This window comes from Coffea arabica, chromosome 9c (genome assembly GCF_036785885.1).
Source record: "Coffea arabica cultivar ET-39 chromosome 9c, Coffea Arabica ET-39 HiFi, whole genome shotgun sequence".
In the NCBI taxonomy this organism is placed as follows: Eukaryota; Viridiplantae; Streptophyta; class Magnoliopsida; order Gentianales; family Rubiaceae; genus Coffea; species Coffea arabica.
Window position 1 is genome coordinate 4,947,276 of NC_092326.1, and position 72,089 is coordinate 5,019,364.

Below are 72,089 nucleotides of genomic sequence, written 5' to 3' on the forward strand. Positions count from 1 at the left end.
TCTACATTTATGCAATCACAAGTAAAATGTTAGTTGCATAGTCCACGACATTTTGTACACATTCCTCTTGTCATTTTGGCCTTTCGGCCAATCAGACTTAGCTCCCCGAGGTTAATTCATTAGTATTAGGGTTAATTACAAAAATTCCCCATAAGGTTTAACTAGTTTGTACTTTACCCGCTAATATTATTTGTTTCTTACTTTATCCCCTAAACCTTTAGTCAACTCTAACATTGCATAACAAAAATATCAAATAGACATTGATACCCCTGAGGGTTAATTATAGTAAATCTCCTTAAAGTATGGCCATTTTGCATTTTATCCTCTAATATCATTTTTGTCTTAATTTGTCTATTTTGTCCATAAAACCATTAGTCAACTCTAATATTTTATACTATTCAAGACAAATAGTGTTTAAAAAATTAATATCTCAAACATAATAATGAAAATTATTATATATTTATAGACATATGTATTGTTAAATTTATCTCCATAATTACAGGTAGATAAAAGAAAATATCTCGCTCATCTCACGTGATAAGGGAAAACATATTTGTGTAAAACTAAACTGTGAAAGTATTATTAAAGGTCTATAAATGGGTTTGCTTGGATTGGAGATTAATTGGAAAATTCTTTTAGAATCATAGCACTTTTTACAATTTGATATTTATGAGATAAAAAAGTGGTTAAAAAAGTAAAAGCTAATTGAAAAAAGTTTTTAGATGTAATAAAATATTTTAGAAAAATTTAGCAATTCTAATAAATTTTAATAGCATCTAAGCATGGTTTATTAAAAGAACAACTCTGTAAACTTTGAACTCCAAATCAATCATATTTCTCTTTTTTTAGTATTACCAACAAAAAATATGTATGCTTCCATATTAAAAAAAAAATCTAGCTATTGAAAGAAAAGCTTAACTATATGCATATTCTCAAAGAGAAACTGACAATATCTCGGTCATTTTTAGACTTTCAAAAATATTTTCACATTTCAATTTTAATAACAAAATTTGTTTATTTTCCATTATTAAGCCACATTAGCAAGATATTCTCCTCAATCTAAAAAAAAGGTGCAATTATGGAATGGAATCAAATTTAACTAGGACCATATATATAAAATATTATTTTATTATTATATTAGAAATATTGATTTTTTAGATATTATTTGTTTTGGGTGTTATCAAATATTGGAGTTCACTAATGATTTAAAAGCAAACAAACAAATTAATAAAAAATGAAATTAGGGGACAAAGTGGCAAAACAAACTATGCTTTAAGAGGATTTACCATAGTTAACTCTTAGGGATATAAATATCTTTGACATCATCATTACATAATATTAGAGCGGGTTAATCATATTTATTCCCTTAAAGAATACCACATTTCTCAGTTTACTCCCTAACCTTTAATTTTGTTCACTTAACCCCATGAAATTGTGACCTGATTAATAATCATCAATTGAAATTTGTGACACGTGGCATCATACAAAAAATTAAAATTAGTTTTTGATGCCTTTTAAATCTTCACCCAAAAATATGCAATTACAAAATCAAAACAAAAATTTTTGTTGAAATAGAATTTTTATTAGGAAGGATGAAAGAGGGAAGAAAGAGAACAAGAAATAAAAGAAAGGAAAACAATTTCATCTTATGATATTTTCTTGAGAATAAAATGAGAAACTAGAAAGGAAAGAGGAAAATCCAAAATTAAAAGAATTGAAAGGCTAAAAAAATTATATTTTAGGAAAGTGATTTGAATATTTTTTTAATCATTTAAGGAGAAGATAGATCTCTGCAATTCCTCTTTTTTAATTTCAATCATTAAGGTGAAAATTTTTGTGGGAAAGAGGAAGAATTAAATAAAGAAGAAAGAGAAAAGAAATAAAAGAAAGGAAAACAAGGTAAATGAAAAGTCAAAATAATGCAAGAATAATTTTGTCCTAAAGGGGGTTAAGTGAGCAAAATTAAAGGTTAAGGGGTAAACTGAGAAATGAGGTATTCTTTAAGGGGATAAAATGTGATTAGGGGATAAAGGGAGGAAAAAATAACATTAGGCGACAAAGTGCAAAAGTGGCTATACCTTAAGGGGACTTTTTGTGATTAACCCTTAGTATTAACTAGAATTCTTGCACATTTACACCCAACAAAAGAACAAAAAATACTAGAATTTGTTCACTCCAGTGTATGGATGATTGTAAAGCAGTATTTTTAAACTCAGATTAGACCGACCGGTTCAACCGAGAACCGGTGAGGCGTCCGGTCTAAGCTTAGTTAGGAAACTAGTTGGCAAAAGACTCGGTCTAGTCCGGTCAACAACAAGATTGAACTGGGATTTTCAAAACCCGATTCGCGGTTTCCTAAAGTTCTGCAGCTTTTTCCCAAAAGAAGAAGAAGAAGAAGAAGAAGAAGAATTAGCCTATCTTTCCCTGTTTTTCAAGCAAATCTAAAACTGTGAACTTGCTGCCATTTATAGATCTAAAAAATTAATACAAATCTAAGATCAAGAAGGAAAATTTGCAGATCTAAAATCTAAAAGTGAAACAAGTGGAAAAAATGCAAATGGACAGAAGAGAAAGAAATTAATAAGTTTTCATGTTTTTGTTTGATAAATATAGAAAAGAAAATTAAAGAAGAAGACCCACAGCTACAAGACAAAATTGATAAAAGAAAAGATTAAAAGACACAAGGAAAGCCAGAAGATGAAAGTGTGAAAGAGATAGAATACGAATAGGAGTTCTAGAAATGTGAACACAACTATGTGATAGAAGATGTAGGCCACAGAGTGAGAAACTAGAGATAGCTACCTTAAGTTTTTGAACATTTCATTTTTCCCTAAATTATTATCAAAGTTCCTAAAACTTTTTCTTATGTCATTTGCAGCATCAATTTTGATATCTATTTTCAAATAAGTCTCATACATTTAGTTATAGACTTAAACTTTGAAAATATCAAATTGGAGTTGAACTTTAATGCTTTTAAATTTTATTGAGCTGTGTGTTATTCCTCATTTGTGAGGTTATTGGTTGGGTTATATGTGTTTGAGTTTTCAAAGTTGGCTTTGTTTTGTGTGTATGATATGTAGGAAATGTGTAAGAAAAAAGAAAAACACCAAAGTGTAGGTACTTTTTATAGTATTTAATGTTATATATATTTAATACATATTTATGACATCATTATGACATCATCCGATTCTTAATTGGGTTCAATTTTGATGGAATCTATTGGCCCCTGATCCCGGAACTTGGCCGAGCCATTGCTTGATCCGAGCTTTAAAACATAGCTGTAAAGGACCAGATTACGTCTCATTTTTGTCAGTGAGGTCGGGGCATGAAGGTCTTGTATACTAGTACTGTTTCCGTCATGCCCGAACCTGCAGATAGACAGAATTCAACTGGAATTCGAGTGTCAACTATCAAAGTTCAACTATTTACCCTTCGTTCTAATAGTCCAAAATAAAGTTAAAAGATGTAGAATTCGGTATCACAACAATTTCACTAGGTTTCCACGTTCATTGCATTCCACCTTCATTTCATTCTAATGCTCATCAGCTGACTTAATTCGATAGCTAGAGAGTACAATTCGATAGCTAGGTTTCGGAAGTTTGAAAGCCCATACATGGCTTTCCTTACCCTTGCCCCTCATGTGGTACATAGGAATGACCTGGAAAGAAAAGTCTTTCCAACTTGTTTATTCCGTTCCAATATTTGGTACGGTCCATCTAAATGGGAAAGCTCTTCTTATTCCAACTTTTTCTTGAAATTTTATTCCTCAAAAAAATTTGGGAAAAACTCTTTTTACCTTCAACCTAGAATACTTAAATAGTAAGATGTCAAATTTATCCTCATAAATCTACTGTATCACCATATCTTAGGATATTTGTAAGCTCGAATGTAATTTTTTATCGTAATTAATTTTTCTTGTATTTAGAATAATTTTTTCTTTTATACTAGGAAACAAATATTTTAAGATATTTTATTTTTTGACTTTTGGACAATTGTTCAAGAATTTTTTTGAATCTCATATCAATATTTAAAATAGATTAAAAATAAGTTATAATTGTTTAACTTCATGCAATTTATATTTCACATTGCCAATTATATTGCTAGTAAATGCAGTTTTAACTTAAAAATCTATATATTAGAATGAATCAAATATTGCAATTGAAGAATTTTGATATCAATCCTCATTTATTTTTAAATAAAAATAACAAAATTCCATATAAATAGACAAATAATATTGTAGAACAAATGAAACAAAAATAATAAGACATATTATGTCTTATAAACTAATTCAGGGTAGTTAAGTCAAATTTATACTTAGTATATTCCATTCTAACATCTAAATGTTGATTATGCTAAACATTAGAAATTGATTAAATATTTTATTCTAACTTGTCTACCAAATCTGGAACAAGAAAATTTTTTCCCTACCATTCTGAGTGGAAACATATTATGGGTGGAAATCCCTTTTTGTTCTGGGTATTCCGTGTACCGAACGAGGGGTTGTAGTTTGGCAAAACGCACAAGTCTGCGGAACAACTTGTACATCTTTAATATGTGGAACAACTTGTACGATACCAACACTGTCATACTCATAGCTGATGTTTTTTGATGCATTTGTTATAAAAATTGGAAGTATCACTGGCCAAGTCATCTAGAACTGACAGATTATGTCCGAATTCGTCCGAGTGGATACACAGATACCATATAAATCTGTTTGTTAATGTCTCGACTCTTGAATATCAAAGCTAAATACCAATGTCTATTCTGAATGGACAATGACTAATGACTTAATTTGATGAGGTTTAACGCAGGCAACTTGATTACGTATCTAATCCTAATCTTGAAATTTTGCAAGTTGTTTCAGTTTATTTATTGAAGAGGAATCACTCAAGCTATGTTTGAACCCTACAGAAAATTTTAAGTGCTAATTAGACGGTTTTGGAAATTGAATCAGTGAAGGTCTATCCTCTAGTTCTTGGCTTGCCGAGTACAGAATGCATACTTTTACGTAAATTACTTAGGAAGCCTCTGAACTATTCTAATCGTCAATTTTTAGCACCTTATCTATTTTATGTCTCAAGTTGATCCCAACAGTAGAAAGTGTTAGAGTCTGATCCTTTACTGCATTGTCGCAGTTGGATCTATCAATAGTTTCCCTTAGCTCCATCATCTTTAATGGCAAAGATCGGCTGAAGGTTCAAAATTTGTCACTTCTATGTTTTTTTTTTTTTTTTGAGAAGCTGATTTGAGACTTGAAATTGTTGAGCGGCCAAAGACTGACAATTGATCACCCTCTATCTCTTATGTAGGAAGTAATAATCTTTCTCAGCTTAATCGTATATAAAGAAAACTTCTAAAAAAAAAGGGAAGAAAGAAAACTTGTTTTTGTTCAGTTGCCAGAAATTTGTAAACCAAATCCTGCAGAATTATGCCCCAGTGATGCCGAAGGCCATGCCAGGAAGATGGTGCCAGCGCTCATCGAGCTAATCTTGTTCTCAGGTTTGCATAGTCCAAAAATTCAACAAATCCTGCCAACTAAATGTACATTTTGAGGTCGGTCACTGGGCTGCGATTTTAAAAGAATCTGAGCCTTTTCGGTTCTGCCCCAATTAGAAAACAACTCAAAATATGAAAAATACATAATAAAGAAGGAAAGTGGAGAGGCCCCGTCCTGGGTCTAGACACGTGGAAGCCCAGGAAGGGCAGAGCTGGGCCTGGACCCCAAATCCTTGACAACCGTCCTGGGGCACACCGCCACTAGGGCTCCAAAAGGTTCTAGGAAACAATCCCGCAGAGGGCGGGGAGGATCCCCCCAGCGCGGGATTGAGGCCATACCGGGCAAGTCCCGAAACGTACGGAGGTCGGACTCTCGAGCAGGTATAAATGGTAACGCACGCCAACTACACAAGGTACGCTCACTATTGGCAAATTACTCCCGACTGCTTTGCTTCCCGTGAACTTCACTCACCGGAAAACTAACTTGACCGTCGGAGTGCCTTCGGGGACAACCTCAGGGCTCCCTTGTTAGGCCACTCTCGTGTTCGCTTTGCAGGTTTGGGACACGCTCTTTTCATCGGCACGCCGAACTCATCAGGTCAGTTCGGTCCGGCGAAGCTCAGCGCTTCTTCAAAAAGAATTGGCCGAACTAAAGAAAAAGAAGAAGAAGATAACGATTAGTAGTGTGCTTCATGTCCATTGCACTTGGTAAATGGTGTTAGGTTTGGCCGCATGAAATTGACAAAAAGATTTTTGACAACCTCAAAAGATAAATAATAAAGTAAAAATAAATATAATAGGACACAGAAATTTACGTGATTCGATCAAATTGACCTATGTCTACGGGTGGAGGAGAAGCAATATTTTACTATGAAAAAAAGAGTACAAAAATGCCTTAGAAAAATGTTCCTAAATCCAAAACACCTAATACTTAAACTATAAAAGAATTCAAAATATTTTATTAAGCAAAAGGTTTAATGACCCAAAAGCCCAAATAGCCCACTAAATTTCTCTTAGTTTGGTACATTTAATTCTATCACAAACCCACTATATTTATAGGCAATTAAGGGAAAGACTCCCTTATACAAAAGGCGATGTGGGAAAAAAACTACTTTAACAAATTTCCATCTTGACGTATCCCCAACATCGATAATAACAAATCTACTTTACATTCTCTACATAAGCTCCAATGGGACTAAATCACCAATAACGAACACCAATCAAGTCCAAGTATTGTTTGAACTTGTAAACTGGAAGAAGTTTCATAACCATGTCAGCAAGATTCTTCTTGGTATTGATTTTGTAAACAAAAACTTTTCCCTCAACAATAGTATCTCAAATGAAATGAAATTTCACATCAATGTTCTTTGCTTTCTCATGATACATCTGGTCTTTAGTTAAATGAATGACACTTTGATTATCACAGTAAATAGTAGTAATACCTTGATACAGACTGAACTCACCAAACAAATCCTTCAACCACAAAGTTTCTTTGATTGCCTCGGCCATGGTCATATATTTTGCCTTTGTAGTAGATAAAACTATAACAGGTTGTAAAGTGACTTTCCAACTAACTACACAACTATCAATGCAGAATATGTAACCTGAAAGTGATCTTCTTCTATCAAGATCCCCGGCATAGTCAGAATCTACAAAACTAATCAAAGTGTTATTATTTCTTCCAAACTCCAAACAATAGTTTAAAGTCCCTCGCAAGTATCTGAGAATCCAATACACAGTTTGCCAATGTATTTTTCCAGGACAAGACATATATCTGCTAATTACACTAACTGCTTGTGCAATATTTGGACGAGTGCAAATCATTGCATACATAATACTGTCGACTGTACTGGATTAAAGAACTCGTGCTCTTCCTCTTCAACTGATTGTGGTGACTAAATAGCAGATAGTCGAAAATGACTAGCAAGAGGAGTAGTCATAGGTTTAGCACCTTTCATGCCAAACTTCTCCAAGATTTTCTCAAGGTAATTTTCTTGGGTCAAGAATAACTTTCCAACTCCTCGATTTCTCTTGATCTCCATGCTAAGAATTCTCTTATCTTCTTCCAAATGCTTCATTTCAAATTCACTACTTCATTGCAATTCTAAAGTGTAAATTTTTGATAAATTCTTGACAGCAATGAACATGTCGTCAACATATAGCACAACAAATAAATGAAAGAACCATTATCTAACTTCCAAAAGTAAACACAACTATCATACATACTTTTTGAATAACCATGATCCGACATAAAAGTATCAAATCTCTTATATCACTGTCTTGAAAACTATTTCAATCCATATAAGGATCTTTTTAGCAAACAAACACAGTCTTCCTTTTTTTCAACTTCAAATTCCTGAGATTATTTTATAGGGTAAAGTACATAAAACCCCCCTGTGGTTAAGGAAATTGACAATAAACCTCCTCATTGTTTAGAAACTCCCACTTAACCCCCCTGTGCTTTGGACTTGTTTGAATTTTACCTGCTAACCAGTTGGGGAGCCGGTAATATTATGAAATACCAAAAATACCCTCATATATAATATGTGAAAAGTTACAGATGCAATGAGTCAATCTGGAGCGGATGAAAGAAACTGAAAGAGAAACCCTAAACCTATAACGAAGAAGAAGGTAACTGTATTGCTGAGCGGTGTGAGTTATGGTGAAGATCTGTCGGGCTTGAGACACATTTCATGTTTAGAGAGAGAAACCCTAAACCTAATTCCAAAAAGAAGGTGTTTGTGTGTTGCGGATCGGGAAACCTACAGCCAAGAACATCGGTCGGTGCTTCAGTACAGATGGATCGGCGTTTAAGTGTAGATCGGTCGAGAGTCGCAACGTATTGAGCATATCTGAACCAGGTAAAATACATATATGAACCTTATGCATTAGACGAGTTGATTTGTTTGATGGCAGGTGTTTTGGTACTAAATTGTTGGGAATATTTTGAAACTTGGTAAAGGAACCACCATGTTTGGCTTAGTTAGAAGTGTCTCCGACAATGTTTGTGGGAATTTGTTTTTAAAATTTGGTAAATATTGCAAAATGTCAGTTTCGGCTTGGTCAGAAGCTTTTCCGACAGTCTTCCGACAATGTTTGTGGGAATTTTTTTTGCTTTTTTATAACAATACGCAAATTGTCAAGATTTGGCTTAGTCAGAAGCTTTTCTGACAATGTTTGGGTGCAATTATTTATGAGTTTTTGTGGAGTAATCGAATTTTCATTGGTCCATACTGGTATTGATTATGGTCTTGATTGTGTTTTTCATCCTTCTACATAAGTGTGTTGTTGTTGATTTTTTATGTTTTTGAAACTGAGTGTATGAAATTAGTAAAATAATTTCGGTTACTTTGGGTTAGGTGCATAAAAATGGGAGATAATTCGTGGCAGACCATAGACATACACTTGCATTATGGTGGATATTTCAAATGGGAGCCGAGAATTAGATACACTGGCGAACATGTGAGGGTATTTTGTGATTTCGACCCTGATGAATTATCCATATTTGAGTTTCAAAAAATGTACCAAACAATTGAGCACGGCGTTACAAATATGAATTTTTGGTACTCTATTCCCTTTCATGACATTGATTTTGGTGTGGTTAGCATCAATGATGATGTGGACATCGAATTATTGACAACATGTTATGAGGGGCTTAAAGAAATGCACATATATGCTGAGAGGGGGTCTGATCCCATTGAAGTTGTGTCCCCGGAAGGAAAATTACTGTACAAGAGAGTGACTGGTGATGGCATACTTGCACTTCCATATCATGATGCCTGGCAGGCTGAGATTAGTTCGTCCTCAACTGTTAAAGGCAAGGATGACATGGTCAAGGAAGTAATTGGGAGTGGGAGTGAGGACAATAATGACATTCCAGACATTAACAACAAGCAAAGGACTTCTGCGAAGAAAAGTCATCACAAATGGAGTCAGATCCAGTTGTTATGGGACCACATAAAGAGAAGATACATGATGCTGGTGACAAGTCCAAGAGAAAGAAGGCAAGAAATGATAAAAAAGTCAAGTCACAAAGAGTAAAGTTAAGCGCAAGGAAATCAGTCAGGCGGTTATTTAAAGACAAAGAAGAAGGTGATACATCCTCAGAGTTTCGGCAGTGTCATACAAGGAAATCAACAGAAGAAACAACACAGACAGAGAGAGATCCAACATCAGAGCAGACTGATTGTTATGAAGAAAGACCAATTCATGAAGACGGAGAAGAAGATGAAATCATACTGGATTACTCAGATTTTTCTGATTGGCTAAGAGAAGCAGCAGAACTGTCTGAAGATGATGATATATTTGCAGGTTTACATGGTCAAGGATCAACACAGGCGTCTATAAATATTGGATCTGCAGATTTGGTTGGTATTCCTTCTGAGCAGCAACAAGAAAATCAGCAAGCAAAAGCATCAAACAAAGCTGATTTAGATGAACAGCACCAAAAACAACATGAAAATCAGCAACCAACCAAAAACTCAGAAGTTGATTTCGATGAACATCAACAACAGCAACAAAATCAGCAGGAACAGGATTGGAATGAGGCAGTGGATGATGATGAAAACCTGTTTGACAGAGGAATAGGTTCTGATGATGAAAGCACCCCTATCTACAGCTACTTCAATGCGGATGAAGAGTTTAGAAAAGAGCACTTTGAACTAAAGGCTGGCCAGAAATTTAGCAGTTTTCATAAGTTTAGAGAGGTTTTGGTGGAATGGGGTATTAGGGAGGGATATGAGCACAAGTACATCAGAAATGAGGGGTCTCGAATCACAGTTAAATGTGCAAGGGGGTGTAGTTGGAGGATTCATGCAAGCAAAATCCAGAGATCAAAGACATTTATGATCAAGACTCTTAAGGGAGATCACCATTGTGGCAGGAATTACAGCAATCGACATGCCACCTCAACATATCTGAGTCATAAATTTCAAGCCAAAGTGAGAGATGATCCTGAGTGTAGTATTCCTGGCATGGTGAATGAGACAAGAAGATTGTTCATGCTAGACATTAGTCAAAAAAAAGCTGCCAGGACAAAGCAAAAGGCATTAGAGGCACTCAGGGGCAATGACATGGAGCAATACCACAGATTTTGGGATTATGTAGCTACTGTAAAAAATTCCAATCTTGATAGTCATATTTCATTGCAAATTGATAGGCGAAATATTGAGGAAAGGGCTACATTTCAGAGGATATATTATGGTTTAGGTGCGTTGAAAACTGGTTTCCTACAAGAATGTAAACCTATCATAGGTCTAGATGGCTGCTTCCTCAAGAGTCCCTTTGGAGGTCAGCTGCTTACAGCCTTGGGTAGGGATGCCAATGAAAATATGTTCCCTATTTCCTTTGCTGTTGTTGAGATTGAGAATTACGACAGTTGGAGTTGGTTTTGCGGGAATTAATCAGCCAAATTGGAAGAGGAAACAAAGGAGTGCCTTACACTTTCATCTCAGATAGGCAAAAGGGTCTTGTCCATGCAATTGAAGAATTATTTCCTGAATCAGAGCACAGATTCTGTTTGAAACATATGTTCGAGAACTTCAAACTGAGATTCAAGGATCAAGACCTTGGAGATCTGTTTTGGGAGGTAGCTGCAGCAGCAAGCATGCCGGAGCATGAAACTGCCCTTTCAAATCTTGAGAGGGCTGACCCACAGGAAGGTGACAAGCTAACAGCTGCGGGATGGTTCAAACGGTTGCCTCCAAAATTATGGTCTAGAGCTCATTTTAGTACAGCTTGTAGGAGTGACACTTGCGTTAACAACATGAGTGAGTCATGGAATAATTACATTCTAAAAGCTAGAGGGGAGCCAATAATAACAATGTTGGAGTGGATTCGGAGGAGATTAATGCAAAGGTTGGTAACCAAACAAGAGGGCATGCTGAAACATGGTGGAACTTTATGTCCAAACATTTATGAGAAGTTGGAAAAACTTAAGATAAAGGCAAGAAACTGTGTTGCGGTTTACGGAGGAAATGGAAATTTGGAAGTTGATGGCTATGGAAGGACAAATGTTGTCAATTTGGAGTTGAAAACTTGTACCTGTGGTCATTTTCAGCTTAGTGGCATTCCTTGCGTGCATGCGGTTGCCTGCATTCAGAGCAGAAAGCTGAAATTCGAGGAATATGTTGATGCTTGTTACCATAGGGAAGCATATTTAAGGGCCTACAACTTCACAATTGGTCCCGCTCCTTCGAAGCAGTTCTGGGTAGATAGCAAGATGCAATATCTAAACCCACAATTGGTGAAAAAACAGCCTGGTAGGCCAAAAAAACAGAAAAAGAAGGGTCCAGAAGAGCCTACAAATCAGCAGAAAGCAAGTAGGAAAGGACTTGCAATTTACTGTCGGAGATGTTTGAAAACTGGACATAACATACGTACTTGCAAATCAGCGATTGACCCTAAGTCTAAACTTTACAAAGTAATATAACATTTTACACTCTACTGTAATATGGTTTACTGTGTTTTGTTGCTACTTATACACTAATTCATTTTGATTTGGATTGTAGGCACCTAAAGTTGGTCAAACAGCTTCAAATGCAACATCCGTAGCTTCTGCTGCTCAGGCAAGCGTATCAAGTACTGCTACTACAGTTTTATAGGTACTAGAGAGTACTGGCCAAACATTTTTGGATGCTGGAATATACTTACATATATACTAACCATGACGAGGTACGTGTAGGAGCATCAGCCTATAGGTGGTACCAACCAAGAAAGCCAGCAAAGTAGATTCTCAAAGAGAAAGCAACCTGCTGCAACTTCAAGGATGTCAAGGTTGCGACATTGTGGCTCTAAGAGACCAAGAAAATGAATTCATTTTGTTTTCCTGATTTTGTTGATTAACAATACTGCTTATGCCAAGTAGAATATGTCATTTTATTGGTTGAATGTACTGATGCCATTATGGTATGGATGGATGTTGCAGTATTATGGATGTTGCAGTATTTTTCATTGTACTCAGATTTTTGGTTATTTTTTGGTTGACTGTTGCTCTCGTGGATGTTGTATTATGGTTTTTGTGTGAATGATTTCGTTGACTGTGGCTATCGTTTGGTTGACTGATGCCATTGTGGTATTGTACTCAGATAAATTGGCTATGTTTTGATCGCCTGTTGCATTAGTGACTATATAACTATGCTGGTGAACCTTTTGACCATGTTATGGTAGGATACCATTGTGGTATGGTTGTAGTAGTGCGTTGATTTTTGTGTTTATGGATGGCACGTCTTCGCTTGTTTATCATGTCTGGCTGTGGTAATATGGATGGCAATATCACTGGCCATATCTTTGCTGCAGATGACTAAATCTGACAAGTGTTTATGGAGATCAATATTGCTGGTTATATCTTTGCATCTGATGACTTAATATAACAACTTCATTGCATTTAATTGGGTATCTCAGATTTTTCTGTATATGTCCCACACCAGAAGCAGGCTTTTTCAATGTCTTGAACAAAAGCAGCTTCAGTTGCTCATTTATAATTCAAACATGAAAATCAACTCCAAATTGAAACAACTTCACTACAATTTCCCAACTCCAGATTCTATTGCACGGCCAAACAGCCAAACATTACACTTTTTGCCCAAAATTCATCTCATACATATAACGACCAGTGACAAAAGAGACACAAGTACAGTCAGCATCATCATCATCTTCATCAGCCCCATCGTTGCTTCGACATTGTGAATCTTCGATTGTAATCCTATAATAATGTTATAGTTGTTACTTTCTATTCCTTGCCCAGAGATGATAAATCTTTCCGCGGTTGCAGGTCGAATTGATGAAACCCCTTCCACGTATGGACTTTGGCAGGATGATTCATTAGTGCCTCCCTCTCTACTAATTGGGTTGCACCATGCCCAAAATGAACAAGCACCAGTTTCACATACATAATACAACATACCTTTTGATGGTTTTTCAGATTCTACTACCTTAATCTTTGCTTTATTGTTGCAGAAACAACGCCGATTTTGGTACCTTAGGTCTCTCGATCCACCGCCAAAATTTTGGGAGTTTGACATTTTTGGGTTCTTCCTTGAAATGATAGCTGATTTAGCCCCTCCAAAGCTTTTCTTGATCCATCCAAAGTTGCGCTGAGCTCTTTACGTTTTTGGGTCTTCGTTTTGCATCTCTGTCGAAATTTTTCATTTGCAGATCTACAACTATGGTGGGTGCAAGCTTGGAAGAGACATGGAGGACAAAATTAGAATGAAATGAGTTTCTGCTAGACACAAGTTACCATTAAGTCGCGTAAATATTACTCGCTAGCTCCCCAACCGATTAGCAGGTAAAATCCAAACAAGTCCAAAGCACAGGGGGGGTTAAGTGGGAGTTTCTAAACAATGAGGAGGTTTCTTGTCAATTTCCTTAATCACAGGGGGGTTTTATGTACTTTACCCTTATTTTATATAAATTTTCTCTTCAAATTTACCATGCAAGAAAGTTATTTTAACATCAAGCTGCTCTAACTTCAAATTATACATAGCAACTAAAGCAAGTAAAATACGAATAGAGTTATGTTTAACAATAGATGAAAATGCTTCATTAAAGTCAACATCTTGTATTTGACTATAACCCTTTGCAATCAACTGTACTTTGTATCTTACATTTTCGATCTTTGGAATACCTTCTTTCTTCTTGAAGACCCCTTTGCATCCAACAATTTTCTTATCTGAAGGCGGCTTCACAAGAATTAAGTTCCATTTCGATGGACAGACTCAATTTCTTCATTCATTGCAACCAACCACTTAGCAGAATCATCACAAGAAACTGCCTCTAAATATGTAGTGGACTTACCAACTACATCAGTTTTTTCTGCAACAAATAAAACATATGCAACTAAATTTGTATTAATAACTCTAATTGGTTTTAGGTTATTAGATTAATTTAAATACCGAGCTCTGGATATTCAAACAACATAATAACCATAAAAAATTAAATCACGGAACACATGAATACTAGTAAATAAAAGAAATAAATATAATCAATTCAATCTCACAATTTTAGATGAACCAAAATTCTGTATTATTCCTTGACTAGAAAAGAAAATTTATTCGCTCATCATTGAGAATAATCTAAGCAATTTAATCGACAAAAGTTGCATGAACATTCGAAAATAGAAAAGCGAAAGAAATAGAAAAAATGAATAGAAAAGTGAAAGAAATAGAAAAAGACAGAGAGAAAAACTCTTCGTTTGGTTTCTGCTACCGACACTAATCAATCGTTTGCAAAACTCAAGGACGACCAAAGTTGTTGCTTTTCCCAAGTAATAGTCAGGCGCCTTATCTCCTATTTTGTAGCTTAATAAATATAATAAACTTCCTAATTTTCCCTATGAGAAAGATATTCCCTAATAATCTAAGTCATTTCCTAATACAATTTGGAAACATGCTTCATAGGTCTTCAACTTGAACTGGGAAACCGTCATGCATGTAAATCATGACTTCTTCGAACTTGTAGGAGAGCTTTAGGCGCAACTGCATGGAATAGGTTAAGAATATTCATTAAATCACTTTTTACTCTTTTTCTTGTCATATTCCTACAATTAACACCAATTGCCAAATATAAGTAAAATCTATCAATTATTACAATATTTGGCTAAAATCAAGGGAAAAACAATCATAAATTTTTATAACAAAAATGCAACCTATCGCCTCCAAAACATGATGCATGACACTAGTAGAGGATACGTTAGTTGTTGACAAAAGAAAGTGATCGTTTAAAAATGACATGAGAAATCCCAAGTGATTTGCATCTAGCATGGTACTCAAATTTGAGACTAGTGGCTGCCTGATTCATCATATTAGAGAACACTTCCATTGCAAGAAGAAACAAGTATGGAGATATAGGATCTCCTTGCCTGAGTTCTCTTGTGCTGGAAAAATATCTCACTAAAGATCTGTTCATATTGATAGAAAACTTACCTGTGCATACTCCATTTTTAACTCAATCAAGAATTTTATAGGAAAATTCATCAATTCCATAGTGGAGAAAAGAAAGTCCCATTGAAGGGTATCATATGTGACGCCCCTATCTCTCTCTAGGGCGAACCCTAAGGTATTAGCGGGACGTCTGCCCAACTCTCGTCAGGACTCATGCACTCGTTCAAACTTAATATAGAGCCACAAACAACTATCGACTTAAATAAGAAATACTTAGAATATATAAGCCACAACTTCTAAGGCTAGCAGTTACAATTACAATCCACCATACCTAAAAATAACAAAATTTACACTTTAAGAATCTCTAATAACATACAAAAGGTATATTAGCTTCCACCAAAAGTTGTTAGTCAAGAACCTCCAATTCCACCTCCAAAGCCTGTTAAGCAAAACAAACTTAAAGGGGTGAGCTAACGTTTAGTGAGACCAAGAAAACAAGCAAGTAAGAAACACGTAGAACTAATTAACGGAATAGCATGTTTGAAAGCATCTTTAACATGAACTTTCATTTATATGCACAAGAAGAAAATAACACATACGGAAGGATACAGAAGCTCTCAGGAGTTATTTCCACGTCTCGACCGCTTCGAGCCATTTGAGGTTGACTCTCCGTCAACTCACGTAGTAACATGACCGTAGTGCTCCACTTATTTCCTCCATTCAACAAAACACCCTCTCGGATCCAGAACCAAACACGCATGAGGTGGCAATAATATTCGAGTATGCCAAGTGAGATTTTAAAAGATCAAACTATAATATTTCCCAAAGTTCACCAAGCTTTTCGACCAAATCCTTGCCGGCTCGAGTTACAAGATTAGCCAATGGGTTGGGGTATTCCCAGAAGTATAAGTGGTCGATGAGACATCGCTCTAATTGACTTAGAATTGTTTATGACTCTGAGTTGGTATGAGAGGCACCTCCCACCCGAATAGGGTGTGGTACATGCTTCCGCTCAGAGAATCGATCAGAGTACTGAGTCGGTATGAGATGCACTTCCCACCCGAATAGGGTGTGGTATATGCTTTCTCTCAGAGCTCATGAGTTAAACATGTTAATGTATAAATGCAAGTCATATATATTCATTTAACAAGTATCATGTAATCAGGAGTGAGAGAGGACGAGAGTGGTAAAGTACACCCTCATTTCGGCAAGTTCATATATCATATAGCACTTGTACAAATAGCAACTCAATCATAGTAACATTGAACATGCACTTGACACTCACCAAAAGTCAAGGCAAAACAAGAGCAAAGCGAGAAGTCAGATGAGCTATTCGGCGTCCTTGTGACCACTTGAGATATGCACAATCATGATTACCTAGGTACTCGACCAAGGTTATAAACAAAAATATTTTCTTGCTATCCACTCTCAAGGTCAGAAGTCGAGTCAAGTTAAAGGAGTTTTTCTCGCTAAATCATTGAAATAATAGCCAAAGAGAATTCAAAGGGTGTTTTCGATTCAAGTTGTGACAAGAAATCTCAATTCCAAAAGAAAGTATTATATACACTTCTGGCACGAAAATCGAGAAAAAAAGATAGATGGTTTTCATCTCTCAAAACTTCTATTCTTATGTCCAAACTTTAGAATATAAAAAATATTCATATTTTCTAAACTAATGGAGTCAAAACTCATCCAAAACTCCACCCATTTCATAGTAAATGTCAAGGTTAAAGGTTCCAAGATTTGAGTATAAAACTAGTGAAATTCTCCAAGAATTACTCTAGTTAAAACGTAATGAGAACATGAAGATTTGGATTCCCTTGAAATTCAAGGAAATTCAATTGATGGTTGATGGTGCAATCGGGTTCAAGAATCATTGAAGATTTGTCATGCTTATTTCTTGTTATTTATTTAAGTAAGTTTCCAGCAATACTTGTTAGTTAGTCTTGAGTTATTAAGGGAAATAAAGGCTAAGGTCATGTTGACCATAGTTAAGCCAATTGAGTCAGTTAGTTTCCTATTCTAATTGAATTAGAGTTTTAGGAAAGTAGTTAATTGCTTCCAAATTTATTTAGGAAGTTTTGTCAAGTCAAATAAAGAAACTTGTATTGTTTCTAATTTAGATTAGGGTTTTGAGTCTTGTAAGGCTATAAATAGCCAACTTTATTTAACTATTGAGGAAGACAATTATGAGATGAATAAAAATTGAGAGTTTTCTCTTTCTTGTTCCTTTGGGAGCGTTCCTTGATACAAAGTGAGTTGTATCTCCTTTGTTCAAGTTTTGGCTTATCAATTCAAGATCACGTTGAATTGTGGCGCCATTCTACCAACACCTTTGGTTCCTAATCCGTTAGTTTGTGGGTTGAGATAATATCAAGATTGTTCGCAATCTCAGGGATTAGAGAGGTCGTAAGGTTTTTCCATCTTTGTATCCATAACCTGATCAAGATAGATCCTTCCGCTGCCTGATCGATTCAGTTCTTCAAGACAGGTTCTTGTTGGGTCGAGTTCGTATCATCTGGTATCAGAGCTTCGGCTCTTGATTCAGGTCAATATCCTTTTTTCTTTTCTTATTTTTCTATTTTTTTTCTATCGAAACCCTTGCCCCCTTCTGATTTAAAAAGAAAAAAAAAATTTTTGATTCTTGTTTTTTTATTTTATTTTATCACTTGAGTCTAACCTACCCCCTTGATTGATCGAGGTTGGAATTTTTTAGTGTGATTACGTTCTTGAAAACAGGTTTTTCAAGGGTTTAACTCTCATTAAATTTCTTCCAAGTGAAGTCCTAACCTTGCATCGAGTCGTCAAAAGCAAAAAAAAAAAAAAAAAAAAAAGCAGCCTTGCCTTGAATGGTTTCCAAATCTTGATTGCTATCTTGATTGATTTTCAAATATTGATTGATATCTTGATTGATTGCCAAATCTTGATTGATTTCCAAATATTGGTTGACTTCCAAATTCTAACCAAGTACAATTGAGTGAAGATATTCTTGACAAATGGAGCATGTGCAATGGTTCATATTCATAATCAAGTTGAGTTGGCGACATGGTTCTTGGATTGCATTTATCAAGACATTCTCCGAATTACTCCTTTGTAAGCAAGAACTCGATTTGATGACAAATCGTCTTTCAAGAGGAGGGGAATAATGAGAACATGAAGATTTGGATTCCCTTGAAATTCAAGGAAATTCAATTGATGGTTGATGGTGCAATCGGGTCAAGAATCATTGAAGATTTGTCATGCTTATTTCTTGTTATTTATTTAAGTAAGTTTCCAGCAATACTTGTTAGTTAGTCTTGAGTTATTAAGGGAAATAAAGGCTAAGGTCATGTTGACCATAGTTAAGCCAATTGAGTCAGTTAGTTTCCTATTCTAATTGAATTAGAGTTTTAGGAAAGTAGTTAATTGCTTCCAAATTTATTTAGGAAGTTTTGTCAAGTCAAATAAAGAAACTTGTATTGTTTCTAATTTAGATTAGGGTTTTGAGTCTTGTAAGGCTATAAATAGCCAACTTTATTTAACTATTGAGGAAGACAATTATGAGATGAATAAAAATTGAGAGTTTTCTCTTTCTTGTTCCTTTGGGAGCGTTCCTTGATACAAAGTGAGTTGTATCTCCTTTGTTCAAGTTTTGGCTTATCAATTCAAGATCACGTTGAATTGTGGCGCCATTCTACCAACACCTTTGGTTCCTAATCCGTTAGTTTGTGGGTTGAGATAATATCAAGATTGTTCGCAATCTCGGGGATTAGAGAGGTCGTAAGGTTTTTCCATCTTTGTATCCATAACCTGATCAAGATAGATCCTTCCGCTGCCTGATCGATTCGGTTCTTCAAGACAGGTTCTTGTTGGGTCGAGTTCGTATCAAAACGTTCCCTTTTTAAAGTTCAATCTCATGAAAATCAAGGGCATAAGACTAGGGGTTGAAATCCATTTCTCAAGTATAAGATGAGGTGCAATTGTCCAAGAAAGTTAAGCAACCAAGAAGAATCATAAAAAGAGAGGATTAATCCTTTGAAAACTAAGATGCAAAATGAAGGTTTAAAGTTCAAAAAGACCTTGTATCCAACCATGAAATTAAATTTAAAATGAACCAACACTCTCAAAGGAAGGTTGAAACTACTTAAAAGAGTACTTTGTTTGAAAGCAGAAAATTTCCAGTTTGGTGCGACACTATTTAGAAAACTCATATCTTGAGTTTCGTAAGTCCAAAAATTGGAAACTTTATACCGTTGAAAACTAGACTCAATGCATTAAAATTGTCTAGAAGACACTTTTCCTAGAATCCAATTTGAAGTCATTCAAATTTTAGCTCAAAATCACTGTGATTGATAGGATAGAGCAAAACAGGCTTGCAATTTCAATAAAGTTTGGAAATTCGAAAAACTTCATAGAAAAAGAATCAGCCCTTGAAATTTATACCACTAATATAACTCCAAATCTAGTTTCAAATGCAATAAATAGAATTTAATTCGAACCTTTCTACACCAAGATACAACAAGTTTAAGAAAGCTGAGTTTTGGAACCTGTTTCACGAAATTTTCAGTTTTGAAGGCTTGACAGAGTTTCAAAATGTGGTCATAACTAAAGTTAGACACCTCAAAATTTAGCGTAGTTTATGGCGTTGAAAATTAGATTCAAAATTCTACAAATCATTAGAAGGAACTGTCTTAAAATTCATTTTGCAAGATAGGTGAAATTGAGCTACAAACTGCAGCCAGGACTGTTTCTCGGATGAAAGCAGTGAGGAAATTCAGTTATCTTTGCCGGTTTACTACGGCTTATAGAAAATGAATTACGAGGTGCATTTTATTCCGATGGAAAGCCCTCGGAGTATAGTTTAAGATACCATAAATGGCACTAGATTTTAACTTCCAGAAAAAAAGTTATGGACCAAAACGTGAACACTGGTCGGGTCTCCTGATCAGAAAATTTTCCAGATTTCTTCCTCACTTTAACCCTGCTTTAACACAATCAATTGTAAAGCTTTTTGGGAGATATTTACCACACATAAATATCATCATATAACAAACATTATAGCACCAAAACAACAACAAAATTTGAAATTAACATGAGGGTTTCTTCCAACCAAAATTAGGACAGTAAGCATCATCTATGCTTCTAGTTTTCTTTTCCAACTTTCCACTAAAATTAAGTCATAATTTCTCAAAATGAACATCAAACAAGCAAGTAAACACACAATGATCCTCAAGGCCTCTCCCTATAAAGTCACCTCAAGTCTTCTACCTAGTGTTAAGGTTCTTGTGAACCCATCAACAACCCAACAACTAACTAACTATAACTAACTAACTACAAATAGTTGCGAGGAAAAAGATGAGAACTTGGAGGATTACCTTTCCTTCCAAAAATGAAGAACAACCACTAGTATATAAGCTCTTAAATCACCAAAGTTTCTTCCTTGTTCGAGTCACCTTCAAAGCTTGTATGAAGAACTAAGAAAAGAAGCAAATTTGGAGAGTCTTCTTGGAGGAAAATGGAAGACAAGGGGGCTGAAATTTTTGGTAGGAAATAAGGGAAGGGGAGTCGGCCAAGGGCGAGGGAAGAGAGAAAGGTTTTGGGTGGTAGTTGGGTGATTTGATAGTGTGAAGAAAGATTGACATAAAGGTGCTTTTGTTCCCAAAAGTCAACAATTGAATAGTGAGCAATTCATGCTATTAATTGAGTTTAATTTAACTCAGTCACCTCTAATCGCTCAATTAACTTTTCTCAGTCTACTATTAATCATAATTAATTCTCCAAGATTAATGTACTCTCGGATAGAATTTATCTCAAAAAACGTGCATGCGCTATTTCTAGCTAAACGAGCCGTAGAAAAATTAAATTCGCTAACGAAATGTTTAAAAAATATAAATGAGACATTGTTCCATGCAAATGGATTTAAAATGGATGAAATAAATTATTCGGAATAAATGGTTAAATAAATAATTAAATAAACCAATAAAATAAAATAAAAGTAAGTAAAATAAAAATTCGAGTTCTCACATCCTTCCCCCGTTAAAAAGAATTTCATGCTCGAAATTCATATCTCGATCTTCAAATAACTCTAAATAATTCTTTCGGGTCTCCTCTTCAACTTCTCAAGTTGCTTTCTCAATTTCATGATTTTTCCATAAAACGTTCACTAGAAGAATTTGTTTGTGTCTTAACTTCTTTATTTTTCGATCTAAAAACTTTTCTGGATTTTCCTGATATGACAATTTCTCATCAATTTCTTTCTCTTTCAATGAAAACTCACACTTATTGAACTTAACAAAAGTTAGCGCTTTCTCAGGGCACGTTCATGATCTTTTCACCGGTCTAAAGGTGCAGGATAATAAATTAAATATACATATGAGCCATAAAATCACTTAAAAGTAAAGTAAAATTTTTTTTATATGTCATAAAAGATCATAACAGTTACACCAAGTGAGAATAAATTCATCAAATCATTTCAAAAAAAAGGGAAGACAAACAAAATAATAGCAAAACGTACTAAATCACAAATGTACAAAACAACAAAAGGATTTTATCCCCTATACAAATGATTACAACCTTTAAAAGTGTGAGTTTAGATTAGGGTATAACCACAACCCTTATCTCCCGAGTGAAGTTAGATCCATCCTCTTCTTGTAGGATTCCCACTACTTGGATCCCTCTCACAGCCATTAGCATTAACCACTCCCTCTGACACTCAACTGCTTTGTAGTGGACCTAGCAGGCTGATGAGAATTTCCTCCTCCCTTAGAAGCACTAGGCCAATTCAAAATCTGATGCTCGACGCTAACACAAATCAAACATTTTTCTTGTTTTCTCCAGCACTTGGTCTCAGTATGGTTAAACTTGCCATAGTAACCACAAGTTACGTGAGGAGTCACGGCCTGACCAGTTTGAGAATTCCTTTTTTGCTGATCTCGCCTACTTTGATTTTCTTTTCGCGAGGCTCCCCTTGAAGGAGTTCCTCCAAATGTTTCAGGTATCCTCACTCCTTCAGCCCCTCTTCCTATTTTAAGGGGTTGGGTAGATTTTTCGGACTGTTTAGGGGTATCGCTTGGATTACCCCTCTTTATAGCATGAAAAGATTTAGATTGAGATTTAGCATTTCCACCCTTTGTGCCTTATCTAAAACATCCGTAAAAGTAGTGATTTGGGCAGCTGCTAGAGATTCTAGAATTTCTACATTTAACCATGAATAAACTTCCTTATCCTTTTGCATTCTGTGATCACTAGTTCAGGGGCAAATTTGAAAAGTTTGGTAAACCACTCCTCATACCCGGCCATACTTAGTAACCCTTGTTTCAACTTAATAAAGTCGTCCTCCCTCTTTTCTTGTATCATTGACGGGAGGAACTTGACATTAAATTCCCTCTCAAAGTTTGCCCAAGTCCAGAGGGTTTGTTCTCTTTCCCACTTTGCGCTAACAACATTCCACCACGAGCATGCCATTCCCTCAAACTGAAAAATGGTAAAATTTACTTGCCTTTCCTCAGCATAATCTAAAGTAGCAAAAATCTTTACCATCCTTTCAAACTAATTTTCCATTACCTCGGGATCTGATCCTCCATAAAACTTAGGTGGGGCAAATTTCAGGAAACGCTCTAGAACTCTATTGTCATCCCTTTTTAGGCTCTTAGGTTGGTTGATTGGTTCAGGACCTTGGCGCTTAGCTAAACGCTCCAAAACATCCGTTATGCGGTTAAGAGCCGCAGCCACTTGGTCATTCCCTTCATTCCTTGGGTTTTGATTCGGGCCGGTCGCAGATCTCTCACCTCTCTTGGAAGTGCAGGATTGCCGAAACCCACGCCCATGCCCCCTTCTACGTCCTCACCGATCCGTATAGCAAGATTCTAGATGCATAATTAAAAGAGGAAAAATTAAACATAGAAATTTAAAACAAGTACAGATTGCAAGAACACTTTAAAATCAAAGCATAGATCTTTACATAATTAAAAGTCATGTCACATGTCAAGAGTGCATACAACGAGTCAATAATATCAAATACATGACATAGGCATCCAAGTGTCTCAAAATACAGGGGTACATGTAACAAAATACAAAAGGTCCCAAGGCGAAAATCACCTCTACTAAGTCCTTAGCAAAAGTCAAAAGGTCGAGAGATCACTAATGTAAGTGAACCGTATTAGCAAAACCTCAACCATCCTTGACAAAAACTATCAAAGTAGACTAAATCACTAGTTTAGTGATTGGCGGAGCCAGCAGTCTCTGCTACTTCAGTAGAATCATCTTTATCTTCAACACTAGGAGTTTCTACCTCATGTCCCTCATCGAGTATCTTGCCATCCACCACTTGTTCGACCAAAATAACACACTCAGCCATCATCCTTTTAGTCCGATTTCTAATTTCATGTACTACCCTAACAAGTCAGCGCTTAGCCTCTCGAAATTGCTCACGAAGAGCCTCAGTCTTTTTCTGCTCCTCAAGTACATCCGTCTCCAGTTCATGAATTCTAGCAGTTTGGACATCTATAGTCACCCTCAATTCTCGATTATCCTATCAAACTACCCTAGTTTCCTCGGATAACTGCCTCCGATCATCGATTACTGCTAGCACCACATCGTTAGGGTACGAGTAAGACCTCCAACAATCACATGAAGGTCTAGTTCGATAAACTGAGATTCACTACCAAAGAGGGTCCCAAGGCTTCTCTCAATAACGAATCGTTGGAAGGTGTCTCAGAGGTGATCCATCTCCACCATTTCTTTCAATGACCTACAATTAACCCACAAGACTAAAGGTTAGGACCTTATGATCACTGGTGCCATTCAAAAATTTAGCTTAAGGTTTATCACGAATTTTTATAACGAAAAGTTCAGGACTAAAAACTCCTAACCCTATTCCAGGTATTTCAAATCTAGCGCTCTGATACCAACTGTGACATTCCCACCTCTTCCTAGGACGAACCCTAAGCTATCAGCGGAACATCTATCCAACTCCCGTTAGGACTCATGCACTCGTTCAAGCTTAATATAGAGTCACAAACAACCATCAACTTAAATAAGAAGTAGTTAGAATATACAAGTCACAACTTCTAAGGTTAGCAATTACAATTACAATCCACCATACCCAAAAATAACAAAATTTACACTTAAAAATCTCCAATAATATACAAAAGGTATACTAGCTTCCACCAAAAGTCGCTAGTCTAGAACCTCCAATTCCACCTCCAAAACCTGTTAAGGAAAACAAACTTAAAGGGATAAGCTAACGCTCAATGAGGCCAAGAAAACAAGCAAGCACGTAGGACTAATTAACCAAATAGCATGTTTGAAAGCATCTTTAACATGAACTTTCATTTAAATGCACAAGTAGGAAACAACACACATGGAAGGATACAGGAGCTCTCAGGAGCTATTTCCACGTCTCGACCACTTCGAGCCATTTGAGGTTGACTCTCCATCAACTCACGTAGTAACATAACTGTAGTGCACCACTTACTTCCTCCATCCAACATAACACCCTCTCGGATTTGGAACCAAACACGCATGAGATGGCGATACTATTCGAGTATGCCAAGCGAGATCTCAAAAGATCAAACAATAATATTTTCCAAGGTTCACCAAACTTCTCGACTAAATCCTTGCCGGCTTGAGTTACAAGGTTAGCCAATGGGTTGGGGTATCCCCAGAAGTATAAGTGGTCGATGAGATATCCCTCCAATCAACTTAGAATTGTTCATGGCTTTGAGTCAGTATGAGAGGCACCTCACACCCAAATAGGGTGTGGTACATGCTTCCACTCAGAGAATCGATCATAGCACTGAGTCAGCATGAGAGGCACCTTCTATCCGAATAGGGTGTGGTCCATGTTTTCGCTCAGAACTCACGAGTTAAACATGTTCATGTACAAATGCAAGTCACATATATTCATTTAACAAATATCATGTAATCAGGAGAGAGAGAGAGAGGACGAGAGCGATAAAGTACACTCTTGCCTCGACAAGTTCATGTATCATATAGCACTTGAACAAATAGCAATTCAATCATAGTAGCATTGAACATGCATTTGACACTCACCAAAAGTCAAGGTAAAACAAGAGCAAAGCGAGAAGTCAGATGGGCACTTCAGCGTCCTCGTGACCACTTGAGACATGCACAATCATGATTACCTAAGTACTCGACCAAGGTTATAAAGAAAAATATTTTTTTGCTATCCACTCTCAAGGTCACAAGTCGATTCAAGTTAAAGGAATTTTTCTCGCTAAATCATTGAAATAATGGTCAAAGAGAATTCAAAGGGTGTTTTCGATTCAATTCGTGATAAGAAATCTCATTTCCAAAACAAAGTATTATATATACTTCTGGCACGAAAATCGAGAAAAGGATAGATGATTTTCATCTCTCAAAACTTCTATTCTCATGTCCAAACTTTAGAATATAAAGAGCGTTCATATTTTCCAAACTAATGGAGTCAAAACTCATCCAAAACTCCACTCATTTCATAGTAAATATCAAGGCTAAAGGTTCCAAGATTCGAGTATAAAACTAGTGAAATTCTCCAAGAATTACTCTAGTTAAAACGTTCCCTTTTTAAAGTTCAATCTCATGAAAATCAAGGGCATAAGATTAGGCTTTGAAATCCATTTCTCAAGTATAAGGTGAGGTGCAATTGTCCAAGAAAGTTAAGCAACCAAGAAGAATCATAAAAATAGAGGATTAATCCTTTGAAAACTAAGATTCAAAATAAAAGTTTAAAATTCAAAAAGACCTTGTATCCAACCATGAAATTAAATTTAAAATGAACCAACACTCTCAAAGGAAGGTTGAAACTACTTAAAAGAGTACTTTGTTTGAAACCAGAAAATTTCTAGTTTGGTGCGATACTACTTGGAAAACTCATATCTCGAGTTTCGTAAGTCTAAAAATTGAAAACTTTATACCGTTGGAAACTACACTCAATGCACTAAAACTGTCTAGAAGACACTTTTTCCATAATCCAATTTGAAATAATTCAAATTTTAGTTCAAAATCACTATGATAGACAGGAAAGAGCAAAATAGGCTTGCAATTTCAGTAAAATTTGAAAATTCGACAAAATTTGTAAAAATAGAATCAACCCTTGAAATTTATACCACTAATATAACTTCAAATCTAGTTTCAAATGAAATAAACAAAACTTAATTCAGACCTTTCTAAACCAACATACAATAGTTTTAAGAAAGCTAAGTTTTGGAACCTGTTTCATGAAATTTCCAGTTTTGAAGGCTTGTCAGAGTTTCAAAATCTGGTCATAACTAAAGTTATACACCTCAAAATTTAGCGTGGTTTGTGGCGTTGAAAACTAGATTCAAAATTCTACAAATCACTAGAAGGAACTGTCTTAAAATTCATTTTGCAAGATAGGTGAAATTGAGCTACAAGCTGCAAGGTTCTTGTGAACCCATCAACAACCCAACAACTAACTAACTATAACTAACTAACTACTAATAGTTGAGAAGAAAAAGATGAGAACTTGGAGGATTACCTTTCCTTCCAAGAATGAAGAACAGCCACTAGTATATAAGCTCTTAAATCACCAAAGTTTCTTCTTTATTCAAGTCACCTTCAAAGCTTGTATGAAGAACCAAGAAAAGAAGCAAATTTGGAGAGTCTTCTTGGAGGAAAATGGAAGACAAGGGGGCTGAAATTTTTGGTAGGAAATGAGGGAGGGGGAGTCGGCTAAGGGAGAGAGAAGGGAGAAAGGTTTTGGGTGGTAGTTGGGTGATTTGATGGTGTGAAAGAAAGATTGACATAAAGGTGCTTTTGTTTCCAAAAGTCAACAATTGAATAGTGAGCAATTAATTCTATTAATTGAGTTTAATTTAACTCAGTCACCTCTAATCGCTCAATTAACCTTTCTCAGTCTACTATCAATCATTCTTAATTCTCCAAAATTAATATACTCTTGGATCGAATTTGCCTAGAAAAACGTGTATGCGCTATTCTCGCTAAACGAGTCACAGAAAAATTAAATTCGCTAACGAAACGTTTTAAAAATATAAATGAGATATTGTTCCATGCAAATGGATTTAAAATAGATGAAATAAATTATTTGGAGAAAACGGATAAATAAATAATTAAATAAACTAGTAAAATAAAATAAAAGTAAGTAAAATAAAAATTCGGATTCTCATATCATAAGCCTTTATGAGATCTACTTTTACGTCGCACCTTGGTTTGCATCAATTCTATGATCTCCCCGTGAAATATCATGCATTAACAATATAGTATCCGTTATAGCTCTTCCTTTAAAAAAAGCATTCAATTGCTACTAATTAGATTAGGCAACACCTTCTTCAATTTCTCCATAATAACTTTTGAAAAACACTTTTATATAATATTGCTGCAAGAAATGGGTCTATACTCCATAGAAGAGGGATTAGGAACTCTAGGAATCAATGTGATAATAGTGCTGTTCAAAAGAGGATACATATAATTTTCTTCAATACAATAAGTCATAGCTTTGACAAACTCATCCATGACTACTTCCCAGTTTTGAGTAAAGAATTTTAATGAATATCCGTCTGGATCAAGAGCTTTAGTTGGCTTCATAGAAAATAGAGTCAGTTCTATTTCTTTAGTTTCAATAGGTTTTTGTAGATCTTTAACATGCTCAGGTGTAAGTGTTTTTTTAACCAAATGGTGTATCCTAGCCTTCTACTGAGTTGTAAACACATTTGCTTCAGCAAACAAAGATTTGTAGATCTGAGTTGCAATTTGTTTTACCTCCTCATTATCATCCACCTTCCTACCATTTGCATCTAGTAAGGATGTGATTCTATTTCTTGCCAGATGGACTTTTACTTTCTTATGAAACAATCTAGTATTTCTATCTCCAGCCAGCAACCATATACATCTGGCTTTATCTTTATAAAACGCCTCCTCAGCCAGCAATAATTCTGAATATATATTCATTGGATCCTTTTCTACATTCTGTAACTAGTTGTCAAAAGGATTATGCAATCCTCTGAAGACAATCTTTTGCAAAGCTAATCTGGATCAGGCAAATGAGCTAAGGAGGGTGTTGAAAGTGTATGCCGTGGGGTCAGGTCAGGAGATCAATCTGGAAAAGTCTTCCACACTGTTCAGCAAGAATGTCAGGCCACAACTGATGGACGACATCTGTCAAACCATGGGGAATATGCAAAGAGTTAGTCAGGGCAAGTATCTTGGACTACCAATGGTAGTTTCAGGATCAAAACAGCAGCTTTTTGGATTTATTAAGACTTCCAAACACCAGCGAATGCTAAAGCGGAAAAACAGGTTGTTAAGTGCATTTGGTAAGGAAACAATGCTTAAATCAGTGGCTTTAGCTATGCCAACGTACACCATGTCCTGTTTCTAGCTGCCATCCAAATTGTGTAAGGAAATTAGTTCCTTAATGGCAAATTACTGGTAGGGGGAGGCAAATGGTAAGAATAAAATACACTGGTGTGCATGGAAAAAGCTTCCTCAAAACAAGTACATGGGAGGTTTAGGCTTCAAAGATCTGACGGCTTACAATACAGCTCTCCTTGGCAAGCAGGTGTGGAGGATGCTAACACAACCTAATCTGCTGGTTAGTCAAGTCATGAAGGCAAAATATTTTCCACGATCATCTATATTCAGGTGCAAAGTTCCCAACAATGCTTTTTCGATTTGGAGGAGTCTTATGGGGGCCCGGGAGTTGGTGGAACAAGGAACTAGATGCAAGATAGGAAATGGGAGGAAAACTAATATCTGGGAAGATAGATGGATTCCGGATACACTTGATGGAAGAGTGACAACCAGGAGAACTTCTGATAATGCACTTCAGCAAGTACATGAGCTAATTTGCCAGAAAAGATGGGACAGAAATCTAGTCTTCAAACACTTCCATAAAAAAGATGCAAAAATGATCTTGACAATCCTTGTTAGTTTAGCAGGAAAGGAGGACACAAACTTTTGGATAAAAGGGGCTGGTGGCCATTATTCAGTCAGCTCAGGGTACAAGCTACTGATTATGAACAAAGATACCTTGCAGCAAAGGAATCAGTTGGAGGGTTCTACAAGTCTGGAAAATCAATCCCAAAGGTTATGGAAGGACTTATGGAAGCTAAAGGTGAAGCAAAAATAGAAGGTTTTCCTATGGAAATGCCTCAACAATGCACTGCCAGTGCGAGACATCATATATCGTAGAATTAAAGCAGGTGATCCTATTTGCAACAGATGTGGAGAGGAAAGGGAAACTATTGAACATACCCTTTTGAATTGCAGCGAAGTTAAACAGACATGGAAGCTAGCCCCCATCCAATGGGAAGGTATGATGGAACACCAAGGCTGTTTCAGAAGATGGTGGATCGAAATTTCAGATGCAAGAACCAGAACAGAAGGATGGCAACATATTGCTCTATCAGTCCATATTTTCTGGCAGATATGGAAAGATAGAAATGAAGTGGAGTTCAATGGTAAGAAAAGTCATCCCTAGAAGACAATTCAGAAGGCGCACCAGGAATGGTTAGAACTTGGGGAAATAGATAGGAATGGAATTAGTATGAGCACAGATGAAACAGAAGCTCTACATCAACCGATTCAATAACTAAATCCGGAACACGGGTGCTTGATATTGACGATAGGAATAACTAGAGATATGTCAAAGTCTTGCTTCGGTATTGGGATTACATTGCAGGAAGGAAATCAAGGTGCAAAAAGAGGTTGGACACTACGAGAAAGCAGTTCAGGTTCAAGACTGCTAGATGAAGCAACTGCACTGAAGCTAGCAATGTGTAAAGCTATGACTTTGCAATTCAAGGATGTGCAATTCCAAGTGCCAAACCTGTTAGTGTGGCGTTGTCCCACATCGGCTTTTGCATAAGGGAACCTTTCCCTTGGTTGCCTATAAATATAATGGGCCTGTGATGGGGTTAAGTGTACCAAGACCAAGAGAGCATTAGGGCCTTTGGGTCACTAAGCCTTTTGTTTAGTTAAATACTTTTGATCTCTCTTGTATTTTTAGTATTAGGTATTTTAGGTTTAGGAACACTTTCCTAAGGTATCTTTTGTATTCTCTTTTTTATAGTAAAATATTGCTCCTCCTCTGTTCATGGACGTAGGTCAATTTGACCGAACCACGTAAATTCTTGTGTTCTTGTTTTACTTATTTCTGCTTTGTTATTTGTCTTTTGGGGTTGCTACAAATCCTTTTATCAATTTTCTGGTGCTAGACCTAATAAACTGGTATTAGAGCTTCTTCGGAGGCTTTGGATTTTGTGGCAACAATGACAATAACAAAGACTGTCGTCGAGAAATTCGACAAGAATGTCAACTTTAGGATGTGGCAACTCAAAATGGAGGCCATTTTGGTTCAAGACGGAGTTGATCTAGCGATATACGGAATTGAGAAAAAGCCAGAGAGTGTGAAAGCAGCAAATTTTGCTAAGATGGATAAGAAGGCAAAATCCAGTATTATCTTAAATCTCTCTGACGAGGTTTGCGGGAGGTAGCCACCGAGATTTCGGCAAAGGCCATGTGGGACAAACTTAAGGTCTTGTACATGAAGAAGACAGTTGAGAATCGGCTTTATTTAAAGCAAAGTTTGTATATGTTTCGCATGACTGAAGGTACATCTATACTCTCATATCTTGATAAATTTGATTTCATTATTATGGATTTGGAAAATATAGATTCAAAAATTGATGATGAGGATCAAGCCCTGTTACTTTTATATTCCCTTCCCCAATCTTTTAAACATTTTCGCGATACTATGATTTATGGAAAAGAAACAATTTCGTATCGAAAAATTAAATCTGCATTAAAATCTAAGGAGCAGATAGACAGGGATATTACTGGGAAATTTAGTGGAGGCCATACAGAAGGTCTGGTTGTTAGGGGCAGAACTGAGAGAAGAGAATTTGATAAAAGTAGATCTAAATCTAGATCTAAATCCAGACATAGAAAAATGGAGTGCAATTATTGTCATAAAATGGGGCACATGAAGGTAGATTGTTTCAAATTGAAAAATAAATTGAAACAAAAGGGGAAACCTGGTGAGAAAAATTTTGAGACTACCGAAACTGGTGTTGTAGCTAATGAGAATGAAGGAAGTATTTTCTTTGTGATTGATGACAGGATAAGGTCTAAAAATGAATGGATTTTAGAATCGGGGTGCTCTTATCACATGTGTCCCAATAGAGATTTGTTTTTCACTTATGAATCTTACAATGGTGGAATTGTTTTGATGGGTAATAATGCCGCTTGTAATGTTGTTGGTAAGGGTACAATTCGAATTAAAATGCATGATGGTATTGTGAGGACGCTCACTAATGTTAGACATGTTCCTGATTTGAAAAAGAATCTCATCTCTTTGGGGCACTCTAAAGGCTCTTGGGTGCAAGTACACAGGTGAAAATGGCATTATGAAGGTTTCTAAAGGTGCTCTCGTTGTAATGAAAGCTTGCAGGGTTGGTAGTTTATATGTTTTGCAGGGATCTACTGTCACAGGCTCGGTTGCAGTTTCGTCATCATCATCTTTGTCTGATTCTGACATCACTAAATTGTGGCATATGCGTTTGGGACATATGAGCGAGAAAGACCTGGGCATACTAAGCAAAAGGGGACTTCTTTGCAGTCAGAGTACTGGGTCACTGGAATTCTGTGAACATTGTATCTTTGGAAAGCAAAAAAAAGTTAGCTTCAGTTCTCAAGCAATCCATAAGACGAAAGGTACTCTTGATTATATTCGTTCAAATTTATGGGGTCCATCTCGTGTTCCGTCTAAGGGTGGTGTCAGGTATATGTTGACTTTCATTGATGATTATTCAAGGAAAGTTTGGGTTTATTTTCTTAAACATAAGAATGATGTTTACCTCATTTTCAAGTAATGAAAAGTTTTGATTGAGAAACAGACAGGTAAACAGATCAAGCGGCTTAAAACAGATAATGGTATGGAATTTTGTGAAAGAGAATTTTATGAATTTTGCAAGAACGAAGGAATTGTTCGGCATCACACTGTCAGGATGACGTCTCAGCAAAATGGTGTGGTTGAACGTATGAACAGAACACTTTTGGAGAGAGCGAGGTGCATGATCTCTAACACAGGGTTGGCCAAGGATTTTTGGGCTGAAGCAATTTCTATGGCCTGTTATATTGTCAACCGTGCTTCTTTTGCTACTTTTAATTTCAAAACTCTTGCGAAAGTTTGGTCAGGTACTCCTGCTGATTATTCTGATTTTAAAATTTTTGGGTGTCCAGCATACATGCATGTAAATGATGAAAAATTGGAATCTCGTGCTAAAAAGTGTATTTTTCTTGGGTATGCTTTTGGGGTGAAAGGATACAGATTATGGTGTTCTGATCCTAAATCTCCAAAATTTATAATCAGTAGAGATGTTACTTTTGGTGAATTCTCTATGTTATCTTCCAAGAAGGAGTCTTCTAGTTCTTGTCAAACAGATGATAGTATGCAGAAGCAGGTGGAGCTTGAGATTGGTAGTTCTGGTCCTTCTATTCAACAAGTGCCAGTAGATGCATCTGAATCTACTGATGAAAATAATTCAAAAGGGGAAGAATATTCCATTGCCAGAGATAGACCAAGGAAGGATATTCGACCACCACAAAGATATGCAAATTTGGTTGCATATGGTTTGTCTATCGTAGAAGAAACTGATGTAGTTGATGAGTCTACTACTTATTCAGATGCAATTTCTTGTGATAATTTTGCTAAGTGGTTGGTTGCGATGAATGAAGAAATTGAGTCTCTTCATTGAAATGGAACTTGGGTTCCTGTGAAGCCGCCTCCAGGTAAGAAAATTGTTGGATGCAAATGGGTCTTCAAGAAGAAAGAAGGTATTCCAGGAGTTGAAGATACAAGGTATAAAGCACGTTTGGTTGCAAAGGGCTATAGTCAGGTACAAGGTGTTGATTTTAATGAAGTATTTTCACCTGTTGTTAAGCATAACTCTATTCGTGTTTTGCTTGCTTTAGTTGCCATGTATGATTTGAAGTTGGAGCAACTTGATGTTAAGACAACTTTTTTACATGGTGAACTTGAAGAAAAAATTTATATGAAACAATCTCAGGGATTTGAAATTGAAGGAAAGGAAGACCATGTTTGTTTGTTAAAAAAATCCTTATATGGATTGAAACAGTCTCCAAGACAGTGGTATAAGAGATTTGATACTTTTATGTTGAGTCATGGTTATTCAAGGAGCATGTATGATAGTTGCGTTTACTTCCGAAAGTTAAATAATGGTTCTTTTATTTATTTGCTGCTTTATGTTGATGACATGCTTATTGTTGCCAAGAATTTGTCAGAAATTCACACTTTGAAGTTGCAGTTAAGTAGTGAATTTGATATGAAACATTTGGGAGCAATTAAGAAAATTCTTGGCATGGAGATCAAAAGAGACCGATGAGCTGAAAAATTATTCTTGACTCAAGAAAATTATCTTGAAAATGTTTTGGAGAAGTTTGGCATGAAAGATGCTAAACCAATAATTACTCCTCTTGCTAGTCATGTTCGATTATCTACTGCTCAGTCACCACAGTCAGTTGAAGAGGAAGAGTATATGACACGGGTTCCTTATTCCAACGCAGTTGGCAGCATTATGTATGCAATGGTTTGTACTGGTCCAGATATTGCACAAGCAGTCAGTGTGGTTAGCAGGTATATGACGTGTCCCTAAAAAGCACATTGGCAGGCTGTGAAGTGGATTCTCAGATACTTGCGAGGGACTTCAAATTGTAGTTTGGAGTTTGGAAGAAATAATGACACTTTGGTTGGTTTTATAGACTCTGACTATGCTAGAAATTTTGATAGGAGAAGATCACTTTCAGGTTACGTATTTTGCATTAGCGGTTGTGCAGTTAGTTGGAAAGCTACTTTACAATCCGTTGTAGCTTTATCTACTATGGAGGCAGAATATATGGCCATGACTGCGGCAATCAAAGAAGCCTTGTGGTTGAAAAGTCTGTTTTGTGAACTTAGTTTGCATCAAGGTGTTACTACTATTTACTGTGATAGTCAAAGTGCCATTCATTTGACTAAAGACCAAATGTATCATGAGAGGAAGAAGCACATTGATGTGAAATTTCATTTCATTCGAGATACTATTGCTGAGGTAAAAGTCCTTGTTCAGAAAATCAGTACCAAGGAGAATCCTGCTGACATGTTCACGAAACCTCTTCCAATTTACAAGTTCAAACAATACTTGAATTGGGTTGGTATTCGTTGTTGGTGAGCCCATTGGGGCTTATGTGGAGAAGGTGGAGCAGTTTTGCTATTGTTGATGTTGGGGACACGCCAAGGTGGAGATTTGTTAGTGTGGCGTTGTCCCACATCAGCTTTTGTATAAGGGAATCTTTCCCTTGGTTGCCTATAAATATAGTGGGCCTGTGATGAGGTTAAGTGCATCAAGACCAAGAGAGCATTAGTGGGCTATTTGGGCCTTTGGGTCATTAAACCTTTTGTTTAGTTAAATACTTTTGAGCTCTCTTGTGTTTTTAGTATTAGGTGTTTTGGGCCTAGGAACACTTTTCTAAGGCATCTTTTGTACTCTCTTTTTCATAGTAAAATATTGCTCCTCCTCCGCCCGTGGACGTAGGTCAATTTGACCGAACCACGAAAATTCTTGTGTTCTTGTTTTACTTATTTCTGCTTTGTTATTTGTCTTTTGGGGTTGCTACAAATCCTTTTGTCAATTTCTGGGGACCAGACCTAACAAAACCAACAGCTCCTCAATCAGGTTCGAACAACAGGCGTAAGCGATATCAAATTAGCTACTGTTGTGGACGATATTTTACAACTCAGAGATTTGTTTCATAAGTGTTCCTTTTGTCTAGTTCATAATGATAAGAATCAACTAAGCACTAAGCTTAGTAACTATGCCTTGGGCATTATTTTAGAGATGAACATTGGTTTCCTTAGTGGCAAGTAAAGCCGCTTGTAAAGTTCATTCGAGCCTTTGCTCGTACTTGTAAATCTTTTGTCAAGTAATACAACCAATTATCATTTCGGAAAAAAAAAAGAACTTGCTTTGCTTGCTGTGCTTTGTCACTAATATTACCATACACTTCCTTGTTTAGTTGTTTCAAGGCCCCTTTCAAGTTTGTTTTTCAGTTTTAAACATAGACATCTCATAGGATTCCCATCAACTTCAGACTGCCAAGCATCACATAAAATCTACACAACATCCTTATGCTTCATCCAATAGCTATGAAATTTAAATGGTTTAGGCCTTGAACACAAAGTTTGTTTGATGGTAACCATACCAGGATTATGATCAGATACACAGGCTCCAAAAATTCAGCTTCCATGCTGCTAAACATAGACAACCAATGCTCATTACATAAAAGTCTGTCCAACTTGCAATACATTCTGTCCTCACATTGTCTACCATTGCACCACGTAAGTAGACAACCTTTATATGGCACATCATTAGCATCTATTTGCTGCAAGAAGTCCTCAGACTCCGCTATTGCCACCCTGTCTCGATCACCACTACCCACATTTTCATAGTCATATTGTATGACATTCATATTCCCTATGATCAACCATGCTTCAATGTTAGAAAGTTACTTAATTCTTCCAAGTTCAGTCCAGAGTTCTCTTCTATCCACACTGTCAATCTTGGCATATATGAAGGAAAGGAAAAACCTCTTTTCCAAACTAGGTGTTCAATATAACTAGTGATAACTTGCTGATGAATATTAACTGAAGTTACTTGAACTTTTGAAGGGTCCCAACAAAACAAGACATCTCCCTACTCTTTGCAGCTTAGTGTGATGAATACAATCCCAATTTATAAAACAACTATTATAGATAGTATCAAAGTTCCTAGCTATCACTTTATTCACCACTATACCCAATATGTCAGGATGTATATTATTTACAGTTTTCTTTATTGAAACTTGCTTATGAGGCTGATTTAATCCTCTAATATCCCAAAAGATAATATTCACACTAAGTTTTGGGGTCAGGAGGCTTACCCTTGCTCTGGCCTCCAATTACTCTCCCAATTGCACCTTTTCTTCCTCTAATTTGCCTTTCCTACCTTTCAGCTCCTCCATTGCACGCTTAGAAGTATCAGCTAAGGAAGAAAAAGAATTTGTGTTATCCATCAATAAGGAATTCGCACTACTCATTAACACCTATTGCTTGTATTTTCACATTCATTTAGATTGATCTCAATGGATGATATGCCAATAACTATGTCCTGATCCACAATGGCAGCAATTACCGTTCTTATATTATAGCTGAATGTTAAATCAAATTCAAAAGAGAGAGTGATAGGAGAGGTTACCCTTTTCATATAAACTCCAACTCTCTATCTTATTCCTAAGCTCTTCATCCAAATCTAGTTGCTAGTATGAGAGCAGTTGAACTAAACTACACTACTCTATTCTACTCCTAAACCAACAACTAGGCTTGCAGCTTAACAGCTATATATACTACACTACCAAGCTCTCTAACTTATTCTCAAATAAAAAATACAACTCCTACTTATAGAGAAATCTTCAAGCCTCTTTACATCTTTCTCCAATATGAACTCTTGACAAAAGTTGCTTCAAAAGTCAGGATTTTGGCTTCAAAGAATCTTCATGTATTGGGGTGGTAAAATATACTGTTGAAACTTCTTGAGCATGTTCATCCAGCCACCAATAGGTCCCGTCAACTTTTCTTTGCAAGTTAGAAAATATATGCCAAAAAAATAAAGTTGCATAAGTTGTGCAACTTGCATGAAACCTTTTCGGTTGAGAATCCCCCGCTCGAAACCGGGCCTTTGCAAGAACTAGTTTTGCTTCGACAAAAGTTTCGCCCAGAATCACCAACTCCAATTGGTTCTTGTCAAGAACTAGTTTCTTCACCTGTTTTATGAACCTTCTCAAATATTTCTTGCTTTCTTCATTTTATCATCATTTATACTTCATGTCGACTTCCCAAATGTGCTTTAATCATCAAGAATTGTTCAATTAACTTATTGCTTACCATCATTTGATGAGTTAATCATAAAACCTACAAAATATGAAGTTTTCACCTCTTAGTGGCATAAAAATGCAACTTTCTCATTTTAACCACAAAATGCAACTTTTGACTATAAATATAATTGTTTAATTATAAATTATCTGAAAAAATATTAAAACACATATAAATGACTACTCAAAAAGTACATAAAGTAATCAATTATCTGATAGGGGAAAATACCTCGAGAGAGTCCACCAAAAAATCCAATATGTAAGTCAGGTACCCAACTTTGACCCAAAAGTTTAAGTCTTAGGTCTTTAATCCTTACTTATATATTAACTGCTATTTTTCCACTTCTCAGACCAATATGGGACATAATCTTTTACTCATCAACCTAACATTATCATTTATCGTTCCTGTCATATAAATGTGGACAAATCATCATGGACAAAGACATGGAAATTTTGTTAGCCCAAGTATTCAAAATCGACATGTCCAGCTCATTGGTGATGCGTCCTTGCTTTTATACTTGGGTACAAGTCGATTGTGGGGAATAATATTATCTATTGTGAAAGGTTTGACTTACACTAATGCTTCTCAGGGTTATGAAACATAAGTAGTCACCGATACAAATCACCTTCGATAAAATTTCTTACATGCTTATTGTGGTCAGACATAAACTTTTGTGATTTTTTCTGTTTAAAGAAAACATTAATAAAGAACAAGATGTATGGTTGTAGCTTGTTAATCTGCTCCATTTTAATAGCAATGGCTGTTTTTAGAATTTGTTGTGAGACATTTCATGGGTCACCTCCTTGTGACACAGTTAAATAAGAAATAGGTAGCAGCAATATTATTCTAAACCATTTGTGCAGAAAGCACAGTTCAAACAAAGACATTTGTCAAGTTAGGAAAATAAGTGAGGTAGCCAACAGACTTCCTGGTCACTACACGCCACCCGACGCCCCATCAAACCTACTTAGGTCTTGAATTAAAGGTCACTCCAAAATTGATTATCAACATTCGTAAAGATCTAAAACTTTTGGGGACCTAAAAATCCTCATTGGTAGATCAATAGAGTTACCGGAATCCATGGAGAAGGTAAAGCGGTGGAAGTGATTTAGAAGGTATACCCAAAAATCCAAATTTTCCTACTAGCACTTTCCATATGTGCACAAAACAAAACTCAAAGATTTAGAAAAGTTTCGAAATCCAATTTTTTTAATTAAAAAATACATTACTCAAATTTTTAAAAAAATGATAACGTGGCGTTTCGTGCTTGAACATGTACACACCAGTGATCTAAAAATCAGTGATACATGTCATTACTCTCCATTTTAATGCCTTACAATTTGAATGTCTATTCAGCTTTCGCATAAAATGTAACCAAAAACTATTCAGGTTTATGCGAATTTTCTTCAATTTCTTCTTGTAGTGGTTTAGGATGAAACTGAAATAATAATAATATGTCTTATAGTTGCCTGACTTGTTAATGCTATCTGTGCATCGTTGTTTTTGTTGCACATTTTGCGTGTAATTCTTGGATAGTTCTTTTGGCATTTGGTGAGGGTTGACAATAGTTCCTTGGTCCTTCTGCCACTTGTGGAGAACGCCATTATACGAAGAGTTTAGAATTTGGTACTTTTTCCAATTTTTTTCCTCTCTTGGAACTTTTACTTTGATACTTTTCCAGTTGTTTCCACAAGCTGCTTGCAGAGAAGATAATCTAGTCTATGCATGTGGAATCTGCTAAGGAGAATGGTGGCCTTTGTGATCAAGACGGCATCACATAGAGAATCTTTTTCTAACCCAATTTCCAGAGTCTGAAGAAGCTGAACCTGGTCAGAATTATATAGCAGATGAAAAAATGAGAATATTATCTACCATAGATGTCTAAAGCAGCAAATACCGATCCAGTATAATCTACCCTCCCTCCACTCGTATCCCTTTTCATCTTCGAATTGCAACATCAAACAGCTAAGATTAATAGCAATATTGTAGATAAAAGCTCAGAAGGATTCAAAACTGGATTTAGCTTTATAGTAATTAATTAGATTACTAGTTTTTTTTTTTTTTGGGGTAATGGCTAGGCTATATGTACACATATGTAAGGGAAGAATGCCAGATTTTTTACAACGTCCAAAAGTACAAATAAGGTAGTAATGGCAGCATCAAGTTGAAAATGACAGATCAAAGGGAATAAATAGGAAGTACTGAATGCAAAAGAAAAGATTGAAGAAAGGCACCACTCAAGTTCTATTGTTTAGCACTCTTTTCATTTGGTCCCATATCACGACTAGGTTCATTCAGGTACAAGATGAAAAGCATAAAATGCTTATAGAACGAAAAGCATCTAAAAAAAAAAAAATGCTATCTGTGCACTGACCACATATACAAATCATCAAGAAAGAAGCTCTATAAATAGCAGCATCGAAGCTGATCAAAAGCATAGGATGAATTAACAAAGCATCAGATGTCCTCTAGAGTTCCCTCGAACACTTCACTTGGGGGGACATGTTTCTTTCTTTGACTCAATTAGGGCCAAAGAACTTTGCCTACTGAAGTGTTTGGGGGAACTCCTGAGTCCATTTGATACGTAATAAATAAGATTCCAGATTTTTGTTGTTGTCTTCAAATTTCTTCATAGCTGATGAGCTTAGGTGAGCATTAGGATTGCAAAAAGTAGTTATTCAAGCTAGTTGCTTATATGTTTTCTTACAGTTTCTTTGAGTTTACTTATGTAGGTTTATGCCTTCTTTCATGGTAGAGATGTGTTGCATGAAGCAAACTACATAAAGAAAAGAATAAGGAACTTCAATTAGCCTATGTTCATTGTTAGTTTCATGCTGGTATTATATAACATGTCTAGTTTCTAGCAAATGCTTTAGATGAATTAGGATGGCCTTCGGAGATAATATCCAAAAAGAAACTGAGGAAAAATACATAAAATTGTTTCAGTACTGTGCAGCAACTACCATCGGTTTGAAGCTTATGTAGAGTTTGTTGGAGCTATAAGAAGTCTCAGTTACTGTTGCTCAAAAATCAACATAAAAGTGTTTTTTCTTTTGTTGCAATTCCTTTCAATTTGTCTTACAAATCCAACCCCCCTCCGCCCAAAGGTTTCATAGGAATATTGGCAAGGTTACAATAGCAATATGTAGTAAAAAAGGAATTGCAAGATTTATAATGGTGGTTAAGAGTACAGATACTCAAAGCATGTTGCAGCTTTAATGTTTCCATTAGTTGTACATGATAAATAGTGCATACTGCCATCTACAAAATGTTTTTGTGCATAGATTTTCATAAATTTGTATAAATGGTTTAACAAATAGATAAGTGAAACTACATAATCACTTTTTAAAGATAAAGTCGTGTACTTTTATCTTCAATTATGTAGTTCGATTTCATGATGCATGACTAAAGTTAGTAGTGTTATACTATTTACATCCGTATGTTGGTTGCCTAATGATCATATCTATATTTTTCTCCAAAATCGAACCTCATTTTATAAGTTATAACTACTGTGAAGATTCTCCAACAGTATTCAGCAGCTCCGCTAATACATTATGGGCTTTGAGTTTAATAAGTCATAACTTAAGCGTGTTGTAAGTTAAATAACAGGGTCACTTTTCAGTAAAATTTGAAGATGTCTAATTTTCTATGTTAAATCACAAATGATTAGTTCACATACAGCCATCAATGGCTAGTTCTACACAAAATAAACGGCCCTTGAATCCATTTTCTCGATACCACATTTATGACTTAACACTATTACACCATACAGATTATTCAGTTTGAAGTTACAAGCCAAATAAAAATATAAGTACCAAACTATCCTTCAAGGATTGCACCCCTATCATGGAGAAGATAAAGAGGATAATAGAAGGGTGGAGAAATAAACTATTGACTTACGTTGGTCAGTTGCTATTGGTGAAGTCAGTGTTGCTTAGTGTTTAGCTATTGGAGTAGCGTATTCCTATTATCACAAGCTGTCATTAAGAGGATTGAAGACTGCATTCTTATGGAAAAGAGTAGATTCTATCAAGAATGGGATCAAAGTATGCTGGAAGAAAATGAACAAACCTATCAAACAAGGAGGGCTAGGACTACCTAATTTGACTAATTGGAATAAGGCTTTATTGTTTAAGCATACTTGGCACATAGCACTTAAAAAGGATTCTCTTTGGATTGCTTGGGTTCACACTGTGAAATTCAAAAATAAATGTTTCTAGTCTATTTCATTGCCTCAATCTTGTTCTTGGATTTGCCATAAACTTCTTTGGATCAGACCTATTACACAGCCTTTTATTGTCTCAGTGATCAAAAGTGTAGAAAATACTTATTTCTGGTATAATAATTGGCGTCATAGAGAGCCATTGTTGACAGCTTATGGGCCCAATACGGTGCGACAGTTTTGAAGTACGCTACATGCTAAGGTTTCTTTTTTCATTGAAAATGGAGAGTGAAAGATCCCTATTGGTAAGAGGAGAACGGATGAAATAGATGATTTTGCGCAATTTCTTCCTTCTAGATAGTCATTAAGTGAGGGAATGTCAGATATAGTGAAACGGCTGCCCAGTAAATCAGGTTTGTTGTCTATCAGATATGCAAATGAAGTGTTGAATCATTTCGCTGCTGAGGTCTATTGGCATCATCTTGTATGGTTCAAAAAATATATCCCAAAACATTCATTTATCTTATGGTTGTTGTGTGAGAACAGATTAAGCACAAAGGATAGGTTGGTTAAGTGGGGCGTTATGACTGAAATGAAATGTGTATTATGCTATACTGGAAATGAATCTTGTAATCAACTCTTTTTTCAATGCAAGTGTACAGCTTATATTTGGTCAAGAATACATCAATGCTGCTTGCAATATTGAGGGACTTATGAATGGAATACTGAAGTTGAATGGCTCAGTTGTCATTGGAAGAAAGAATGCTTTATAAACACAGTAAAGAAGTTGGCACTATGAGTAGCTGTATATTATATATGGAATGAGAGAAATTATTGGGTGTTCCAATATAAAGCCTCTGATGCTAAAACTATTGTACGCAGAGTGCTAAAGGAGATTCACAGCTATGTGGTAGAATAGAAGAATGTATTGAATACAAGGGACAAATGATAATTTTACCTTAGTTGGGATTTTTCCTAAGAGATTTTCCTTAAATGTTGACAGCATAATCGGAGTTTAGTTCATTGAGCAGTACTATTGTATAGCTTAATTGGTTGTAGCCGTATTTTTGTGGAGCAAATTCCTTTGCACTTATGTACATTCATGTTCTATTAAATAAAATCCCTTTTTACGTGTGTGTGTGTGTGTGTGTGTGTATATATATATATGTATGTATGTATGTATGTATGTATAAGGCTCAAGAGAATTAAACTTACCAATGCACCCTACAAACCATTCTCCTTTTCATGTACTCCATCTATTCGTATAACTCATGATTTCCTATTATATTTATTAGACACGTACATTGGTTTTCCAAAATCATTGAACCAAGATTGTGACAAACAAACAAAAACCTTAATTTCATCAATTATTCAAAATTCACACAAATGTTCATATCTTAGTTTCAATCCACATTTATACACACAAATACAAATGTTGGCTCTGTCATTCAATGCTGTGATTACAAGAAATACGGCCCGGAACAATCTACTTTGAATGATAAACTCTTATGAATAGGAATAAAACTAACATCTTTTGTCATACAAATTACTTTTAAAATTTTAAGAATGCTAAGTAAAATTATTAGAAGCCTCTGAAATTATCCCTTAAGGAAAATAAGCAAGGTAGCCAACAGACATCCTGGTTACTGCGCACCACACTACGCCCCATCACACCTATATTTGGTCTTGAATTGAATGGCATTCCAAAATTGATTATCAACATTTGTAAAGATGCAGATATACCATAACTAGATACCAACCCCAACGCAATTGAGAATCTAAAACTCTTGGAGACCTAAAAAATCCTCATTGGTAAATCAATGTGCTGCTGATCAGGAAAAATAATTACGTGCGTAACATTTCTAAATTTCAGGTCAGGAGAAAAACTACGTGCAAATTTTCCTTTTCGATACATGTGATGAAGGCTACATGCATTTAGAAATTTTCAAGAACTCCAATAAAGTGAAAAAATGTATGGTCGTAATGGGCTATTGAAAGCTGAAAGTATCATAATCTGGATAATAATTTAGGGGCAAATTCCTCATATTTCCCTTATAGTTTAGCATTTTTTAAGACACACCCCTTATGGTTCAAAAAAGTCCACTTGTACCCTATGTGCTTTGAATTTAAGTAGGAAAACATGGAAGCAGACTTCACTAGCGGAGATTTCACTGTAAGCATTTCAATAGTGCAATTAGTTACTTGATTCTAATGGCGTTAAGAATTAATAATATTTTTCCTCTACAAATACCTCCAAATTAACATTTGCAATCTTTAAAAAGTTTCAAATCATCACTTTTAGGGTATTTGAACCTTCTATACAATAAAAAATGGTTGATATATTTTTATTATAAAGAGCAAATGTTCATCTGAGGGTATTTTCGAAAGAAAACATTATTTTAGTTTATTATCACTAGAAACAAGTAATTAATCAGTTGCACTATTGGATTGTGTAAAGTTAAATTTTCACTAGTAGAGTCTATTTCTGTCAGTTTTTCACTTAAATTAAAAGCACATTGGATGTTAGTGAATATTTTTTAATCACAAGGGGTGTGTCTTAAAAAGAGTTTAATCAGAGAGGTGTGGAATTAGTCCATAATCTAATTTTCCTAAAGAAAGATTTTGGCTAAAAATAAGATGAGAGAGAAATAATGCAAGAAACCGATAAAAGAAATCAAGCGATCGATGTTACCAAGACGATGTTTCTTCTCATTTGTGAAAAAAATTCTGAACTTATCAACTTTTGATCTTTGGAAAAAATAACACAAAAGTTTATCCATGATTTATCGACTCGAAAAGAAAAAAGACATGTAGCATACTTCGAAGAATTATTTCTAGGTTTTTCTTGTTTATGAAATTCAATTAGATTTCAATGGCATCTTAAAATACAAGTATATAAATGGAATATGCGGCAATCACAATAGTAGAAGAAATATTTAGGCAATCACAGAGTGTTTTGTGTCCTTTGAATTGCGGACCACTTCAGGAACATTCCCGCTGTGGAACATCGATATGCATAGAAGCAGTCTCAAAACCCCGTGACTCATCCTCTCTCTAAAGTAGAGGCTCTCTCTCTCTAAAAGAGAGAGCTTTCTCTCCCCCTGGTGAGAGCTACCAACAAGTCTGAAAAGTGCAGCTTTGTGGGTTGAAAAATCAACCAATACCCAGCAACTAGAACTTTGGAGTACCTTTCAAATTCATTCTGTCTGCGCTTCTTTAACGTATGCTGTTGTTTAGTGCTGTCGGATTCTTAGCAACAGCGAGCAATCCTGGTCAATCCCCACTAACACAGGTCCCAGAGGTATTAAACACTTAGCTAAACTTTGTTAGCTGGAGTGAGAAAAAAAAAACCAAAAAGAGAGAGAGAATCGATACAGCATACAAAAAAACAGAGAGTGAGAGGGAAAAAAAAGCATCCAATGCAGGGGAAGCTAAGAGTCACTACAGTGTAGAGGCATAAAAGAGCCACCCAGAAAGCTGCTTCTGCATTCTGGCAACCAGATCTTATTGGCACCCACGCAAGCTCGGACAGGTAATTTCCGAACCATAACTGTCTTTCCCAAGCTGTTTTCTTTTGTATCTTAGTACCTTTCCCATCTAGGTTAGCCCTTTGGTTTGGTGCTGTAGATCTATCCATCTTCGAACATAAGGGATAGGATTTTATTCAAACTGTAGAGTAGTGTGTGGTATTCCTACAGAAAGTCCTTATCATGGCGGATGAGCTGGCCGAAATCTTGCAAAACTTTGACCTTTCTAGTACAGAGCTCCAAATGACAAGTCTGGACAATGAGGAACTAATTGGGGGACTTAAGGAATGTAAGAATAGTTTGATCGGTAAAGTTATGGGAGAGAAAGTGGCAAACTACACAGGGATCAAGAATTTTGTGTTAAATGCTTGGAGCTACCCAAGAGACCTACAAGTGGTGGAACTTGGAGCCAACTTGTTTCAGTTCATATTACCATCAGCAAGTCATAGACATAGGATTCTGACAGGAGGACCATGGCTACTTGACAATCAGTTATTGGTGCTAAGCGACTGGTATGAGGGTATTGAGGAGGATGATCAGGCTTTTCGGATAGCTCCTCTATGGATACAGGTTTGGAATTTGCCAGTGCATTGGTTGTCCAAGGAAGCAGGTAAAAAGATAGGTGTAAACTTCCACAAGGTTAGAGAGGTAATAGTCCCTCAGACTGGAGGCAAGGAAGGAAGACACCTAAAACTTTTGGTGATGGCAGATATTTCCCAACCACTCTTGAGAGGAACAATTGTCAAGGTAGGGGAAACCACAAAATGGGCAAGCTTCAAATATGAGAGGTGCCCGGACTTTTGCTACAAATGTGGGATTATTGGTCATAGCGAAAGGACATGCATGAAACAAGGTCTGCAGGGGTCGGGGAGGAAAGATAATCAATATGGTCCATGGCTGCGAGCTGGTGGTGCAAGAAACTCACCTCACGAAAAACAGGCTGGCATGGTATTTAACCCTCAAAAATCCCTTTGGAGGCTCCAAAATGGGGAATGGACTAAGCAAAGAGAAGCGGAAGATAAGGAGCAAAGAGTGGAAACACAAACAGAGAAAGGAAAAAGTAAAACCAAAGACACCGAGCCTGAGGTTGGGGAACTAAGAAAAGTAGGAACTGGCCAAGCAGCACAAGGAGGTAACACTAGTGAGAGTCTGCTACCAAGATTAGACGTGTGTGCTGAGTTAGTAAGGAAGACTAATCAGACAGTAGGGAACTTGCATGAAAACAGGGAAGTGGAGGATATGGATCATGGTCCGAAAGTTCTTAAGTTAGCTGAGAGACTTGTACAAGAACAAGGTAAAGGCACTACAAACGAAGGAGGTGACTGCCTGATGTTGGAAGAGGAACAGGGTACCTTGGTAACCCAAGTGGGAGGGTCGGACAGCATCAAGGAAATAATACCAGCACAGGCATCTGTAAGCATGGAGACAATAGAGGGACCGGAGGTTAAAGAGGCACTGATCAAGCAGGCGCGAAGAATACTGAGAGTGCTAAAGTCTCCTAAGAAACACAGGCACTCATTGAAGGAGCCGAACAGTAATACAGGTAAGGACAGGAAGAATGGGAAAAGGAAAGGGATTCAGGGGGAACTTGACATGGACATCGATGAGGAAATCATGCAAGAAGGAAAGAGGAATAAGGTTGACTTGGAGAACAACTCCTTAAGGTCAGGGGCGAAGGGAGAGGGGTCCAACCATTCATGGACCCCAATGGATAAATGAGAGTATTGGTGTGGAATTGTCAAGGTGTGGGGAGTCCCTTGACAATTTCCCAGTTGAGAGAGGCGAATAACCTCTCCTCTCCAGAAATTATTTTCTTATGTGAAACAAAAAACAGAAGTAAATACCTGGAAAAAGTAAAAAAAAATTTTGCATTTTGAGGAAGCTATTTTTGTGGATGCCATGAACAAGGCAGGAGGGATGGCATTGCTATGGAAAGAGGACTTACGGATAAAACAAGTGATCACAACAGCCTTTACTATTGAAGCTCAGATTGAGGATATGGAAAGCAAGTGTGATTGGTGGTTTGTAGGTGTCTATGCCAACAGTGAGGATCAAGTAAGGAAACAGCAATGGAAGGTGTTACAGGCGAGGAAAAGATTGCGGGGAGACAAATGGTTAATAGCAGGTGATTTCAATGACATTGTGTCAAATGATGAGAAATGGGGTGGCAACTGGAGGGAGGAGGGTAGCTTCAAGGCATTCAGGGATTTCATTAATGACAACCAGTTGATGGATGTGGGATTTCAGGGACATCCATGGACTTGGTGTAACAATTGGGAGGGTCCTGGGGAAGTAAAACAAAGACTGGATAGAGGCTTGTGTAGCTACCCTTGGCTACAAGCTTTTGAGCAGGTCACCTGCAAACATCAGGATACAATTGCATCTGACCATAGCATGCTGATTTTTGACACCAAGCCATGTCCAACCAGGAAGAAAAAACGATTCTATTTTGATAAAAGCTGGCTCCAAAGAGAAGAAATCAATGACATTATCAAACAGGCATGGGACTAGGATGATGAAGGCACACGGATGTTTAGAGTTATAAGCAAAGTGAAAAGGTGTAGGGTGACACTTTTGCAATGGAAAAACAAGATACAAGGTAATGCTAGAAAGAATATTGAAGCACTCAAGTGCCAATTGCAGGAGCTAAAAACTAGAAACTTTGAGGGCAAGAGGGACGTAAGGAATGGTCTAAAAAAGAGTTTGAAAGAGGCATACAGAAATGAAGAGATGTACTGGAGTCAAAAAGCTAGAGTGCAATGGTTAAAGACAGGCGACAAGAATACAAGCTTCTTCCATGCTACTGTGGAGGGGGGACGAAAAAGGAATCGCATGTTGGAAATTCAAAGAGAGAATGGCACCTGGACTAATGGTGAGAAAGAGCTTGGTGCTGAAGTTGCTGATTACTATAAACACCTTTTCTCAGCATCAGAAACAAGGGAAATGGAGGAGGTTCTGGATGGTATACCACACACGATCTCAAATAGTATGAATGAAAATCTAACTAAACCTGTGGGAGAGGAGGAAATCAGATCAGCATTATTTTCCATGTATCCGGATAAGGCACCAGGTATAGATGGAATGCCCCCCCCCTTTTTTTCCAAAAGTTCTGGCATATAGTCAAAAAGGATATAGTTGGTGCTATTCAAACTTTTTTTCACACTGGTCATCTAACTAAGTCAGTAAATCATACCATTATCTCCCTCATTCCCAAAGTCAAGATTCCTACTTCCCTCACGCATTATAGACCCATAAGCTTGTGCTCTACTGTGTATAAAATTATAGCTAAGATTTTAGCTTGTAGATTGAAACCAACTCTTCAGTCCTGTATAAGCAAAAATCAATAAGCTTTTATCCCTGGAAGGCAAATTCTAGATAACATTATGATTTCCCATGAGTTTCTTCATTATCTCAAAAACAAAAGGTTTGGGAAAGATGGTTTTATGGCTGTGAAATTAGATATGTCTAAAACTTATGACAGGGTGGAATGGAGATTCCTGGAAGCTATCATGCAGAAGATGGGCTTCAATGACAAATGGAGGAGCTGGATCATGGAATGCATTTCATCAGTTTCATATTCGTTCATGATCAATGGAGAGGTGAAGGAGTATGTAATACCGCAGAGAGGAATTAGACAGGGAGACCCACTGTCACCCTATCTATTCTTACTTTGCTCTGAAGGATTCTCCAATCTCCTCAACAAGGTAGCAACTGCACAAAGAATAGCAGGCATGCGAATTAGTAGGCAAGGGCCTAGATTAACCCACTAGTTTTTTGCAGATGATTCGCTAATATTTTGTAAAGCTGACTCCCAGAATGCAACTGAACTCAGAAGACTACTCCAAGTGTATGAAAGGGGTTTTGGACAGCTCATCAATTTTGACAAATCCTCAGTCATCTTCAGCCCGAATCTGGAGAGGGAATTAAAGTTGGAAATCTGTCAAGCACTTGGGAATATTCAAGTGGCCACCCAAGGTAAATATTTGGGACTCCCAATGGTGATTACCAGCTCAAAAAACAGCAACTATTCGGCTTCATTAAAGACAACATCCAGCAAAGAATGAAGAAATAGAAAAATAAGATGTTAAGTGCTGCAGGTAAAGAGGTGATGCTCAAATCAGTGACAATGGCTATGCCAACATATATGATGTCATGTTTCAAGCTGCCAAAGAAGATATGCAAAGAGATCAATGCGGTGATGGCAAACTATTGGTGGGGAGAGGCAAATGGAAAGAACAAGTTGCATTGGAGATCATGGAGTAAAATATCACTGGATAGGAAGGATGGGGGCTTGGGATTTAAAGATCTAGCGACATTCAATGCATCTCTACTGGGTAAGCAAGTGTGGAGGTTGCTCACACAACCAAATCTACTTGTTAGCAGAGTGCTCAAGGACAAATACCATCCGCGAGATTCACTACTCAAGTGCAAAGTAGCTGGGAATGCATCTTGGATTTGGAAAGGACTGATGGGAGCAAGGCACCTGATAGAGAAAGGGTCCAGATGAAGAATAGGTAATGGAAAGAGTACTCACATATGGGAGGATAGCTGGCTGCCAGATAAACATCAAGGCAAGGTCACCACACTGAAACCACAGGGATGCAAGCTGGCTAAGGTAGAGGAGCTGATAATACACAACAGATGGAGCCAAAATCTGATATTCAGAAATTTCAACTCCAAGTATGCAGAAAGTGTACTAAGCATTCCCATAAGCCTAGTCAATAGAGAGGACAGTAACTACTGGTGTCACACCTCCAATGGGAATTACTCGGTGAGATCAGCTTACAACTTACAAGTTGATGTCCAGAGGGAACATGCACAAGAAGCCAGGGAGAGAGTAGGTACAAGCTGGAGTTCGGCTAGACAAAAATGTTGAAAATATCTTTGGAAGCTGAACATCAAGCACAAGGTTAAGATTTTCTTGTGGAAATGTTTGAACCAGGCGCTACCGGTAAGGCAACTCATTTATGATAGAACCAAACAAGGTGACCCAACATGCCGGTTCTGTGGTGAGGAAGGTGAGACCATAGAGCATGCGTTGCTTAACTGCAGCCATGTCAAATTAGTATGGAAAATGTCACCTGTCCAGTGGGAAGGAATTCAAGACCAGCAGGGTTGCTTCAGTAAGTGGTGGACTACGGTGATGGAAGCCAGAATGAGAAGCGAAGGTAGCAAACATATCTCCCTAACAGCAAATATCCTTTGGCAAATTTGGAAAAGCAGAAATGCGAACAAATTCAATGCCAAGCAGCACCCTCCTATGAAAACAATGCAGACAGCTCAAGAGGAATGGTTGGAATATGAGGAAGTTTTGACAAAAACCTCAAGCATGAGCACAGGAGAAACAAGAGACTAGACGGAATCCCCTCAGCAACAGCAACATATCGAAGGCCTCATGAGACTAAGGTTTGCAACACAAAAGAGCAAACACACTCCTCAATTTGGGATAGGTGTCACTATAACAATGGACAATCAAAGCATGATACGAGGGTGGACGTTGCAAGAACGAAGTTCTGGACACCAGGTCCTGGATGAGCTAATAGCAATCAAACTACTGATGAGTAAAGCTGCTGTCCAGAAGTTGGAGAAGATTGAAGTGCAAATCCAGAACAAGGTAACGTTTACTCTCCTCCAGCAAAGCAAATCTCAGGAAAAGCGAATGCTCACCCTGATGGAGGATATCTATAGTCTTAAGTCCTTGTTTTGTATGTGCTCCTTTTGTTTAATTAATAGGAATCTTAACCATATTACTCATAGGATAAGCGTGCAAGCGCTAGACTTTGTTGTAGATCAGGAATTTTGGATTTCTCAGTGTTACTATGCACTGGTTGTAAAGTTCGCTCAAGTCTTTACTTGAAACTGTAAAGGTTCTTTTCATCTATAAAATCATATATCGTTTCGACAAAAAAAAACATCGATATGCATAGATTGGTTTTATTAATTTATTTATTCTAAAAGTATATTGAAAATTGCAAAATACTTCATTGAAGTTGTCTATGGAGTTCACCGGAATCCATAGAGAAGGGAACGCGGCAGAGATTATTTAGAGGGTATACCCAACATCCGAATTTCCTACAAACACTTTCCATATGTGCACAAGGAAACTCAATAATTTAGAAAAGCTATGAAATCGAAAAATTTTTTAATTTAAAAAATTACAGTACTTAAATTTGGAAAAAATTATTATGATGGCGTGGCATTTCCTACTTTGACATCTACAAAAGTGGTGATACACCAGTGATCTAAAAATCAGTGATACCTCTCATCACTCTCCATTTTAATGCCTTACAAAGCTTTTGCATAAACTGCAACTCAAAAAAAAAAAAAAAAGGAAACGAAGGAGGGGGAATTTTCTACAATTTCATCTTGAAGGAGGGCAATGGTTTAGGATGAAACTGAAATTAAAAATATGTCTTATAGTTGCCTGCATATTTTTTTGTTTGGGTTTGTGTGTTGGGTGTGTGTGTGTGTGTGGAGGGGGTGACAAGTTGTCGAGTCTGTGCAATAATAATTACCTACTCAAGAAAAATACAAATTTTATATATAGCGGTGAGCAGGGTCGAATCCACAGGGATTGGGGATAATTCGTTTCTTCTAGAGTTCAGCACATGGGGGATTTTTTGGAAAATATAAAATAACTAATTAACTAACTAATGAAACAACTAATAGAAATAAACAAAATTAATCAATAACCAATACAACTCTAGCCAAAGGTGCAACTTTTCAGACACGGTCCATTCAATTGATCATCGATGCAAAGATAATTCAATTACTCATTACTAGATTGGTTATAGTTGTCATACGCGCGATGAATAACCAATCTTTCCTTAATTTCTCGATAGTTAAGGTACGACCGTTAACTATTTCTCTAACCAAGAAATAACCCTAGGTACGACCGTAGGATTTAATTACTCGATTGCATTAATAATTAGAAAAGCCTAACCCTAACCAACAAACACGCTACGAGGGTTTGTTTAAGTTAGATCATACGTTTCCTTAACATAAAACCAATTACGCTAGTCGCCACTGGTATTAATCACTTAAACAATTACGGATTCAATCAATTAATTTGGCATTAGATCATTAAGCTAATTCAAATATCGGGCCCCTGACATTCAAATAACATAACAAGCATAAGCAATTAAATCAAGAAATGTACAAACACCAATGAATAAAAGAAATAAATAAAATCAATTCGATCTCACAGATATTTGGAATCGAGTCTTCAAGTTGACCTTCGACTAGATGAAAAACTTAGCCACGCCTCATGAGAAAATCTCCACGTAATTTAATTGAGGTCCAGGCCATCAAAGGAACCAAGAAAGAAAAAAAACTAAACTATGCTAAAAGCTGTCCCTAGCCTTTCTTACGATTGTCCCTTTTAAAGCCAAAAGAAAACATGATACAATGCTATCTATCTAGTAGTTTCCACCGAATTGAGAGTCCAAGGGCCAAAGAATTGGAGCTCTGCCGAAGTCCTTGCTTTTAGTTTCCTCTTCATAGGAAAACTTCTAGTCAGCAACTATTCTAATCAGCAAAAGAAATGCAATCCGTCTGTGGCACCTTGTGGGCCAGGGTTTGTGAAGCTCTTTGGAGTCTTCCACGTGTGGAGCAATTTTCTTCAATATGTCCCCCTTTTTAGCATATTTCAGCTCAACTTCCTTGTAGAGAGGTCCAAGTACCAAATATAAGTATATATTAACAATTTAAACAATATTTGGCAAGGACAAAGGGGGAAATTAACAATAAAATTACTAATAATTAACACCCTATCAATTCCCCCCACATCTAAATCATGCTTGCCCTCAAGCATGAGAACAGCAGAACACCAAAATTTGACAATGGCTATTGCTCCAACTACCATATTGCCAAGATACCCAGAAAAACATATATCAAGCATCACAAGTTAAGATCCAAGAAAACCCACCCTGGTTAGCTTCCTAACCACCAACTCCTCCAATTTAAAGCAAACTAATCTAAGAAAAAGGAATGGTTGCTCACATTTATCAGCAAATGGTCCAACTATTAACCAAAATCTCAACATTAAGATCACAAACTGGCAAGCTGACTTATTCACACACTAACACAATCTTTACTTTACTTCTTTTCTTTTTTCTTTTTGTTGAGTAACAAAAGACTTAGTCTATAGCCCTTAGAGCCTTTTGACGTGAATTCCAACATTTGCCAGATGGAAGAGCCCGGTTACTCAGCTCCAATCGCTACGGGACCACGCACTCATAGTAACTATTACCTTTTGATGCGAGAATCGACACTTTAGATGAAGATCCCCAGTTACTCAGTAGTAACCACTAGCGGAGTACAGTCAATTCTTATTTACAACCATATAGCACGATATCTAAAAACAACACAAGAATAATAGCAGCCAGCCTCAAATTTCCAAACATGGAGAACTAAAATTAATAACTGGATCAATTCACATGAAAAATGCCAACAATTATTCCCTATGCCTAGAAAAGTTAACCAAAAATTAGAAAAGTCAAGCAAGTACTGATATTCACCAAAGAGATGTTCCTGAACTCAACCACATCAACTTGATACCCTTTTATTAATAAAACTTGACAATAGCAGAATTAGAGACAACAATCCGGCATCAAAACTTGGTATTCATATAAGGACTGACCACTAGAAAAAAAGAAAAGAAAATAAATGAAAGATGGACAAAAACAAACTAAAAATAAAGGAAAAGCCTCTAGAAACTAAAAACAAAAAAAATACTAGCACCCCAACTGATCTCCCCCCCCCACACCTAAATGACACATTGCCCTCAATGTGATAAATAAACAATAATAGCAAGAAAAAAGGCAACGAGACTTCCCTGAAGTCACCAAAACAGTGGCGGGTTAGGTGGAAATTGAGGAGCAATGACCGCATGGTGCATAAATGCTGCCAAATTCTGCGCCATGTTATGCACATTGACGTCAATGCGGGCCAGCCGAGTCTCTAGTCGCTCAACTCGCATCTGGAGCTGGTGTTATTCGTCAGCTCCTGGGGTAGGAGGAGGCTGCGAAGTCCTAGGTGTCCTAGACCTAGAGGAGGATTGTGGCTTCACCATGGACTCTAGATATCACTTTAAGCAACAAAAGACTACAATTGCCAACAAATAATGGAAGTCGGAAATTCAAAGCAATAACAATTTTAAAGCCAACCTAATGAGCAAAATGTACAATTCAATCACCCGGAGGACATACAAATACCCCAACACCTATAGCAATGGCAATCAATAAGCACTTGCGGTCCCAATGTAGTCAATTTCAAAATCAATACAGTCCAAAGTGCAACACGTGCTCCCAAGAACTTAGTGATTGAAAACAAAAAGACACAATACCTCCAAACAAGGCAAATAGAGGCAACCGACTTCAACAAGTAAATTTAAACGACATTCATATCCCAATGCAGCAAACAACCGCAAAAAGAAAGTACCCACAATACCAAAACACAGCTCCCAATAATGCAACAAAACAACAACTCAAACAACTAAGAGCGGTGCTAGTGGCCAATCAAAATAACAAATTCAGCAATTGGACACAATTCCACCCAAAATCGCAACAACTGTCTCTAATTGGACAGTCAAATACCCAATTAAACCTACCAAAATTAGCAAATGACCCAAGAAACCATCAAAACCAGCAATAGTAGTTCAAAATTTGGACTACAACTAAATCAAAATGTTTGGCAGTTTTCAATCAAGTAGCCCACTAACTAGAACCAAGTATCAACAAATGTAGTTATAATACCCCAACCAGTACCACCGGTGCGTCCCACAGATAACGAAGCAACATAAATGGCCACCCCAAATCATTGATAAATCCAACAACACCAAGCAGAGCAGAAATAGAATAAAACAAATCAGGAAACAATTTGCCAAGAAACCCCAAATCAACCCCAAAAATGGAGATGAAGCCCAAAACAAATCACAAGTGAAAAATCAAGTAAAGCAGCTCCTGTGATGGCTCAACAAGAAACCCAAGAAGAAGACACAACTGCAGCAATTTAAGATCTAGAAAGAATCCCAATTAGGGGAGGAATTCAATACCTCCACCTGCCAAAAATTGACAGGTGGCACGCGTTGCTAGCGGCAGACGCGAGAGGAGATGGAGGAAGAGTGGTAGTGGCGTCTGTGAGCTGGTGGAGCACGTAGCTGCTACCGTGGAAGAGCTGGGGGCTGCGAGGAGCTGGTGCAGGGACTAGCGTGCTCTGGAGCGGAGCTCGCGGCAGGAAGAGAGTGAGAGCGAGCTGGTGGCTGGCCATGGGTTGCTAGGGGCGCGCGAGCTCAGACGACCAGCGATGGAGCTTCGTGCGCTTGGGCAGCGTGCAACGGTGGAGGTCCTTGGTGGTGGACCGTGAGGTGGAGAGAGAGGTAGCGAAGGAGGCGGCGGTCGCCACTGGTGGCGCATGATGGAGTAGTGGCAGCCGAAGAAGAAAATAAGGAAAAAGGAAATAGGGGCAGCAGGGAAGAAGAGGAAGAAAAGAGAAAGAAAGAAAGAAAAGAAAGAAAGAAAGAAAAAGAGAAAGAAAAGAGAAAAAGAAAGGAGAAAAAAAATAATAATAGCTTTTGGTCTTTTTTTTCTTTTTTCTTTATTTTTCTTTTTCGAATTTAAATTTCAAGAAAAAAATGAATTGCTCAGAAAAAATTAAACTGTAGGTCAAGAAGAAGAAATAATTTTCTTTATTGTTTTTTTTGAATTAATTTACTTTTTTAAATTTAATTTTCAAAATTTGCATTTTTGAAGAAAACACAAAACTGAAGGTTTAAAAGGAAAATAAATTTTTTTTTAAATTCATGTTTTGGGTCGTTAAACACCGCGTGGGCACACCAAAATTATAAAACGTCTATTGATTTCGGGAGAGACTAACATGGCGTGGGCACGCCAAGATTGCACTTCCTGGTCACAGTGAAGAAAAACATCAAGACTGACTACTACCCAAATGAGAAACAACAAAATGAAAAAATTGAACAACGAAAAATAATAAAACCAATATTTGGGTTGCCTCCCAAAAAGCGCCATTCTTTAACGTCTTTGGCTAGACATTGTCATATTTGTTCAGAGAGAATAAAATCTTGTGGCTCATTTCAGTGCTTCATTCTCTATATAATCCTAATAACCCTCGTAAATAGAGTAATCCTTGAGCACACGAGTTACGATCTTCCATGAACTAGTAGATGGCGCCCAACCGGTCAACAATAATCTGGATTCTTCACTCACTCCTCCATCATGCGCATTTATTGGTTCAACATATTTTGCTATTACCGTTCTTAACTTATTCCTGTCATGAAATTCAAAATTTTCTGGTATAATAAAGTCAATCTCATTAACAGGAATTGAAGAATAAGAGTCAGGAGAATATTGATTAAGGAATGGAGGAGATGTCACCGCATTTGAAGATTGTTCACTGGATTCATTCATGTGAACGAGTTGATGTTGGAGTCTCATTTCTTGCACTTCAACTTCCTTTTCAATTGCATTTTTAGATCCATTTTCTTGAGACTTTTGTAGCTCCATGTCACTTGTCAGGATAATTGCACTCTCATCTTTTTCAAGGTTGATGTTGGTCTGTGATGGCAATTTTTCACTCACATAAGAAGCTAATTGCGTTATACTGGATGCCAATAGATGCACTTGATCCGCCATTCCGGATGTCAATAGTTGCACTTGATCCGCCATCGCTTGTTTCTCCTGTTGAAATCGAAAAGTATTAACAGCTAGTAATTTAATCATTTCTTTAAGAGACATACCTGACACAAATGATGGTTGCTGAGACTCTTACTGTTGAAAATCCATTGGCCTGGTCGCATAATTAAAATTGAAATTATCCCACCATCCTTGATCATACTTGTTTGAGTAAGGGTCATACCATGCTTGAAATCGAGGTGGAAAATCTCCAAAAGTATCAATTGAAACACTTAGGTTATCTTGAAATGCGGGGCATGTGTCGGTTGAATAACTTGAGGCAAAATAAGTTCCACAATTTGCACCAACCCATTGATTATTAGAAAAAACACGAGTCTCATAACCCTATTCAGGAATAAAGTCCAATTTATCATCAAAATACGGAATGTTAACAGCCATAAACTATATATAAAAAACATAAGAGAAAAATAAATATAAATAAAAAAATGAAAACAAGGTGAACTAAAAAAGAAACAAATTAATCAGGCACCAGTTCCTCGGCAGCGGCGCCAAAAATTGACAGGTTGTCGAGCCTGTACAATAATAATTACCTACTCAAAAAAATACAAATTTTGTATATAGCGGTGAGCAGCGTCGAATCCACAGGGACTGGAGATAATTCGTTTCTTCTAGAGTTCAGCGCATGGGGGATTTTTTGGAAAATATAAAATAACTAATTAACTAACTAATGAAACTACTAATAGAAATAAACAAAAATTAATCAATAACCAATACGACTTTAGCTAAAGGTGCAACTTTTCAGACACGGTCCATTCAACTAATCATCGATGCAAAAATAATTCAATTACTCATTATTAGATTGGTTATAGTTGTCATGCACGCGATGAACAACTGGTCTTTTCTTAATTTCTCGATAGTTAAGGTACGACCGTTAACTATTTCTCTAACCAAGAAATAACCCTAGGTACGACCGTAGAATTTAATTACTTGATTGCATTAATAATTAGAAAAACCCAACCCTAACCAACAAACACACTACGAGGGTTTGTTTAAATTAATTTAAATTAGATCATACGTTTCCTTAACATAAAACCAATTACGCTAGTCGCCACTGGTATTAATCGCTTGAACAATTACGGATTCAATCAATTAATTTGGCATTAGATCATTAGGCTAATTCGAATATCGGACCCCTGACATTCAAATAACGTAACAAGCATAAGCAATTAAATCAGGAAATGTATAAATACCAATGAATAAAAGAAATAAATAAAATTAATTCGATCTCACCGATATTTGGAATCGAGTCTTCAAGTTGACTTTCGACTGGATGAAAAATTTAGCCACGCCTCATGAGAAAATCTCCACGTAATTTAACTGAGGTCCAGGCCATCAAAAGAACCAAGAAAGAAAAAAAACTAAAATATGCTAAAAGCTATCCCAAGCCTTTGTTACGATTGTCCCTTTTAAAGCCAAAAGAAAACATGACACAATGCTATCTATCTAGTGGTCCCCACTGAATTGAGAGTCCAAGGGCCAAAGAATTGGAGCTCTGCCGAAGTCCTTGCTTTTAGTTTCCTCTTCATAGGAAACTTCTAGTCAGCAACTATTCTAATCAGTAAAAGAAATGCAATCCGTCTATGGCACCTTGTGGGCTAGGGTTTGTGAAGCTCTTTGGAGTCTCCCACGTGTGGAGCAATTTTCTTCAACAGGTCCCCCTTTTTAGCATATTTCAGCTCAACTTCCCTGTAGAGAGGTCCAAGTACCAAATATAAGTATATATTAACAATGTAAACAATATTTGGCAAGGACAAAGGGGGAACTTAACAATAAAATTACTAACAATTAACACCCTATCAGGGGACATATAGTTGCCTGAATTGTTAATGCTATCTATGAATCGTAGTTTTAATTGCACCTTTTGCGTGTACTTCTTGGATAATTTGTTTGCACTTGGTGAGGGCTGACAATAGTTCCTAGGTCCTTCTGCAACTTGTTGAGAATGCCATTATGGGAAGAGTTTAGAATTTGGTACTTTTCCAGTTGCTTCCATAGGCTGCTAGCACAGAAGATGATCTAGTCTTTGCATTTGGAATCTGCCAAGAAGGGTGGCCTTTGTGATGAAGACTGCACCCCGTAGAGAATCTTTTTCTAATCCCATTTCCAGATTCTGAAGAAACTTGAACCTGGTCACAATTACGTAGCAGATGAAAATATGAGAATAATATCTACAAGAGATGTCTAAAATGGTAGATACCGATCCAGCATCATCTACTCTCTCTCCACTCGTGTTCCTTATTATTTTCAAAATGCAATTGTCTACACCAACCAGAAACTAATTCAAACTGCTAAGACTAATAGCAATAAAGTAGTTAAAAGCTCAGGAGGATTCAAAACTAGGTTTAGCTTGACACTGATTAATTGGATTATTAGTTTTGTTTTTGTTATGACTAAGTTCACTTCTGCTAAGCATACGTACGGAAGAATGTCAGATTTTTTGCAACATGTCCAAAAGTACAAATAAGGTTGTATTGGTAATGTCAAGTTGAAAACGAGAGATCAAAGGGAATAAATAGGATGTCCTGAATGCAAAGAAAAGATTGAAGAAAGGATCACTCCTGTTCTATTCTTTCTCACTCTTTTCATTTGGCCCCATATCACGACTAGGTTTAGGCACAAGATGTGTTAGGTCTGACCCTAAAAAATTGACCAAAGAATTTTTGGTAACTCCAAAAGACAAATAACAACGCAAAAATAAATAAAATAGGAACAGAAGAATTTACGTAGTTTGGTTAAATTGACCTACGTCTACGGGCGGAGGAGGATCAATATTTTACTATGAAGAAGAGAGTACAAAAATGTCTTAGGAAAATATTTCTAGGTGTAAAACATCTAATACTTAAAACACAAGAGAGCCCAAGATATTGGACTAACCAAAAGGTTTAATGATTCAAAAGTCAAAATAACCCACTAAAATTCTTTTGGTTTGGTGCGCTTAATGCCATCACAGGCCTACTATATTTATAGGCAATTAAGGGACAGGTTCTCTTAAATAAAAGGCGATGTGAGACAAAGCCACTTTAACAATTCTCCACTTTAGCATGTCTCCAATATCGATAATAGCAAATCTGCTCCACCTTCTCTACATAAGCCCCAATGGGCCTAAATCACTTACAACGAGTAACAACCAAGTTCAAGCATTGCTTGAAATTTCATGGGTCACCTCCTTGTCACGCACTTAATAAGAAATATATAGCACCAATATTATTCTAAACCATTTGTGTAGAAAAAACAGTTCAAACAAAGACCAAAGAAGCTGAGTTAGCCAACAGACTTCCTGGTCAATACACGCCACTCTACGCCCCATCAAACCTACTTAGGTCTTGAATTAAATGTCACTCCAAAATTGCTTATCAACATTCGTAAAGATCTCAAACTCTTGGGGAATCCATGGAGAAGGTAAAGCGGTGGAAGTGATTTAGAAGGTATACCCAAAATCCAGATTTTCCTACAAGCACTTTCCATATGTGCACAAAAGAAACTCAATGATTTAGAAAAGTTTCTAAATCCAATTTTGAATGTCTATTCAGCTTTCGCATAAAATGTAACCCCCTCCCCCCCCCCCCAGACACACACACACAAAATGGAGGACTAATTTTCTACGATTTCTTCTTGACGGAGGCAGTGGTTTAGGATGAAACTGAAAAACAATAGTTGCCTGAATTGTTAATGCTATCTATGTATCATTGTTTTTGTTGCACATTTTGGGTGTACTTCTTGGATAGTTGTTTTGGCATTTGGTGCTTTTCCAGTTGTTTCCACAAGCTGCTTGCAGAGAAGATCATCTAGTCTACACATGTGGAATCTGCTAAGGAGAATGGTGGCCTTTGTGATCAAGACAGCATCACATAGAGAATGTTTTTCTAACCCAATTTCCAGATTCTGAAGAAGCTTGAACCTGGTCAGAATTATATAGCAGTTGAAAAAAGGAGAATATTATCAACCATAGATGTCTAAAGCAGTAGATACCGATCCAGTATAATCTACTCTCCCTTCACTCGTATGTCATGTCCCTTTCTATCTTCGAATTGCAACATCAAACCGCTAAGATTAAAAGCAATATTGTAGTTAAAAGCTCAGAAGCATTCAAAACTAGATTTAGCTTTATAGTAATTAATTAGATTACTTTATTTTTTGGGATAATGCCTAGGCTATATGCACACATATGTACGGGAAGAATGCCAGATTTTTTAAAATATGTCCAAAAGTACAAATAAGGGAGCAATGGCAGCATCAAGTTGAAAATGACAGATCAAAGGGAAAAAATAGGAAGCACTGAATGCAAAAGAAAGATTGAAGAAAGGTGACCACTGAAGTTATACCGTTTAGCATTTTTTTCATTTGGCCCCATATCACGACTAGGTTCATTCAGGTACAAGATGAGGGCTTACTTAGCTTATTGAACGAAAAGCACTTGGGAAAAAATAAAATGCTATCAATGCACTGATCACATATACAAATCATCAAGAAAGAGGCTCTATAAATAGCAGCATCGAAGCTGATCAAAAGCATAGGATGAATTAACAAAGCATCAGATGTCCTCTAGAGTTCCCTCAGAACACTTCACTGGGGGGGACATGTTTCTTTCTTTGACTCATTTAGGGCCAAAGAACTTTGCCTACTGAAGTGTTTGGGGGAACTCCTGAGTCCATTTGATATGTAATGAATAAGATTCCAGATTTTTGTTGTTGTCTTCAAATTTCTTCCTAGCTTGTGAGCTTGAGCGAGCATTAGGATTGCGAAAAGTAGTTATTCAAGCTAGTTGCTTATATGTTTTCTTACAGTTTCTTTTGAGTTTACTTATGTAGTTATATGCCTTCTTTCTTGGTAGAGATAAGTTGCATGAAGCAAACTACATAAAGAAAAGAATAAGGAACTTCAATTAGCAAATGCCCTGTAAATTACTAGTTCAAATTACTTATAGCCTATGCTCATTGTTAGTTTCATGCTGGTATTATATAACATGTCTAGTTTCTAGCTAATGCTTTAGATGAATTAGGATGGCCTTCGGAGATAATATCCTAAAAGAAACGGAGGAAAAATACGTAAAATTGTTTCTTTACTGTGCAACAACTACCATCGGTTTCAAGTTTATGTAGAGTTTGTTAGAACTATAAGAAGTCTCAGTTACTGTTGCTCAAAATCAAGATAAAAGTGTTTTTCTTTTGTGGCAATTCCTTTCAATTTGTCTTACAAATCCAATCCCCCCTCCCCCCAAAGGTTTCATAGGAATATTGGCAAGGTTACAATAGCAATATGAAGTAAAAAGGGAATTGCAAGATTTACAATGGTGGTTAAGAGTACAGATACTCATGCATGTTGCCGCTTTAACGTTTCCATTAGTTGTACATGCTAAATAGTGCATACTGCCATCTACAAAATGTTTTCGTGCATAGATTTTCATAAATTTGTATAAATGGTTTAACAAATAGATAAGTAAAACTACATAATCACTTTTTAAAGATAAAAGTCGTGTACTTTTATTTTCAATTATGTAGTTCGATTTCATGATATATGACTAAAGTTAGTAGTGTTATACTATTTACATCCGTATGTTGGTTGCCTAATGATCATACCTATATTTTTCTCCAAAATCGAACCTCATTTGATATGCCTCTCAAAATAAGTTTCTTACTTCAGGTAAAGGAAACTGTTTTCGATTTTGCCGTGCCTCATATGTTGGACGATTTGAAGACCGAAGATTCTGTCTTTCTATAAGGAGAGAAATACAGGTATTTACCAGGAGATTATTCAGGCATAAAGGTTGCATACATTGAAAAACATCAAAGGGATTATTTTCAGTCAAAGGGAAGTCCGGATACCGGTACCAATTTCATGGCAATGTTTCCAGGTCTCTCTCTATAAACTTAGCGTGGATTATTTTCTTTAGGCAATCCGGGGTTCTCTGATAGGGTATAATTTTATCATTTATTTTATTATTAATTTCCCCTATTACCTGACCTGACGTGGATTAATTATTAAATTCTACTCACTTTTAGTATTTTGCATCTATTTCAGGGAATAAAACGAAAATATGATAATATGTGCCAATTTGACAGAAAAGAAGTCCAGATGATAGAGCTCGTCCCAGGAGCATTTTTGAAAAAGAAGATGTTACGCCCATTTTGGTAAATTCGGTGAAGGAAGGACGGCTGAAGGGCTTCTTCTTCCTGTTGGGAGCCACCGCACCTAGAGGGCTTAGTTAATAATTAAATAGAAGAGGAATGGAGTTGCAGAGGGGGAGGACTCCTTATAGCTTTTGGAACTTTTCCCTTTTGGCTTCTTTTTTTTACTTCCTGTGCATGTCAGGGGTAGAGATTTAGCCTTTGACTTTTCCTATCATCTTTAGTTTCTTCTCTTTTCTTTTCGGTAGGAATAGATAAGGGATGAGTTAAATCCCTTTGTCTAGTCAAGGAACAACGGAGGTTTTGGCTAACTTAAAATTGTGAGATCGATTTAATTTTATCTTTTTCTTTTAATTATTGGTATTCGCATATTCCCTGGTTACAGTGCTTATGATTGTTTAATTAATTAATTGTCTTGTATCCGGATAATTAGTTAATTTGATAATTTATTGTCAATTGGGATGTTAAATCCGTAATTGTTTAATTGTCTCAAAATAGTGATAACTGGCATGATTGGATTTGTGTCAGCGGAATACGCGGGCTAAACTAAAATAACCCTGGTAGTGTGTTATTTGGTTAGAATAGGGCTCCTCTAATACGTAAGGCAATTGGGGAATTAAATCTTACGGGCGTACCTAAGATTGTTTCTCAATTAGAGTAGTGATTAACGGGCGTACCTTAATCACCGACACACTAAGGAGGGGTTGACTGTCATCGCTTGTTTGGCAGTTATAACCTATTTATTAATAAATAATTGGAATTGCCTTTGTTTCAATGAACAATTAAGTGAACCATTACTGAAGTTATTCCTTGACTAGATCCTTAATTATTATTCATTTGATTTTAGTAAATTGTTATTTAATTTCTAGTTGACTATTTTATTTTTATTATTTTACTTTTAGTTGAATTGCTTAAATTGTCACCCCTAATATAAAAACACCCCCCTTTGTCACTGTGAATTTGAAAAGAAACAATTACTCCCAGTCCCTGTGGATTCGACCCTGCTGACCACTATCTACAGAAATAACTTTAGTTGAGCAGATTTTTATTATTGCACAGACTGACACCCTGTCATTCTCTGGCAGAGGAAGCATTATTCGTGATATTTATGCAATTTTATTGGTGGGTTGACATGGAAGCAGGGTTTGAAGCTCTGTATTGATTGACAACTCTGGCCAGCGCTCGCTCAAATGGACTGGAAGATTGTGATCAGCTTAGTTTGCAATACAGTAGCAATTCCATGGAAAATTCGTCTTTGTGTAATTCAAGAAATTAAGAAGTTCGCCTCGCATGAAATTTTTTCTATTAAACATGCCTAGCGGCAAGTTAGAAGTTTTGATCTAAAGTTCAAACTCTAGAAATTAGAAATTTTGATTAAGGGCAAAATGTACTTTATCCCCATGTAATTTAGCGCTTTTTCACATAATTCCCTATGATTTCAAAAACTATATATAACACCCTTATAGTTGAAATTAAAGCATCAATATAACGAAATTTACATTTCATAATGGAGTCAAATAAAAAATCAAAGATAATTATTAAATTTCACTTAAAATAAAGTTAGAATGGTTGTTAGTTACAAAAAAAAATCCAAATATACTTGTGTATTATCTATTTGATTATAAATTTGATAATAATAATTTTGAAAAATACATATATATCTATAAATTTCGTACGTCACAAAGTTGTAATGTTATCGGTCTTGTTCATATTTCTTTACCTTTGTTCTATCTCTTAGAATATTACCTTCTCCAGTAAATTCTAATATGAATGCTTCTACTGCTCTTGTTATCATATTATTTGAATCATTATCAGAGAATATGGTGTTTTTAATTTCAATACTAAGATGCTTCCAAAACCTGAGTGTACTATTAACAAGTGTTTTTTCAATAAATCTTTTAGTTGTATTATAATCCATTTCATAAATGGCTGCAACTAATCTTAAAGCTGTTTCCCATTTATCTATAGCTTCTCCAGTATTTAAAGACACAGTCTACATCCAGATACATTCCAAAAGGTTTGTATTGCTTCGGGTCTCAATTTTTCTAATGGAGTAAATCCTTTCGAATCTACATTTTTTCCTAAAGAATGGACCGCAGCATATCCTCTAGCAGGTCTATTAAAGCTATTATTAACATATCTAGGAGTATTTGAGCTAGATACTGGGATATCAAGAATGGCTGGATTTTCAGGAATCTTATTTAATATCTGGTTTTATATTAAATGTATTATCTAAATTCAAGTGTCCTCTCTGATCTACTAGTTCTTCAATATCTGAATTAGAGGCTTGTATAAAATTTTTCATTTTACAAATCCTTTAGTATTTTCATAGTTGGGATTGCTCTAAATAAAGCTTGTTCATTTTTATTTCATATATTTGTTTAGTCTCTGGTTTTTTTAATATCAGTTTCGTTAATTATTTTTTCTTCTAATCTATTAATCCTTATTTCTATTTCTACTAATTTATCTAATAAATGTTTCCCAAAGTATTTTATTGTCTACTGAATTTCTACCAAGTCATTTTCAATCTTTAATCCTTTAGAAACAATATCTTAGTAATTAAGATTATCCATTTAAATGATAATTTTTATAGTGAATTGTAAGGTCAGTGAGTAATTCTATCTGTCTCTGTTGAACATATTTATATTTAATTTCTTTTTCATCTTTTTGTCTTTTAAAGTATTTAATTGTGTCTCCATGATATCTATGTATCTATATATCTATACTCTAAATAGTAAAATTCTTCCATCCTTTGCTTTACTTCATCATCTATTTGAAATATTACTATAAGTAATCAAGAACAATATTCACAATTATTCATTTTCTTAATCAATAATCTGTTATCTTAGAGTAGTTTTTTCTAAAATCACTTAAATTTCTTAATTATTTGGGTGCTGATATACCTACATACATATATATATATATGTGTGTGTGTGTAGTTATATACATATGTATATATATATATATATATATATATATATATCTGTGTGTGTATTAGACTATTTTTGTTGGATCCAAACTGTTGTAATCTTTTGAAGTCCTATTTTTAGGCCCTTGTGTTTTCAAAACCATTTCTCTTCCCCAAAGCCTATTTGCTCTTCCTTTTTCCTTTTGATCAAAAAATGGGCCGCGACAAGCACACATCAAATGGATGAAAATATGGTAGATTTTGATGAACTAGAGCCCCGTAGATGTGGAGATTCTTGTTGTTCGGGAGGATAAGTGCAAATTTATTTTAGCAATGGTGAACCACGAGATAGTTGCATTCAAATTAGTGTTGAAAAGCTCCAGATTGATAGCATGGTCCAGTTTGGAGTGTTTTTTTGGTCCATACAGAATTTGTGGCAGGATCGTGACTATGCTTTAGTGTGGTTTGTGCATCAAACTTCTTCATGGAATACTCGGGAGCAGGTTTTTTTTTAAGTGGTGGAGTCTGATACAACATGATGACACGATTTTTTTTTTTTTTTTTTAAAGTTTTTAAAATTCTTTTTCTTTCTTTTTTATGTTATAACTTTGTAGCCTATAAATAGGCATATCTACAACTTTTTGTAATAATTAACTCTTTTGACAATTACATGAAATTTGATACTTTTGTGTTAGTTGGGTTTTATACTTAGTTCTTGGGATGCGTCATAGTTTGAATCTTGTTATTTTGTATTAATCTAACATTTTCATATTAGATTCTAGTTTGATTCTTGTTATTTTGGGGTTCTGATCGTATATCAATCCTTGATTCTTTTCTATGAAATTAGTTCATCAAACTATTTCTATTAATTCACTTCCAATATTGCCGGGTCTCAAGGACAACCAAATCTTCAGGAATGAGAATTTTAATTTTACTAAGGTCTCAAGCAAAGTTAAAGTTGTCCCTGACAGCCCGGAATAGGAATAACATCAACATTTTGTCTAAGGATTCCTTCCTTAAACAAGTAACTCATGACTCCTCAAATTGATGTGATTCCTATTTCACCGTCCAAGTAATGCCTGCCTTGAACAGGAAGCCCCTTCTAAAGAGACATCCATTTTAAGCAATGTTAATCCCACATTCTATTTTTTGTTAATCACATTTTTACTATCATTTTTATCATATGATTTTCATTTATTAGACTATATGATAAAAAAAAATATGAGAGTGTAATTAACAAAAAATAGAGTGCAATTAACATTTCCCTTCATTTTTAATGAAGTCATCAATTTTTTTGAGAACCAATGTCTTTTTTTTTTTCCGAGTAAATTTGCAACTTTATTTGATATTCAATAAACATGTACAAGGAGCATCCAGCTCATCAAAAGTAAACATCTATAGTTCCCATACCATTTACCTTTAGTATTTAACCATCAAACGCTTGCAAAACACTAATGAGTGATGGCCCATTCCATAATCCATAATGATGTCCCGATTAGATTTGGTCAGTGGAACTTTCTTCCAGGTAGGTCCAACATGCCTAACAGTATCCAAGACAGCAGAAAAAATACTCTGTATAGTAGTGGGATTATGCCCAAAGATGACCCCATTCGTAGCCATATCCATACTAGATAGACCGTAGCAGCCAGGCTAATCTTTTGAACTTATCGACGAAGGACTTGACTGCCAATGTTGACATATCCAACTGATTTCAACAGAACAAGGGAAAGTGCTCCTCTAAACAACAATATTTTAAAAACCGGACCGTTAATCGAACCGGTAAAGTGAAAGGGTCGAGGTTCAACTGGTCGGACCGGTTCAATCTCGCTTCAATGAATTTTTTAAAAAATAATTTATATAAATATATATGTGCACAAAATAAGACATGTAATGGATAATTTAATACTTTATATAATGAAAAGTTTACTATTTTTGAATAACTTGGATTTTTGAAAATAAATTTTTTAAATTATAAGTTAAAACAAATAAATTTCATCTCAATTTCAATTATATCTACCAAAAAAATCTTAAATATAATCCAAAAATATCACAATATTTGAAATTATACAAAATTCACGTCTATGAGAATTTAGACATTGTGAACTTAAATTTTAATTTACATTCTGGAATTTAAATTTGCAATTTAAAAAAGGAAGTTTGGAGTTCGAAGAAAATCAAGAGAATTGAAAATAGAAATGCAAATTTGATAAGAAACAAAAAAATGAGATAAAAGTGAGTGGTTGTGGTATTAAATAAATTGGGTTAAAGAAAAATAATTCTTTTTTAACTTTTTTAAATTTAATGGACAAAAACAAAATTAAAATATGGAAGAAAACATCAATAAATTAAAAATAAAGAGGTTTGATTAAAAAATGAGTGGTAAAAGAAAAGATGATAGAGAGAGAGAGAGAGAGTGTGTGTGTGTGTGTGTGTTGAAGATTAAAAAGAAAGAGTCATGAAAGAATGATATTTTGTAAAAAAAAATGGAACAAAAGAAATATGAGTGTTTGTTTTATATAAATAAGTTATCAAAAACAACTAATAAGATGTGATAGTGCAACGGTTACTACATTGGTCTTCTATTACAAAGGTCTTGAGTTCGAATCTTGATAACTACATCTTGCCAAAAAAAAAAAAGGAAAACTCAAAAACCGGAAATAACCGGTTCAAATCCGGTTCAGCGGTTTCGCGGTCCGACCGGTTTTTGACCGGTTTCTTGACAAAGTCAAACCTGGCATTGAACCGGACCGGAGCCATGGCCGGTTCGCGGTTCAACCGGTCGAACCGGCCGGTCCGGTCCGGTTTTCAAAACACTGCTAAACAAAACACAGATTGAACCTTTTTCCATACTGCACCAGAACAACACAAGAAAAGAGCAGACGCACCATGGATTGCTCAGCTGGATTACAAAGTTCACACACAGAAGACCCACTGAAACATCACCACTTTCTCAATGTATCACTTGTTGCAAGCCTTTCCTTGCATAGCAACCAGAGTACAAATGAGAAAAGTGGAATACTTCCTGAATTAAAAGTACACACTCGAACCAAGGTCTTAGTATCTTCAGTACTATATATATCAATACGAGTGGCTGTGAGAACCTTACACCAAGTTTTATTGAGTTCCTTAGGCTTCCCAGCTGCCTAGGCAAACGAGCATTGTTGCAATTAACTAAATGGAGCAATATTTATATCACATATATGCCTAGAAGTGCCTTTCAGCATTCTAATATTTTGGTTCAGATTTCCTCAAATCTCAAATACATAACCGTGCAAAGCAATTATCTAGTGCAGCAATTATATAGCTGAGGAATTTAGGCAGCATGGATGAGAAAGAAATGGAGAAAAGGCTCTGTGATGCCGCACTAAAAGGTGACGTTACCACTCTTCATCAGTTACTCGGAGAAGATCCACTTGTTCTTGATAAAGCTGCTTTGAACTGCGAGGATAAGAATCCTCTACACATAGCAGCAATGTTGGGCCATGTAGATTTTGTAAAAGCAATCTTACAAGTTCAATCTGCTTATTTTTTGTGCTTGGCCCGTGATCGAGAAGGCAGAAACCCTTTACATGTTGCTGCCATGTATGGCAGATTGGCAGTCTTGCAAGTGCTGCTTGATGCCGGATTTGAAGCCGCTGTGGAGAAGACAGATGGGGAAGAGACCATTTTGCATTTGTGTGTCAAATATAATCAGCTAGAGGCCTTGAAGATGCTAGTCAACCGATTAAAAGATACACAGCTTCCGAAGGGCAGAAGTGAGGATGCTGCTTATTTTTTGTGCTTGGCCCGTGATGGAAATGGCAGAAACCCCATACATCTTGCTGCCATGTATGGCAGATTGGCAGTTTTGCAAGAGCTACTTGATGCCGGATTTCAAGCAGCTCTGGAGAAGACAGACGAGGGAGGGACCATTTTGCATTTATGTGTCAAGTATAATCAGCTGGAGGCCTTGAAGATGCTAGTCGACATCTCAAAAGATGTATGGTTTCAGAACGCCAAAAATGAGGATGGAATGACCATATTACACATGGCCATATACTATCGTCAAAACCAGGTTGTGTTTATTTTCTTTCATTTTTTAATCTTCTTGTGATTTTTTTTTAAGAAGTAATGGATCTCTATGGTTAAAAAAAATCATTTTATTATAGAAATAATTTCAAAATCATCCCTTAGATTTCTTACAATTTCACCTAACACATTTCTAGGGATAACTTGGGAATAATTTTATCATCAAAATTTTCTTTCAACTTTTTCAATCACTTTTTCTGATGGGGTCTGACCTTGTTACCAAAAACCCCAAAGTAAGGGAGATCACTAAACGGATGTTAAGCAAAATTGTTAAAAGCTTCAAAGGAGGTTTTTGAAATTATTCCTTTAACAACATGTAGCATTATTCTCTCCTAAGGAAATTGAAAGGTACATTTTCCTTTCATTTTCTTATATTTTTGTTCCATTTCCACATTTTGGTGGTTCGAAATTTCTTTTAAACAAAAAATGGTTTTAAAACCTTTTCAAGAATCGCACAATTGTACAAGCTCCAAATCTAATTGGATCATTTGAGTTTTTGTAATTTCTTATTTGGCTTGACAACTTCATGTGTCATTACGTTGATTCTTAGTCTAAATTTGTTATTTGAATAAATGTCACGAACAATATCCGAATGGTATCCAAATTGGGTTACCTATATGGATAAAGAAAAGATTGGATTTTCAATGGGCACCAAGATCATCTGACAATCTCTTGTAATTGTCATTAAATGTTTATGCTTTCAAAGATTAATTACGTGACTATCAAATCCAGATGACCACATATTTTGTTTGACATAAAAGATCCTTGGCGCTCTAAAATAATACAAAAGTACCAAGGAACAACCAAATGGAACCACCCTTGATCTAGATTTTAAAGCTAAATTGCTAATTCGGAAATGCAGACAATCAAATACTTGCTTGGTTACTCCAAAGTTTGGGTGAAACAGAAGGATGCAAGAGGTAGAAAAGCTTTATCACTTTTGCGGGGTCAAGAGAACTTCGATACCGAAATTGAAAGCTCTCTTACGTCGATCGGTGCCATTACAGGAGGCCGCGACCCAGGAGAGTACCAGGTGAGGCTCAAAGAGAGAAGAGATGCAATAATGGTAGTGCTCTCGCTCATAGCAACCATGGCCTTTCAAGCTGTGATAAGCCCTCCAGGAGGGGCGTGGCAAGATGAGTTAAATGAAGGACCTAATCCACATAGAGCAGGAGACCCCATCATGGCACAGACCCATCCCACCTATTACCGGTATCTGATTCGAGCAAGTGCCGTTGCGTTTCTTTCATCCTTGGCCGCAATTGTCTTGCTCATGAGGGGATCGACCCATCGCTACCGTTCTAGGCACTTAATGAGACTTTTGTCTTGTTTGATGGGGTTGGCAACTGCAACCGTAGCATTGACTTATGCTATATCACTAGTTGCGCTGGCCCCAAAACACACCAGAGGTGATCAATTGAACAATACAGTTGTGATTCTGCTCATTGTGGTCACGATGATTAGCTGTAATATTCGCCCAGTTAACATATGTTTGTTGATATTGGCCCAGTGGATAACTAAAATGCACAACCAGGTATCTAATTTTATTCGTGGGCTTCCTCCCGTCTCAACCAACGCTTAAGGTTGCACTGAGTATATAGATCAGTGGAATGTTTGATTGCCTGTAGGTGTATAAATAACATGGGTGTTCGATGCGCACTCATTGAGACAAGTATCTGGTGTTAGTCTTTCAAAAAAGTGTAATTAATTTGAAAATGTGTTTGAACGTAATTTTATACTTGTGGTTGTATGTATTCATATAGTAAATTAGATTTAATTTAAGTGTATTAATGGGTCATTCCTTAGAAATATCTCAAATAAATACATGATGTATCAATGTGTTTGAAATGAATGTCTTTGCCCCGATTTTTTCGGACAACAAAGTGTTGTTGATGAGCATGTTGTCGATAGCAATAGCATGTTACCTAATTTATGTGAGCAAAACTGGGAAAGCCTTATGAATTGTGCCAATAAATTTCTCACTTCTAATACGACCGCTATTCATCCCTCCTTGAGTGGCATCAAGGACATAAACTTCGCGACAACAACAGCCGATTACAAGGAAAGAATAAAGGAACGAGAGCCGATAATGACAGCTGATAAGTAAAACAAAGCTAATAAATTGTGGGGTTAATTCCACTTTGTCCTCCCAAACTTTGGACGATTACCCACTTCAGTTCCTAAACTTCAAAATAGGACACTTAAGTCCCTAAACTTATAAATGCCTCCCAATTAAAGAAAATTGTTGATAGAATCCTGAATGCCGTTAGTGGTCGAAATGCCCCA

At 36.3% G+C, this 72,089-nt stretch overlaps 2 protein-coding genes across 2 annotated transcripts; both read left to right on the forward strand.

Annotated features, from left to right (window-relative positions):
- Positions 1–46,890: 46,890 nt before the first annotated feature.
- On the forward strand, positions 46,891–50,347 carry LOC113708408 (uncharacterized). The gene is made up of 7 exons (XM_027230866.1): positions 46,891–47,490; positions 47,635–48,061; positions 48,451–48,695; positions 48,807–48,966; positions 49,089–49,325; positions 49,551–49,828; positions 49,934–50,347. The coding sequence occupies exons 1-7, from the start codon at positions 46,891–46,893 to the stop codon at positions 50,345–50,347; spliced, it is 2,361 nt and encodes a 786-aa protein (XP_027086667.1).
- Positions 50,348–68,760: 18,413 nt separating this feature from the next.
- LOC113708045 (uncharacterized) lies at positions 68,761–71,534 on the forward strand. The gene is made up of 2 exons (XM_027230492.2): positions 68,761–69,789; positions 70,666–71,534. Exons 1-2 carry the CDS (start codon positions 69,058–69,060, stop codon positions 71,383–71,385), a joined length of 1,452 nt encoding a protein of 483 aa, XP_027086293.1. The 5' UTR covers positions 68,761–69,057; the 3' UTR covers positions 71,386–71,534.
- The last annotated feature ends 555 nt before the right edge of the window (positions 71,535–72,089 follow it).

What these genes read in the sequence shown, in the direction of transcription:
- LOC113708408 (XM_027230866.1), top strand. Translation starts at nt 46,891, where the DNA reads ATGAACAAGGCAGGAGGGATGGCATTGCTATGGAAAGAGGACTTACGG. An exon ending in TCAATGACATTATCAAACAG is followed by an intron (nt 47,491 to 47,634) that starts GCATGGGACTAG and finishes TGCCAATTGCAG; the next exon opens with GAGCTAAAAACTAGAAACTT. An exon ending in ATTCAATGCATCTCTACTGG is followed by an intron (nt 49,326 to 49,550) that starts GTAAGCAAGTGT and finishes GCTGGCTGCCAG; the next exon opens with ATAAACATCAAGGCAAGGTC.
- LOC113708045 (XM_027230492.2), top strand. Translation starts at nt 69,058, where the DNA reads ATGGATGAGAAAGAAATGGAGAAAAGGCTCTGTGATGCCGCACTAAAA. An exon ending in TATACTATCGTCAAAACCAG is followed by an intron (nt 69,790 to 70,665) that starts GTTGTGTTTATT and finishes TCGGAAATGCAG; the next exon opens with ACAATCAAATACTTGCTTGG.